Source organism: Lissotriton vulgaris, chromosome 7 (genome assembly GCF_964263255.1).
Source record: "Lissotriton vulgaris chromosome 7, aLisVul1.2, whole genome shotgun sequence".
In the NCBI taxonomy this organism is placed as follows: Eukaryota; Metazoa; Chordata; class Amphibia; order Caudata; family Salamandridae; genus Lissotriton; species Lissotriton vulgaris.
In genome coordinates, this window is record NC_141695.1 from 40,734,314 (window position 1) to 40,806,402 (window position 72,089).

Sequence of the window (72,089 nt, forward strand, 5' to 3'; positions counted from 1 at the left end):
TGTGAGGCCACGCCCACCGACCCTTTACTTAAACGCTCGAAAGCGTAACGATTATCATTCATTGGAACCCCTCTGAGGCGGAAAGCCGGAGGTTTTGTTAACTTCTCTATTTTTAAAAATTGTCACTTATCTGCTGTACTTTTAACAACAAAACGCTCTTGCTCACCTGGCTGAAAGCGCTGCTGCTACGCGCTAATTCAGACCCCCCACATTCAGGGAAACGCCATCACCGCCAGCGCGCCAAAGGCGTAGCCACGCCCACTGCGAGGCCACGCCCTCCGACCCTTTACTTAAACGCTCGAAAGCGCAACGATTATCATTCATCGGAACCCCTCTGAGGCGGAAAGCCGGAGGTTTTGTTAACTTCTCTATTTTTAAAAATTGTCACTTATCTGCTGTACTTTTAACAACAAAACGCTCTTGCTCACCTGACTGAAAGCGCTGCTGCTACGCGCTAATTCAGACCCCCCACATTCAGGGAAACGCCATCACCGCCACCGCGCCAAAGGCAAAGCCACGCCCACTGCGAGGCCACGCCCACCGACCCTTTACTTAAACGCTCGAAAGCGCAACGATTATCATTCATCGGAACCCCTCTGAGGCGGAAAGCCGGAGGTTTTGTTAACTTCTCTATTTTTAAAAATTGTCACTTATCTGCTGTACTTTTAACAACAAAACGCTCTTGCTCACCTGGCTGAAAGCGCTGCTGCTACGCGCTAATTCAGACCCCCCACATTCAGGGAAACGCCATCACTGCCACCGCGCCAAAGGCATAGCCACGTCCACTGCGAGGCCACGCCCACCGACCCTTTACTTAAACGCTCGAAAGCGCAACGATTATCATTCATCGGAACCCCTCTGAGGCGGAAAGCCGGAGGTTTTGTTAACTTCTCTATTTTTAAAAATTGTCACTTATCTGCTGTACTTTTAACAACAAAACGCTCTTGCTCACCTGGCTGAAAGCGCTGCTGCTACGCGCTAATTCAGACCCCCCACATTCAGGGAAACGCCATCACCGCCAGCGCGCCAAAGGCGTAGCCACGCCCACTGCGAGGCCACGCCCATTACATCCATTACAAATGTGTCGACCTCCCCAGCGCAGCGGACGAGCGCAGCGGGAGCGCCTAGGGCAAGCCCGTCTGCGCCCGTCCGCGGCAGACCGGGGCCTGGGGCCATAACCCCTGGTCATTTTCACACTTATTCCATCTCCTCACTGTTGCCACTTAGGCCCACTGACAGCGCCGGACCCGCCCCACCCGCTTTTGTTCTAAAGCGTACCGCTACTCACGGCATTTTGAAACCCGAATTCTCTCTCGGCAAGGCACCTAAGCCTAGGTCCTATGTACCTCATTCTTCTCCCGATGACTCTGAGGCCACTCTCAAATGCCTATATCTTAATACTAGATCCATGGTTAAACAACCATTTGGATAATTTTCTCTTGCTCCAGGCTGAACAACCAGATTTTTTGTTTCTCTCTGAGACTTGGCTTACTGAGGACTCCCTACCCGATATCCTAGCGGCAGTTCCCTCAAACTACTACATTCTACATGTCGACAGACCTGCCGGCAAAAGAGGTGGGGGGGTTGCTGCCATCATTCGCAGCACCCACAAAGTCTCCTCTTTACCATCCCTCGACTTATCAGGAACAGACAACTTGATCTTTAAAAAGGATACTAATACTAGATCATTACTTCTCATCCTTATATATCGCCCCCCTCAAAAAATGCCCTCTTTTTCGGCATCCCTAGCATAACAAATTGCTCCTCTGATAATTGCCCATAACAAAATTGTGTTGCTAGGAGATTTCAATCTGTGGCTGGACTCTGCCGACTCTGACTCTCAGGCCGCTACGCTGAAAGAAACCCTCCTCGATATGAATCTCTCCCAACACATTCACCTTCCTACTCATGAAAAAGGGCATAGCCTAGACCAAATTTGGTCCCAAAACATTTCCTTGGCGATTAAGTCCATCATGCCCTGTGTTTGGTCGGATCATTATCTGATCAACTTTACTATGACCACAGGGAGAAGTAAAAATCCCCTGCCTATGCCAGGAGGAAAAACCAGAAGGTGGAAGAATGTTGATGTCCCCGCTCTCATTGGCTCACTTACTTCCTCCCTTCCCTCGTTTGATCAGGACATCGAAAAGATGGAAGAGGCTTTCTCAGGGTGGCTACTCCAGGCTGCGGACGCTCACGCCCCCTGTACCTGCTTTAGCCGCTCCCGCCCCAATGACGCCCACAGGTGGTTTACACCTCTTTTGAAAGCTCACAAACTTGAAGTCCGTCAACTGGAGCGAAAGTGGCGCACAGCCTACTCAGAACAAGATAGGACCAATTACTGTAAGGCTCGCAAAAACTATCAAAAGCTTATTTTAAAATACAAAACCGACTATTTCTCGGATAAAATTCTTAAAGCTCAGAATCAATCTAAAGAACTGTTCAACATTGTGGAAGATCTTAGTACCAGTGACAGAACCTCCCTCCCGACAGTTCCCACTCAGGAACTTTGTAACTCTTTAAACTCATTTTTCTTTGACAAAATCTGCACCATTAAACAAAACATTCCCACCACTCTGCCCTCTGCCCCCCTTACATCCTGAAAGAAGTGGGTACCAGCATCCCTGGGGGTCTACTTCCCATGCTGAATGGTTCACTTGCTCAGGGTAAAGTTCCGAACAACTTTAAAAAAGCCCTCCTTATTCCCCTCATAAAAAAGGCAGGAGCCAATCCATTAGACCCACTCAACTACAGGCCCATATATCTGCTGCCATACTGCGCCAAACTCCTGGAGTCTCATGTATGTGACAGCATCTCCACATTCCTTGAAAAATCGGAATATCTTGCACCTAATCAGGCCGGTTTCCGCCCTTGCCATTCTACGGAGGCAGTCATCCTCTCGGTGCAGAATACCCTGAGGCGGAATGCGGACGAAGGGATCCACCAGGCTCTGGTGCTTTTAGACCTCTCTGCTGCTTTCGACACGGTCGACTATACCATCTTGGTCGACCGTGTCGAACAGGCAGGCCTCAGGGGCTCTGCACTGAGCTGGATCCGTTCATTTATCACTGACCGAACTCAATCGGTCAGACTAGGCTCCTTTACGGCTCCCACCATATCCACCATCTGCGGAGTACCTCAGGGCTCTCCGCTGTCTCCCCTGCTTTTTAATTTGTATCTGCGCCCTCTTTTGTATTCCCTCAGGCACGCTAAGGTCACCATTTTCAATTACGCCGATGATTTGCAGCTCATCTTTCCTTTGAACACCAAGGACTCTGTGGTAGAATTTCAAAACACCATGTCCCACATTTTGAGTTGGATGAGCTGCAATCACTTGAAACTTAACCCAGGCAAGACCGAACTGGTCTTGCCGGGACAGAGCGCCCTCAGCTGGAACCCCAGTTTCTGGCCCTCATGCATGGGCGCCCCCCCATCCAAATCATCTTCGGTCAAGAGCCTCAGCATTTTCATCAGTGAGGACCTCTCTCTGAAAAAACAAGTTGGAGCTGTTGTTTCCTCCATTTTTTTTCAGCTGAAGAAAATAAAAAAAATCGCCCGCTTCTTCTCCCAAGCTGCCCTCACTCAGATCATCATTTCCCTGGTTTTGTCCAGATTGGACTTTTCCAACAGTCTATACCTTGGGCTCCAAACTGGAGAGTTCAAATGCCTCCAGCTGGTTCAAAACCAGGCAGCCAGACTACTCTTGAACATTCCTAGAAGGCAATCAGTCAGACCTGGCTTGAAACAGCTGCACTGGCTCCCGGTTGAGCAACGTGTGGCCTTCAAAGCTGGGTGTATCCTTTTCAAATCTCTACACGACATTGGTCCCATTTTCATTAGAGACCTATTTAAAAAATATAGCCCCCCCCGTAACCTCCGGTCTGCTCATAAAGCCCTTTTGACTATCCCTCTGTACAAGAAAAAGCGTCTCGGAGGCAGCTGCTTCGACCATCTTGCCGCTGCCCTCTGGAACTCTTTCCCTCTTCATCTGAAACTTAGTGATAACATCCTTAGCTTCAGACATTCTCTGAAGACCTGGCTCTTCTCTCAGGCGCATCACTAAGCTGCCTTATCTCCACCCACCGATGGCCACGCCTGTTCCTTACTACAGCGCCATGAAGCCTCCGGGCGTACGAGCGCTTAACAAATGCCAAATAACATTAACTATGTGTGAAATGGGTATAAGGGGGTACGGGAGACGTATCCTGACCCCCTATGTTTTCTGAGGGTGGCTGAGGAGGCTCATATATGTTGATACTTGTCTTCCAGCGGCTGCGTGTGAGCGTATTTTTTTTTTTTTTGCTGCGTGACCTCTGTTAACGTTCGATTCGAAGGAAATCAGGAAGTGTTGACCGCCATTTTGACACTGCGAGTAAATATATTGTTAAAAATAATTGTTATAAATTAATCCGTATTGATAAACATTGTCTGCGCCATCTTGCTTTTTTTCCAATGCCACACTTTTGTCGTGCACGGCAGCCATTTTAGATGCCTTGTCCAGACCCACTCTCTGCACGCCGCCGATCGTGACGTCTGTTAACGTTCGATTCGAAGGAAATCAGGAAGGGTTGACCGCCATTTTGTCACTGCGAGTAAATATATTGTTAAAAATAATTGTTATAAATTAATTCGTATTGATAAACATTGTCTGCGCCATCTTGCTTTTTTTCCAATGGCACACTTTTGTCGTGCACGGCAGTCATTTTAGATGCCTTGACCAGACCCACTCTCTGCACGCTGCCGATCCTCAGCATGGCTCCCCACCCTCGCAAGCATCTCCCCCACGCACTGGTCACCCCCACTCTCTGTCTTATGCATGGGCCTTAAACCTCCCCCCATCTGCGCTGCTCTTCCCTGAGAATCACACCCTGTGCCCACCCGACACCACCCTTTTGTCTGCGCCATCTTGCTTTTTTTCCAATGTTACACTTTTGTCGTGCACGGCAGCCATTTTAGATGCCTTGACCAGACCCACTCTCTGCACGCTGCCGATCCTCAGCATGGCTCCCCACCCTCGCAAGCATCTCCCCCACGCACTGGTCACCCCCGCTCTCTGTCTTATGCATGGGCCATAAACCTCCCCCCATCTGCGCTGCTCTTCCCTGAGAATCACACCCTGTGCCCGCCCGACACCACCCTTTCACCCTATTCACTACCGCACCCTCTGACATTCCTCTTCCTTTGTGTCTGATTGTCCAGGCCGGTCCCAGGCTATCACGTAGCCCTGCGGATGTAGTATATGGCCTCAACTGTAAAGAATCACCCCTCTTCAAAGGAGTTACAGTAGATCAAGGCCCCCACCCCATGAGATCCGTCACACTACACGCGTTCCTACTATCTAATAACCATTCTGTATTGTGATTGGGGAGGGGATTCTCACTGTGAGGGTGTGTGGGACCGAGCCTGAAGCGGAAGATTCCAGGGATGCCTTTTTGTACATCAAAGTCTTCACAATTATGTGTCACATTAAAAATATATAGCACTCCAACAAAGTAGTAGGATTATAACACTTTAATAAATTATAAATATATACATCGCAACAAAAACAGTAAACACCTTAAACATTTTTTTTTTTAAATATAGTGCAACATACACAGCACCTGGGGTGTCAAGAGTGAACAGGTCCTAGCTGCTTAACCAATGACTGACAAATGCTATATTAAACACTTACTGTGTATAATACTTGCGTTCACAAAACAGAACAAAAGATGTCCCCTGTAAGTAAACCCATATTAGCTGTTTCAGTTATTGAACATCCTAAGGTTTTATGACATGGGGAATAGTAGTGATATCCTGGGCGGGTGATGGAACTGGGTTTGTTAATGGAAAAACATCTACAGAGAAAACTATTGGTGAATTATACTTCTCCGGAAATTTAAAACTCACAAATGTTTCATTTGTGTAATCGTTTCATAAACATGTACATTAAAAAACTAAATACGCTCCACTGTTTTAGAAAATCTTTACAGCTTGCTAGATCACCCTTTAAAGTTACAACTACGAAAACCTACTTACTGAAGCTGTTGAATTCGGCTTCAAATGTAAAGCATAAGTTCAAGCTAGCATATCATGTGTCTAAAAGGTTAAACATAATTGATATGCAAATTTAAATACTACCCTTTCTTAATGGTGACACCTTATCTCTCCTATATCCCACAATTTCCATGAGCAAAGCAAAAGAAATTCTGAGGCCCTGAAGAAATAAGGCTTACTGTGGGGTTCAACTCAATCTGGTGTTTGGGCGCTTCCATGTTTTGGGGTGATATTCTGTGACAGGGTGCAGGCACCAGAAGAATTTTAGCCTAGTTCATCACATTGGAGAATGAGGGTCTGGGTAAATATCTAATCTGGTGAAGAACCATCCCTTCTTTAAACCCCATGGTGACCAACTATAGTTTATTCTCTATTTCGTTCCCTTGCCATAACAAAATAAAAGTCTTGGGTTATTTATGGAAGGGAAGACTTTTTGTTTCTTCAAATTTTTTTTTAAAAACAAAGGTTTAAGGAAAGGCAACCCTTAATGTGCATGTTTTCCACAGAAATTTGCCTTTCAAAACTAGAGGCAATAAATAAGGCCGAAATCTGTATTATGTTTTCGGATACACATGTTATTTGTGTCTGTGTATTCATTTTTATGCATGACTTTATATGGAATGGTTAAAATAACTTATGATGCAACTTAACAGGAAAGATCACAAACATTCCAATGTCCCAGGTTTTACATAAAGTAGTGTTTACCTAGAGTGGTGCTGTGTAGGACACTCTGAATGGAAATTAACCAGAACTATAACCATCTACTTCCAATAATATAACTTTTATGCCCAAATTACGCAAAGATTTAGCTAATCTGCTAAAGGGGGGAGTCGCTATTTATTTTGATAATTTATTCACCCATCCGTAGCCTCTCTAATCTCCATAACAATGTGTTTGTTGCTGTCGCTAGCTGATGAAAAAACTAAAGTGACAACTTCCTCATCCTTAATTTGTCTTTCTTTGTTCCTTAAGATGTCATCTGTGTCAACCTCTTCCGAGAATGCAGATGCGTTAGTGATTTCCTTGTGTTTCTTAATTAGCTGTTTCAGTTATTGAACATCCTAAGGTTTTATGACATGGGGAACAGTAGTGATATCCTGGGCGGGTGTTGGAACTTGGATTGTTAATGGAAAAACATCTACAGAGAAAACTATTGGTGAATTATACTTCTCCGGAAATTTAAAACTCACAAATGTTTCAATTGTGTAATCGTTTCATAAACATGTACATTAAAAAACTAAATACGCTCCACTGTTTTAGAAAATCTTTACAGCTTGCTAGATCACCCTTTAAAGTTACAACTACGAAAACCTACTTACTTAAGCTGTTGAATTCGGCTTCAAATGTAAAGCATAAGTTCAAGCTAGCATATCATATGTCTAAAAGGTTAAACATAATAGATATGCAAATTTAAATACTACCCTTTCTTAATGGTGACACTTTATCTCTCCTACGACGGGTTACAACGGGGGCAAAGGCTTACCTTACCTACCCTTCACTATCTGCAAAGAGAGAATACTCCTAAAAGAAAAGAGGAGGGGGGGGGGCAGCGTTCAAAGCACATCAGCGTGCATAAATACGAAAATGTTTTTACCTACCACGTACTTGACATTTTACAGCTTTTCATATTTGCTATTAAAAAACCATTGAAATTCACTGAAAAAACCATAGGTTATAGACCATATATAGTTAGGAATTAGCATTTACAAAACCTTAATTTACTCGCACAAAACCATAGAAATTTGCATATATATTTAGTTGCAATAACTATATATCGCGCACTCGCAATCCACTGCTGATGATGTCACATATTACATCATTCATGACATGGTCAGTGACATCACTGATGACATCACTGATGACATCATCCAGTGACTGTATGTTTCTGTAAAGTTAAAATATGTCTTACATATTGAAGAATGAGTGGATGTATAAGTGTCTGGATGAAGGATTTAGTAGGTGCACGACTGACTGTATGAGTGAGTGATTAAATGTGTCTCACTGAGTGCATGGGTTAGTGACTAAACTGTCTTAATTTGTGCATCATAATGTCTGTTGTTCTGTAACCTGCTGCATGTGTTGATCAGTAGCTATATGAGTAACTATATGGGTTATTGATTGGTTGCCCAAGTATTTGTATGGGAGACTGAGTGTGTGTGTGGGTGGCTGTGCATAGATGTGTGAACAAAACAGGTGATGGGCAGAAATTGGATCAATGTCACACATTCATCCCAGTCAAAAGATCTGGGCCCAAATCCATCATTTGTTTGCACTCCACACCACCCTGGGTTAGACAATGGCGATTTGCAAATCAGCTCTGACCCTGTGCCCCATGGGAACAGTCCAGTCCGAACTACAAAAGCCATGTCCTTCCCAGAACGGAATCAAGCATCCGAGGACCGGACCGGTTTCGAGGTAACACCTCTCATCAGCCCGGCTAGCTTGACTCCAGTGGTGTGGAGTGCCTGGGACCCACGTCTGAGCATCCCCAGCACGCTTATGGCGGCAATTGCAAACAAAACAGGTGATGGACAGAATGTGGATCAATGTCACACATTCATCCCAGTCAAAAGATCTGGGCCCAAATCCATCGTTTTTTTGCACTCCACACCACCCTGGGTTAGACAATTGATTTAGGCCCAGATCCTTGAACTGGGGTGAATGTAAGACATTGATCTACATTCTGTCCATCAAATTGTTTTTTGTGCATAGATGTGTGAGCAGTTGATTCACTAGATGTGTGGGTTCAAAAATGCATGTGGAAACAGCTGTATGGGCGGTTGACTGTGTGCATGAGTGTATTGGTGAGTGATTGGATATCTCAGTGCTACATGTCAAAGTAAGTACATATTTAAAACACAGTACATGTGAGAGTTGCCAAATATAAATAACTGTGCATAAGAGCCAGTGAATGTGTGAGTGGCAGTATGGATCATTGTGAACTTGTATCAGGGATTGTATAAGAGAGTAAATATGAGTTAGTGTATGTTTGAATAAGTAAGGTGTGTATAACTGTATAGATGAGGAAATAGAGGTGTAATTGATTCTTTGCATGACTGACTAGGTGTGTGAGTAACTCCATGGATGAGTGACAGTCTGTGAGTGTCTGTTTACACTGAGTGTATCTAAGGTTATATTAGAGTCTGAAGAGGTTCATCGTATTATCACATGAATGATGTCATCAGTGATGTCATCAGTGATGTCATTTGAGATGTCATCAGTGATGTCATCAGTGATGTCATTTGAGATGTCATCAGTGATGTCATCAATGGGTTTGTGTGAGTAAAATAAGGTTTTTAAAATGCTAATCCCTAACTATATATGGTCTATAACCTATGGTTTTTTCAGTGAATTTTCAAGGTTTTGTAAATGCTAATTCCTAACTATATATGGTCTATAACCTATGGTTTTTTCATTGCATTTCAATGGTTTTTTATTAGCAAATATCAAAAGCTGTAAAATGTATTCTTCTTTTAATCGAAAAATATATTTTATATGTTTTTAATATAATATTTTTTGTAAATATTTTTTTTAATTATTTTTTTTGTTTCGCTACCGGTCCGGGTACCGGGTAGCTTCCCGTTAGCTCAATTTGTTGCCGCGACCCGGTCCGCGAACCGGTTAACGTTCCGTTAGCGCAACTGCCGCGTTAGAAAACAACATCGTACCGGGCGCTCCCCCCGCAAAAAAACAAAAAAAAAAAATTCAAAATTTTAAAGCCCCCACATCAAACCTAGTGGGTCAGGGAGGACCTACTCTGCCCCCTTATGGTCAATACCCCCTTTTAAATTTTCAGTGTGGCTGAGCTTCGTAACCTCCATGAAAACCCACCAACTCCTGTGGCTACCACCTCAACACAGGAAAGTCTTTCGGGACCAGAGGCAAGGCAGACGGTCCCCAGTATCCAGACAAATTTTGCACACATCAAGCTAGTGTGTATGTATTGTGGGGGATTACTTTGTTATGGCGAAATGAGTATAAACTTAATGAACAGAGCATATGAAAATCACATGTGCTCAAAACGCCCCAAAAAGTGATTTTTTTTTGCTCCTGTTGAGCCGTTTCTAATGCCTGTTTTTCGTTCTTCCCCCTCAAAAAAACCAACAAATTTTTAAATTGTTCAAAAAATACAAAAAAAAATTAAAAATGTTCAGAAAAATAATAAAAAAAATATAAAACAACAAAAACAATAAAAAAAGTTCTTTTCAGAACTACCTCCCATTTATAAAAAATTGCTAAAATGTTTAGCACTCTTGCATTCTCTTTTTTTTTGATTCACTTCCTGGTTCGCGCCCCGGTACGCGAACCGGAAGCGAACCAAAAAAAAAATGAAAAACAAAATAGTGTATATAAGGGAAGGAGACAGAAAGAATAATGTTAAAAGAAAGACAGCTAGAGGGAGTAACACAGAGATACTGTATAATAGATAATTATACAAAGAAAAGTTGTAAGAGGGAAAAATTGAGAAAAAGAAAATAGAAAAAGAAGTGAAAGAAAAAAAGAGTGTAGAAGAATAATAAACAAGAGTTACTTGGAGAATGTGAATGAATCTTCAAATTAAAAAGAAAGAGAGTAAAGGATGTGGAATAAGAAGTAGGGATAGAACCAGAGTAAAACAACAACCCTGAGGGAAGGTGTTAAAAAAAAGAGAGTGAATGTAAATAGGATTAAAACAAGGTGTATCATAGTGAATAAGATTAAAACATGTGGAATGACAGAGAGAAAAAACAGATAGAAGAAAAGAAGAAGTGATAGAAAAAGAATAATTGAAGCAGCAAAAAAATGAAAATAAGATATTGTGCATGAACTACAGAGAGAAAGCATAAAGAACAACTTGTAAAAGAGTGAAGAGACAGTGACAGTTTGTGTTACAGAAACGGACTGAGTGAAAAGGAGTGAGGAACTGTGAGAACAGAGGGACTGACAAAAGGAGTGGAAGGAGTAGAGTAAGTAAGTAATGGGAAAAAGCAAAGGAAGGAAACTGAGGGTTAAGGAAATAAAGCAGTGGAAGTAATAGAAGTTGAATGTGATAGAGATGTATGGGAAAAAGTACTAAATACTTACTTTATAGTTGTTTTTTTGTTTGTTTTTTTTGTCCTCATAACCACCATATAGACCAGTGCCAAAAGGAATCAACGGAGAATAAATGACTCAGTTTAACTGGAGGGGACACATATCTTGAAGGCCGACTATCCCACAATCTTCCACCATAATCCAAAGAGGCACTAGGTCCTTAATTTGCCATCCCGCAGCAAATCTTGGGGTAGTTTTAGCAGCCAAATAGGAGCCGGGCATGAACCGGGTAGCGGCTGTTCCAATGGTGCTGAATAAAAAAGCACCTAAGGAGATCAATCATTGGACTCGGGGAAAAAAAAAATCCCAAATACATCACTGAGGCCACTTTAGTAGGTGCCAAATGCCCTTTTTCTGCGATTACCAGATCTAGCCAGGTCTGTGACTGAGGTCCGCAATACAGAGTCTTGCCAGTCTCTATAGGTGGGAGGTAAGGAGTCCTTCCATTTCCTGCAGATCTCTCTTCTTGTGAGCAGGATGGAATAAAAAACGAAACATCTAGGTAGATGTTGTACTCCTTCCAACACTCCAAAAATAATCAAAGACAAATCCATTGTGACAGGTCTTCCTAGAGACTCAGTGAGGCAATTGCTAATATCCTGCCAAAATACTGATAGCATCGGGCATTCCAAGAACATATGAGTATCCGAAGCAGCAATCAAACCACATTTTGCGCAAGACACTATCTGACCTCCTGCAAATTTAGAGAGTCTTGAGGGAGAGTAATACGCCCTATAGAGGGTAAAGATGTGATTTCTGCGAAGCCATGATGGCTTGACGATACTCCACAAGAGCTCGAAAGAAGACTTCCAAAGCGTTTGTAAATTCACATCCACCAGAACAGAATCCCATAGTGACTCTTGCAAGACAAAGTCTCCATCTGCCTCCTCCATAATAAAGTTGTACCATCTAGATATTTCTTTCTTTTCTGGACCTCTGTTTAGTAGGTCGGAGATAAAAGGGCTATTTCCACCAAGTTTGAACTTATTTTTATTGGCAGTAGATGCTTTATAGGCTGCTGTCCAACTATAAATCTGGATATATTTGAAGCGTGAAAAATTAGGGCCAATCTTGGCTTGCAAATATTCCCATGAAAATAAATCTCCCTCATAGAAAAGGTCCCCCAAACCTCCATGCCCGCCTCCCTCAGAGGGACTGCCAGGATGTCATCAAGCCAATCAGGACTTTCAGGCAGGTCCCACAACGGGGTTTTTTCGCAAAAGTAGTTTACTTTTAAAGCTTTCATGATTTCTGCCCATGTTCGAGCAAGACCCTGTAGAGTCTTCAGTTTAATTTTTTTTAAAAAACTTAGTATTTCCAAACTTAAAAAGAAAACTAGAATGATTGATATTTTCCCCCTCCAACATTGCTGCATACATCATACCCACCCCCGAGGTGTCGGGATTCTTCAACAACATCCTTGAGTGGGATAATTGAAAGGCCCAAGCATAGATTTTTAAATCTGGAGCCGCCAACCCACCCTTTTCACGTCGCCGTCTTAGTTTTTTCCAGGCGATTCGTGGAAGATGGTTGTGCCAAATGAAAGATGAAACGTTTGATTGAAATTTAGCTAAAATATTTTGATCAAAATATAAGGGAATGGTATTAAATAAAAAAGAAATCTTTGGCAGAATAGACATTTTGATAAGATTGACCCTACCTATTAGTGAGAGGGGGAGATGTGACCAGGATTGGAGAAGCTTACGGCAGTCTTTAAGTACTGTGGATAAATTAGCTTGGACTATTTTGTTTATATCTTTTACAATTGTTAAACCTAAATAACGCATTGAGGTGCTGGGATGAGGTTCTATAGGTGGATTCTCATCATTCCAAATAAGCATTTAGGTTTTGGCTGCGTTTATCTCATACCCCGACACCTGTCCAAAAGCGAAAGCCAGTTTCACTATGGCAGGGAGAGCCGTAGCGGCCTCTGATGTTAAGATAAGTACATCGTCGGCATATAGTGCCACCTTCCTCGTCCAGCGTGATAATGAAAAGGTTTAATGGAGAGCTCCTCCGTTAGATATTGCGCAAAAGGCTCGATGTAAAAATCAAAGAGTAAGGGGGAGAGCGGGCACCCCTGTCGAGTTCCCCTAGTGATAGAGAAAGGGCTTGATAATTCTCCATTAACGAGAAGTGATGCAGAGGGATTGCTATACAGGAGACTGATCGTCCTACGAAAACCATCCCCCACACCAAACTTGGCCAGGGCCTCCGACAGCTATACCCAATTAACCCTGTTGAAGGCCTTGGTTGCGTCCAGCGTTAGGGCTGCCAATGGGAGCTTATTAGATGTTGCTATATCTATGGCACCAATTAAATCAAAGGTCAGTTCATATAGTTTTCTGCCCTTTAAGAATCCCTTTTGATCCATATGAAGGACAGATGGTGCACTATTGGCCAATCTTGATGATAAAACTGTGGTAAAAATGTTATAATCCACATTCAGAATGGATATTGGCCTATCCGACCCACATTCTTCCTTAGGTTTACCTGGTTTTAAGATGAGGGTAATAGAGGCACCATCCCAAGATGTTGGAGGAGACATTCCTTCTAGGAGAATTCGGTTAAACAACTTTGTAAGGAAAGGAGCAATCTCTGATTCTAAGAACTTGTGTAACTCAGCCGGAAGGCCTTTCGGGACCCGACGCTTTTCACTTCTTAGATTTCTTAATAGCTGATATCACCTCACTCTCTGTATTGAGATTGTTCCAGAGAAAGGGTAGGTACAGTAATATTATCCAACCAGCTCTTGACAGACTCAACCGACATCACTTTGTCTTCTTTATATATAACCTGGAAGAATTCCCTAAATGCCTCCCTGATATCATCATCCGAAGAGAGATTAGTGGTACCTATTTTTATAGATGCAATGTTGTTCCGGACCTGATCTACTTTGGTCTTCCAAGCCAGCAGTTTGCCTGCACCTTCACTATATTCGAAGTGGGCCAACTTGCTGGCTTCCCATCTCTGTTGGATCCTCAAACTCAGAGTCGATGCAAGGGTACCCTTCAAGGTCGCCAATTTGTTATGTAGGGGATCTAATATCGACCTCGAAGATCTGTTGTTTAGGTCGATTTCCTGTTGAACACAAGCCATATCTGATTCTATAGAAGAAATTGTTTCGTTGTAACTCTTTCTCCGAAAGGCTACTTTGGCAACAATCAACCCTCTCAATGTTGCCTTATATGAGTCCCAGATAATTTTACCAGAGGCAGTTCCTTCGTTAGATAGAAAGAAGTTACGTGTCTCTGTTTTTGAAAACAAAATGTCCCCCTCATTAGTGAGTAGGGAACGATCAAAGGACCAAACAGTTGAGGGTTTTTTTACTACCAAGTCCCATCACCAATTTAACAGCAGAATGATCTGAGTGGTGCGACGGGAGATATTCTATTGTTTTAACTGAATCGACCAGTCTTTGGGTCATTAAAATATAGTCTATCCTTGACTTATGGTGATACTTATAATTCCTGTAAGAAACCCCCTGTTGGTTTCCTGACCCTTGTCGCCAAACGTCAACGAACCCTTGCTGTCTCATGGCATCTAATAAAAAGGATCTGCTTTTAGACAAAACCATGGAACGATTATTAGGGGACTTGTCCAAGATGGGGTCCACAACAATATTAAAGTCGCCGGCTAACATTATAGGTCCTGAAATTGATAGTAACTGCAAAAAATGGTTTCCAATGTCGTGGGGTCATCCTGATTCGGACCATAATAGCCAACTATTGTAATTGAAACCCCGGCAATAAGAACTGTCACTATAGCCCACCTACCAGAAGAGTCTACGACCTGTGAGATTAGCTAGCTTTGGCTCCCTTTTTAAAAATGATTGCAACCCCTCTTGTGTGGGATGTTTGTGTGGTAGAGACCATAAAATCGATCCATCTATTCTTTTTAATTATTACCGACATTTCAGTATACGTAAGATGGGTTTCCTGCAACACCATGACCTGCACAGCCGATTCTTTCAGATATTGTAGAATTCTATTTGCACGGGGCTTTGTGCGCAGGCCATTGACGTTCCAGGAAAGAAGACCTGTACTACTCATCGCTTATCCGATAGGACAACTTGATTGGCGTTGCATCAGAAAGAGATACTTGTAATACTGTTAAATGCTTGTATCCAACGATTATATGTAAGATATGTGAGATATATAAAACATGAATTACCATTCAAAAAATTTCCCTACTGTTTATTTAGGACATTTTATATTTTTGCCACCCCTGTGCACTCACCCGCTCAAGGTGAGAGCCCCCCGTGAAGAACCCTTGCATTATCTAACCGGAACATAGTCCCAGTAGATAGTGCCCCACCAGTTGATCCCCTACAGAAAAGTCTATGCGCTAACTATTCAGGTAGGTAGACCTAAATGAATGAGAAGATTATTGTCTCACTTTTTTTTTTCTTAAATTTTTTTTATCCTCTATTTCCCTTTTTTCTTTCTTTCTCTCTTCCCTTTCCTCTCCGCCTCCCTTTAGCCAAAAAAATATATAATTTTATTAAAGCCATACTGTTTTTTGACTAATGAATATTAAGTGCGTATATAGTGCAATTTAGGAATATGTGCCTCTGCTCATTATCTTCAAAATTAAGATTATGACAGAATAAACATCAGACTTACTAAGGCTATTTAGCGAAAAGGAAAGAGGAAGTTATCTAAGATTTAAGCCAAGGTTCTTTTCATCCAAACCCATTTATGGCTCATACTGGTTATTCGGATCATTATTATATATTAACCCTAACAGGCTGTTTTACCCAGATCCATTAACAACTCATCTGCAGCTTGCACCAACCTGATGTTATACATCTTGTTATTGTGCATTACTTTAAGAGCTGCCGGAAACATCAGCTGAGCTGTTGCCCCCAATCTTCTGAAAGTATCCAGGCGTTTGCCAAATTCCCATTGTTTTTCGAGTGTTATTCGGGACAAGTCTGATCTTATCAAGAAGGTAAAGCCTTTCCCAGACAAAGACTTTTGCTTCAAGGCCATATTCAAAATACGTTCCTTCAAGACGTAAGTGTGAAAGTTAACCAAAATCGTTTGTGGTTTAGAACGCTGTGGATTAAGTCTGAAAGGGTCTCTATGTACCCTCTGGATATCAACTGACAACTCTGCGGTAGTGTGTTCTAATGACAATGCTTCCTTCAGTAGTGAGACGATGTATTGCTTTATGTCTGACTCTTCGGAACCTTCCGGGACATTCAAAATGCGGATATTTCCTCTTCTCGCATTATTCTCAAGGGTCTCCATCCTCTCACTAAGAGCCAGATCTTCCTTTGTAAGTTTGACTATATCCTGCCTTGCCTGATCCAGATAAACTGAGTGAATGCCAACTATTTCTTCTACTACTCCCGTTCTTATAGTGAGACCTCCGATTTTACTGTCAAGGGATTCACAATCATTTTTGAACTCTTGTTGATTGGCAGAAGACTCAGCGAATCCTTATCCTTTCCTTATCTCCTCAGTGAGGGCTGAGAACATCTCTAGTACAGAGGCTGCCGTCAAAGGGGCTTGAGAAGTTAGAGGAGAGACCAGTAGGGAATTAATATCGGGTCGAGCCGAATTTACTGAATCATCCTCAAGTGGACCCCCAGATGCACCACCCAACTCAGTGGAATCTGATTCTTCAGCCTCTTCAAAATAAACTGTAGTGGGAGCTTGGAGTTCGCTCAATTGCTGCTCCAATGACGACTGTGACTGAGGTTGACCTGGCTCTCTTCCTGGATCTAGCGATCTTCGCGAACTTGCCTCTACAACAGAGGTTACATCAGTAGCTACAACCATTTCCATTGTTTGATCAGGGAGTTTCCTAGCTTGAACCGACTCTTCGGATAGCACTGTATCCATTGATATGAGTGATTTACCAACTGATATAGTATTGCACTCTGATGTCGACGCCATACCTTGACTGTTTAAGCCTTCAGAAAGATGTAGGATCTGTGGAATGGCTTTAAAATAGGCGCGGAGTGAGGGAGTTAATTTAGAGCCTGCGGGGAGTTATACTTTAGCGTCATTGGTCTTGGTCTTTGCTTTATTTTTGGTCCTCACGCTTGGGGTTTTGGGCTTGAATTCAGTATTTAAATACGAAGAAGGTTTGGTCTTGGATGATATATTGGTCACTTCTCCTGTTTCTGTCCCCCCTTCTAAGGTTCCGACCTTATTTAAATCTGTCTTCTTTTTTTGTCGGCAACCTCGACCACATTTAGACCCGCTTTTGGGAGTATTAAGTAAGCTGTTGGATGCGTTAAATGCACCAAAAGTGACTGAAGTATTCTTATCCAGGGGGGCCTGTAAGTGTTCCCCTACCCAGACAGCACTAATGCCAAAATCAGACAAAGTGTGCCTGGTCTATTGAGCTGACATTGACCAATTCCTGCCCAAGAGCCCCCTCCACTGCTGAAACAAAAGCGGGAACTTGTGGATATTGGGGCACTTCGTGAATGTCACCCTTAAAGGCTGAAACCACACTTACTTCAGCATCTGTGACAGTGCATCCATCAGGCTCTGAAGCTGTCTTTGTACCCTTGTGGGGAGAAAAAAAAAGACTCCTCAATCTTTTGCCCTTCCTAAGCTCCAGGGGGGCTATGCAGATCCTCGGACTAAATGAAGTGTCCGGTGTACTTAAACACTTCTCAACAGGAGGTGAAGGAGGTATTAAGGTGTTGCTGAATCCTGGCTGTTGAGGGGTGCAAATGTCTTTGAAATTTCCTCTAACAAAATCAAAGCCACTCTGGCTGCAGCAGATCTCGAAGTTCCAAGCATCAAAAAGCAACTTACTTGTGGCTGATGAGACCTCACCGTCCCCTCTGCAACACCCGCTACCTCTGCAGCCGCACCCGCAGCCGTCCTCCTCACAGCACTCACAGCACTCACTCCAACCGAGATCGAGAGTGAGTGAGCATGGAGACAGAGAGAGGACTCCCGCACTGCACCGGTCGCTTCGCCAGGCAACCACCATCGGAGCGAGAGATGAAAACTGAATCCGTTTCAAAAAGTAAGCAGAGTTTTTGTTCAAAAATCGCCACTGCTCATGACCGAGAAACACGTCTCACTCAGGTCCCCATACTCGTGCAGTCTTCTGCTCAGCGGGAGACAGTCCCGCGGGGGATCAACCTGAAGCACCGCGGCGAGCTAGTATGCCGCCGCCATGTTGTCCCTCTACCAAGTTACTTTATAGTTGTTGTTAACTCCATCACTTATAATTTTTTTACTTTCAATCTGTGAAAGAAAGAACAAAAATTTGAAAAATATTAAATATTAAATAAGGCAGTAAAAGACAAATTTCACTAAAAAAAGTGAGTTGAAGGTATTCATCATATAACAGCGGGGAAAAAAACACAATCAAAATGATTGTGTTTAAAAAACCCATATAATATAACAAATCAGAAATCAGAACTCATCAAAAGTACACTTACTTTCCATGACCTCGAATGATATGCGATGAACAGCTTATACTCTGTTGTGCTCTAAAAAATCTGTGCCCGCCACTTTCTGAAAAAAAAGCTCTTTCTTTCTGAGTAATATGTTAGAAACAATAAATGACTTTTTGCTCTCTACCACACTTCTCCTCACGGCCAAATCGTGTTAGAGCCAATTTAATCTCTTCAAATTCCTCAAAGCAAATACCCTCATTTTCTTTTTCCCCGACTTTCAGAAAGAAAACGTCAAAAATCACTTTCACAATCTTGTACTAATAATATCTCTCCTTCTAGTTTTGTTTCACATTTCCTATAACATTGATACCACTTACTATGAGGCACACTTACACTACCTCCATGACTTTTCCAATGTTTTCATTTTCTTGATCTCAGTTACTAACAAAGCAATTTTAAACAACAGAGTAAATCATATCAACTCTTTGAATCATTATAGACCAGTTATGTATCTCTATGACTACTTTACATTTTATTTATTATGATCACTCTAATTCACAAAGCAATTTAAAATAGCAGACTAACATTTATCAACTGCTCCAATCTTCATAGGCCACTTTCCTTCCCTAAAATTTTGGTTTTAAAAACAAACGGTAATTGTTTTTTGAAAGTTAAAACAGAATCATTGCAGAATGACCAGCCGTTTCCAGATTTTAAATAAGCTGTGTAATGTCCTGAAGTTGTTGAAGGACCGTCATGATATATAATTGCTGCAGTTACAAAAGTCCTTCCTGATATTGACAACTGCGAAGCCACAAAACTTTTAATTAAAGTTGTCAATTTAGTTCCATCAGACCTACATCGTTGGAACATTAAAATGACATACTGGCCATAACTTCGTATAAATAATGTTGACAGCATTGCAGACTTACATTGGCTACACTCCATGTTTTGATCGGCTGCTTTTACTAGCTTATTAAAGGATACTGATTTACTGTCAGGCAAAGTTAAATATATAAATCTTTCTGAGTCTACACTAGTAGTACTTGATAGCCTACAGTTCTCGCAGTCATGCTGCCATTGATAAGAAAGGCCAAACAGATAATCTACATCTACACCTTCATCTTGCAAAACATCAAGCATATACATTAAAAACTCCTGACAATCCTGTTGAATATTTTGAGAGAATTGCATTTGACCTGAACATTTGTCTAAGAGATTTCGAATTTCAGATACACTTTCTATTTTTCTTCTATCAGTGCTACATTTCTCTAACACAAAATTTAACAAATAGCAAAATCTTTGATCTGAATTGACCACAATCTGTTCTTTTATAGTTACTAGAGAAAAGACAACATTAACCACTACATTAGCATAGCAGTTGACACCAGAACTATTTTCAAATTGAAAACCAACAACATCTTGAACAGCATCCATTTTCTTTTTGCTTACAATTTCGGGTTCATCGACTTTTCGTGTTTTTGCTAGAACCTCCCTACTATTGGTCACATTAGTTTGTTTCCGGCCTACCACAAGTTTTTCAAACAAAGGATATTGAGGCAAATGTGGCGCATACTCTCTTCTTAACCTATTGTATTCCTTAACACAATCTAGATCTGCACAAATATTTGTTTCATCACACTCAATCAAGTACAATCCAGATAAAGTTCTGACTCGTGACAATGCCACATAAGCCATACCCTCCTTGAACACAGAACTACCAATATTCACCAAAGCACTGTCTACACTTAAACCTTGTGATTTATGGATTGTCACCGCATATGCCAAGCAAACAGGAAACTGCTTACGGCGAACATATAAGTCTTTAACAAGCAAAAACCTAGCAGAGCAACAACCAATTTGCTGTACATCCTCAATGCCATCAAATTTAATTTTTATAAATTCAATTCCATCTCTATTTCTGTATTTCTCAAAATCAACAACATTACCCATTGATCCATTTACCAGACCTCTTTCAACATTTAAATTCCTTCTCAAAATGATACGGCAATTTAAGCACACATTTAGAGTCTTTTCAAAACCCACAGTTTTAGATATAGTCTTCTCTAATGAATCCAATTTAGATTTCAAATTTTCAGACAAAATAATTGTTGCTCCCATATGCTCAATTCTGTCAATAGCTTCCAGTTTCACTATGTCTTGGTTTTCTAAATTCAACATTTTGTTGTTGAAGATGGAACATTCTTGCAGAGTTGGCATCAAACATATCCCAGATTTCTTCTCAGTAATTTTCTGAAAAATATTCTCTGGCAGAACGTCTTCATCTGGATACAAATTTGACAATAATCGTGCATGTAAAGCTTCCTTCCCATGCTCAGTCACTTTTCCCATTCTAACATCTTGTAGAATATTCTTATAATCTTCATCCTTCGCCTGACGCATATTTTCACGCAGTTCAGCATAATTGAAGTTTAACCATATATTGACGTTGCCAATGCTCCCTAGGCACTTCCTGGTATCTTCATGCGTAAGTAGTTTAAACACTGGTTTTCCTTTCACTGGTGTCAGCTGCAGAAGATCACCGAAAACAATGATGTGTTTGCCACCAAATAACACATCATACTCTGTTTTAAGAACTTCTTGCATTCTCAAATGCACAAAGGCAAGCATGACATTGGAAACCATGCTTACTTCATCAATGATAAGAAGTTTCATCTTCTTTAGGAATCTTGAAACTTCACAACAAGCATCTCCAGATAACTTGTGGTATTGTAATGTGTTATCATGCTCCACTGGCAGCATCAGTAGATGATGCAAAGTAATACCTTTAATGTTATGTGCTGCCAGACCAGTTGGAGCGGTGACATCACAAGACAGCGATGACTCAGTCCTTTTCTGCAAATAACATGAAATTGCTTTAATGAGGAAACTTTTTCCAGTTCCTGCTTCTTCACACACGTACAGTCGGACAGGCTTCAACGACGTACATGAGCATTCTTTCTTCTCATTACTTAATCCATGATCAATTTGGTTGGTAACTTCGTCATATATTTTCCTCTGCTCAACGTTGAGTTGTCTTTCCAAATCTTCTAAGTTAAACGCATCTTCCTGAGCATGTGCCATGGCTCTTTCCACTTCAATCATGGCAGTGGCAGCCTCATTTTTGATAGTGGGTCCTCCTAGTGGATCCTGACTCAATGAAGTGGGACTCTGACTATCCTGAGAACTGTCTCTAGCAATCTCGGCTGCAATTGTTGCTTCCTGCTCGATTTCTGCATTCAACATTTCTAGATATTTTGGAAAAACAGGACATTCTATGGACTCCTTGGCTGCATTGAAAGAATCTTAATAACAGAGGAAATCTCCAAGCAGTTCCTCTTCTGCACCCCAAGGCTTGAAAAGTTGCAAAAGAGCTAAATAGAAAAACTCTTTTACTTCAGGAGATTCGCAATTCAATTTTCGATGATTAACCAATTGGCATTTTCTTTGCTTGACCAGACATCCCTCACTTCCAATTACAGCATACACTCCTTTATCAATATCTTCTTTGATGTTCCTCTTGAATATGTAATTTTGTAGAACCTCATACAGACAAACATTCTCGAGATGACTGCTTCTATTTGGATAATATGTATCCAACATGTTGGTCTTCAAAATATCTGTACTGTTTGGCTCCTTCTCCGCCAAATACTCAATTTCCCGTACAGGTTTCAGAACTCGATTACGTGTTGCAGCAAGACCAAGACTCACCCAAATTATACTCCTAGATTTGGCATAGAGACTTGCTGAAGATAACCGATCAGGATTCTCGATGCGACAACATCTTTAGACTGAAACTGTACAACTTCTTACTGAGGCTCTTTTCATGTGAAATGTCATCCCACATATCCTTCAGTTCTGTCTTTTCTTTTTTTGTTATATAAGAAGTCACATACCGAGCCACAGCCATACAGTTGTCAGCCACAAACTGTATATCCATGTTAGCATTCCACATGGACAAAATCACTGGGTTGTAGTCGTTGATGTACTTAGACTCTTCATTTCTTTTTAAATTGTATGTATTTTTGGGTGATTTCCTCGTCACAATATGTCGCAGCGAAGACATCAAATTGTTCACTCTTCCTTCAGATATCACTGATCGTGGAAACCCAAAACGACATTTTGTATAGAACTTGTTCTTGTTTCTGAATTTACGACAACAGCACTTTCCACAACGATGGTTTTGAAAGCGTAAAACTTGTTCTCTTAAACTTTTGTCTTCCTTTGTCTTTGGAACAGCACATGTAGAATACTGTTCTATGAAACTCATCACTAACTCATCCGGATCTGTTCCAAATTTCGGTGCATCTTTGATCCATAGCAGCATATGTATATGAGGAGCACCTCTTGCTTGATACTCCTTTCTCCAGAAGAAATCCAACACCTCTCCAAGAGGTGGATTTTTCTTGTTCCTAATGAAAGACATCATAGCTTCAAATCTATGATTGAAGTACCAGCATACATTGACTGGATCCAAGGAGCACAGTTCTCCGGGCGTCTTGAATTCGATATTTTCAATGTTTCCATTTGCCTCTCGTAGAAATTCAAGTAAGTCTTCCCAGCCATACTCGGCACAGCTGAGAGTGAGGAACCATGTAGGAGTTCCTAAATTCCTCAGCATACATTTTAAGTCACCATGACGACGGTACCAATACTCATTAGTACCACGCTGATATGCCATCAGATTAATCAGGTGAGAATCCAAAATACTGTCTTGCACATTGACTTTATCCATAAACTCCCTTGCTGAGATATTTTGCAGCTGTACACCACTTTTCAGGATGTAGTTCACTGCATAAGACAGTCCAGACAGATCACTTTCATACAGTAGATGAAACAAATAGGGAATGCATTGACGAAACCTAGGATCTTCTGCATACAATCGCAAAGTCCGGTATTCAGAAGCAGGAATTTGATCAGGTCGCTCATCATATCTTCCTCCTCGACCTGTTGGAAATAACTGTGGGAAACACAGAGCTTCCAAACTTTCCTTCCAAACACTAATGGGACTCCCTTTCGCTTGTTTCATTTGAAACAACTCAATAGCATTCCCCATGACTGCTTTAGAATGCAAAGGATGAACACTATAATGTTCATATATTTCTTCATTTTTAGAGGCATCTACTTTCTCTATTGCCCAGTACACAAATCGCTGTCCTCTTCTTCACTTAGTTCGTCTTCTGCAACACATACATTCTTGTAGTACTCATTGTTTTTCATCAAATACAACGTTGCAATTTTGACTTTCCTAACATCCACTAAATCTTGCCAGATTTTCTTACTCTTTGTCGGAACCCCATTAACTAGGATAACCAGAGGTTCCTCTTCCACTTTGTCTACACCAATTGTATCAATATTTTTCTTCAAATCCAGAGGCAAATAAACCACTCTTCCCTTTAATCCTCTCTGTAAATCTGAAGGAGGCAATTTCCCTGTCTTAGGCTCCATTCGAACAATAGCCTGAAAAGGATGGACACTTTGAATCAATATAGATTCATAAGTATTTAAATCCTACAGTTCAGAAGGAATGTCAACCAATTCCATATTATTGTGAACCGCTCTAGCAGGCATTCGGTTTTGATTTAATTTGTTAAAACAATAAGTACACATACGTTGATCTGATCCCAAATCAAAATGATTTTCTACCATCAAGTATGTTGCAAAATCCTTCCATTCACTATTGTTTACCATTTCACTTTTTGTATATAAATCCACTAACTTAGTCTGATTCTTATAATAAGTCCGTCAACAACACACACAAGTGAAATTAGGCCTCTCACTTGATTTCACCATAAACATAAATGACTTCAAGAAACGTTTTTAAATACATCAAGTAAACAAATTATTTTCCCTGATTCATGGGGAAGTGACTTAAAATGCCCTAACACACATGGGGGCGTATTTACAAGGCCCTTGCACCACTTTTGCGACACTATTAACATGGGGAAAATAACGTGAAAGTGGCTCAAAGTCCTTCTAAATATGCCCCATGCTGGCTATAAAACTCTAGCAGTACATATCAAGATACCTAAATGACTTGAAGAAACGTTTTTAAACACATCAAGTAAGCAAATTATTCTCCCCCATTCATGGGGAAGTGACTTAAAATGCCCTAACACACATAAGGGCATATTTACAAGGCATACTAGTCTCTATCTAAATTAAATGAATGTTTTCTCTCCTTATCAAATGCTTTTTGAATTTCAAAACAGTCTCAGACACACACCAATGTTTCTTTAGCAGAGCAAAGGGTATGCACTCCAGAGGCAGCAACCAGATTATTCTCCCAGATTCATGGAGAAGTGACTTAAAATGCCCTAACACACATGAGGGCGTTTTTACAAGGCCCCTGCACCACTTTTGCGTCACTTTTAACATGGGGAAAATAACATGAAAGTGGCTCAAAGTCCTTATAAATATGCCCCATGCTGACTATGAAACTCTAGCAGTACATATCAAGAAACATAAATGACTTCAAGAAACGTTTTTATACACACCAAGTAAGGAAATTATTCTCCCTGAATCATGGGGCAAGTGAAATATTTGTTTAAAGAAGCAGACACCATTTTTTCCTTCTCTTAAATTTAAAAAGCATTGCTTTTCCTTAAAAACGATTTTCAAGTCATAATTTGAAAACACAGCACCGCTCCTATGTACAAGCACACCCTGTCAGTACTAATACTTCACATTATCTCCAAATACAATTTCTCAAAAAAGCAAAATCTTTTTATAAAACACTTGACACAAAGCAACATTTTAAATACACAACTTTCTTCCTAATTTTCTCCCTAAAGCATACTAGTCTCTATCTAAATTAAATGAATTTTTTCTCACCTTAGCAAATGCTTTTTGAATTTCAAAACAGTCTCAGACACACACCAATTTTTCTTTAGCAGAACAAAGGGTATGCACTACAGAGGCTGCAACCAACAATGGCACAGAAGTGCTGTAATTCATCACACATATCTCTTATATCACCCAATCAAAACTCTTCCCTCACTTTTTTCAAATCAACACCCTTCCCCCCTCTGCCCTTTCTGCCTTTTGTCCATAGCAACTACCTCCTGAAAGACCTCTCATGTTTACAAGTTCACACAACAATGTTTCAAATGAACTCTGAACTCTCAGTACACCTGCTTATCCGGTGCAATGTTTCTTAAAATGATTTTTTCTTAACCATTCGAATTACATCTTTCAAAGAATACATCCATGCACCCTAACTTTCTGTTTTCAGCAATCAAAATCCACCAATCACTGCTAGTGAATCATTAGCACTGAAACTCCATAGTTTTTTTCATTACAAACTCCTACTGTTTCAACTGCCATTTCATTCCCACACTTCATTTGACTGCAGCAGAACCTCCTCTCATCATGTTTTCTGTCTGGATTCTTGGACATAGCTACATCCACTGGGCTCACAGGTATGCTGATAACAGAAATTTACACAACCTCAATTTACAAAATGTGGAAATCAAATGGATTGGCCAGAGAGGATTGAAATGTTACCAATTGATACCATTGGCGAAAACCTTTTTGCATTTGCCAAACCCTGACCTCATAATAGTGCACTGTGGAGGAAATGATTTGGGCACTTTGACTGGAGTAGGTCTGGAAATGCTTTTAAAGGACAACTTTGAGCAATTGATGGCACTTTTTCCTCAAACTGCCTTTGTATATTCCAATATATGCCAAAGACAGAAATGGCGGTGGTCCAATCAATTTTGTCCACAAATTGAGAAAGCGAGGAAGCATGTAAATAAGTCTGTTTCAGCTTACATGAGAGACCATGGAATGGGGTCCATCTACAACAATAACTTGCGTTACTACATGCAAGATATCTACAGAGGAGATGGTGTGCACTTCTCAGATGAGGGGAACAGAGTTTTCATCCAGAATTTAAGACTGTGTATTGGTACATACTTATAAGTACCTACATCTTTCACAGACCCAAAAGCTCTTTTCAGAGCTACTCTAACTATGATCACTCTAAATAAATTTAAATTGTAACTTTTTTTCACTAATTTTCACGATTTACGCTTTCCGGAGCGCTACCCGGTTCGCGCACCGGGCGCTAACCGCGCAAAAATTTGAATTTCTTTTTTCTTTTTTGGGCACATATGGGCCTCCTCATCCACCCTCACAAAACCTAGGGGGTCAGGATATGTCTCCCTTGCCCCCTTTTACACAATCCCAGCATTGTTTATCATCCATCTTGTGTCCAAATTAGACCTTAACGCAAGATGGCGGACTCCCATTACGCTACCGGTAAGCTACCCGGTTCGCGTACCGGGTAGCGCTTCAGCGGCGAAAAATTGAAAACATTTTTTTTTTTTTTGCCCGCGGGGCCCTTTAAAAGCCCCCACATCAATCCTAGGGGGTCAGGAAGGGTCTACCTTGCCCCTTTTCATTCTTCTCCCCCTTCGTTTATTTCCACCTCTTGTCTCTCGATCCTACAGAGAGACAAGATGGCGGCCGCTCCGAACTGTTTAGAATGTTCACAGAGACCGGGAAGCCAATCCGCTTCTCCACGCAAAGTTCCGTTACGCGTCTGGTACGCGAACCGGGGCGCTAATTGGGATATATTTTTCTGAACATTAATTTCTCAAAATCCACTGGAGCACATTTCTTGAGACCTAGCAAAGGCCCATCGGGCTACCAGTCCCTACAATTTTGCCAAGTTTCATAGAAATCCATTCAGCCGTTCGAGCTAAAAGTGAGTCCAACCGCCCTATGGAAATTAACATAGGGAAAACACGTTTTGGGACCCCCCTTTTTTCTGGTCCCCCGCTTGACGACCCCCCCCCCCCCAAACTTTCAGGGGACGCTCAGAAACAAAATGTGCCATTTTCCTGACAATTTCAGCCAATTCCGTCCATCAACGCCAAATTTATTCAACATAGAATTTTCAGAAATCCCTATTCAAAAAAATCCTGACTATATATACCTACTGGCGACCGCCAACATTGATGAATTGTCAAATTTCAAATGAACTTAATTATAGATTTATGAATGGGCAGTAATGAAAATTGACATTATAAACAAGCAGGCTCTATCTCCACACGACTCAGTGTGAAAGGCAGACCCTTCCCAATCCAAAATGGCACCCATATAAACAACAGTTTAAACAACTATACTTAAGGCATCGAATATGGAAGAGTGCAACACAACGATAAAGCGCCCCAACTTTAAAAGGGCTAGCAAAAATAGATGCAACCGCTAAATAACATCGTGAAAATCCCTTGGACACAGGGCTCAGAAATAAACTCCATGCAAAACACACCAACTAAATTACTTTTAAATAAATGCCAAAAGCACAGGGCCACGCAAGGGTTAAACAATGAGAAGCTGGGATAACAGTATGCCAACAAAAAGACTAAAATAAAAACACCCAGAACAACTTTTTCCTTCAAAGCAAAGGGAATAAGAGACATGATAAGGGTAATAGATTGCACATTACAAGATGGCGGCCACGTTATGTGACCGAGATCACCATACAAAGAAACCGAGCCCGGTTTGTACATCCTGGCACCGGAGAATAACGTGAGCGCATTAGAGGTGTTTTGAGTAAAAAAGTGAGCACTGGTACAACAAAAAACAAAAATACGCTGCTACTATCAAAAGCAAAAATACGCGAGTATTATATAAAAATTAACACCGAATAGAGACAATTCAAAAAAGTCCGCAAGAACGCTCCGTTTTAAATGGTCTAATGCCGTAAATACACGGAATTGATATAAGACAAGAAGAAACCCATTCATAGATACTTAAAAAAATAGAGAGACCCATAATCACAAGGAACAGTAACAAGTATATTAACTAAAAAAGGCACTACAAGATGGCGACTGGTGTGCCCAACCAAAAACATCCATCGAACGCAACAGATGGAATGATTAACCACAGGTGCAAGTAATTACCCAATAAGATGTAGTATAAAAAGGAGGGTTTAGAACAGCAATCATTCATTCCAAACGAGCCCAGGAAGGTGGAGGACGCCGTGCAGTTCAGCTATCCTTGACAGGTGAGCAAGTGAGAAAGGACCCCTCTGACTACTAACAACATGGCTAGACTTAGGTACTCCCTAAGAGTTGAAGTAAGCTAAAATAATTTATAACAGTTAAAGTTAACTTAAGAGTAGAGTATAGCAAGGCAATGCTTGACTAAATGTGAGTATTTTCTGATTCTCCCTGATAGAGTGGACCGCTAATGTGATATAAAAGCCCCACAAAGAAGAAGCTATAAGGAGAAAGAAATAAACTTAAGATGTATTCATTCTAACCATACAGGTAATAAATTTCCCCTGTAAAGTAGAATTGAGTGACAGAAGTTAGGGCATCAGAGTAATAAATATAACAAAATGTATTTCACAGAGTTAATGGTGGATGAAATTATCAGAAGGTAGCTCCCAGAGGCGTCCTCCATCACTCTCAAAAGACCAAGAGTAAAGCGGACCGGTAAGAAATGTCAGGTTAAACTTAGACTAAATAGAGCCTCTAGACAGCCAGTAACATGCTGTTTTAGTTGCAAAAATATGTTGAATGTTAGAGCAAATACACTAGATAACCAGTGGTATAACCAGAACACATCCTCTTAACAGGACTGAAGCGTGTCCCCAATCTTTACCAAAACAAGTGACGCTCAACCAAAGACACTTGCATAAGGTAAAACATTTTTGGAATAAGTTCATTATAGTGCAAAAACAACAGTTAAAGTAAAAAACAAGCACAGTTATCGATCATGACCTACGATACAATTTTCCTTAGAAATAAGTGATAAGGAAAGACAGCGAGCACAAGAAGAAACGTGTTCAATCTGAAATACAAGAAAGATCACCAGGATGTTCGCACCTGGGTAAGTTAAAGGGTTCAGTTTGAAATTTAAAAAAATCAAAGAACCCACTAAGGCGATATATCTACCCTGAAAGTGAGAACCTGTAAGGAGTAGAACACTAGGTGTCTAAATAACAACAATTAGAACCCCCATAACACAAGGGATGTATTCCATCCCTGGCATTCTGTTAACAAAATGAATGCTAAGAAACCGCAGGGCGCTTGTATTGATGTTCAAAGTTACCAAATATTAGCTAAGTCTAGAAATGTTATTAAATATCTATGTGCAAATGTACGAAAATATGGGCCTAACATTATGTATCACTGTATGTTTTCAGAGTAGAATAACTGAATCGTGAACGAGTCCTTGAAGAAGGTGCAAAATAAAGAGGCACCGAAACGCCGCGTCGACACTTTTTCGTTCCTATGTCCCAGTAATTTTTAACAAAAACCATTGTATAATTGACAGTATGATGTTTTAATAATAATCTTTTTTAAAATGATGAATGTTTTTTGCGTTTGTAAAAACCTAGAATAAATTTGTAATTTTGTACATGTTGTGACTTATTATAAATTGTTTGCATTATGTTTTTTAAATAAATAATTGATCAATATTTTTATACAACAACACTATTGTTTCATGTTTTTGCTGATACCTATGGGCACCATTTTCATTGAAGTGTAAATTTGGTAACTACTGTAACACTACAAACCCCCTTGCTTCTCTAGGGAAGACCCCATGACTAATTAAAGATTTGATAAATAGTGAATCCAGGAGAAGGAATTCTGAATTTTTGCTATTGTTGACCCAATCCTTTCCTGATAGAAAGGGTAGCTCCCAAACAACCTATGTTGTTCCTGAGATTACCCACCACAAAGGTTTGTTATTATATTAGTATAGATATTTCTTCCTTCGCCAAGCCTCAAAATGGCTTACCTCAGAAACCTCCCCATTAACTCCCCTTTGGCTATCGATCGAACATGATCTCTTGTCGCCGTTCTCTTTTAAGGAAGTTCTCACCTTTTCTGTGAAATCCTCTTACATGTCTCCTCCCTTGTTTAAACATACAAGTTCTTTATTAAAACCTATAATTTCTCTGAAGCCCATATCCAGAGAAACATTTTTGGAGTCGTCTATTTATAATGCTTCTCTTACATTGCTTCTCTGTTGTGCTGGTTCTACTGATATATTTGTAACTCTTTCAATGAAGCTTTTTAAACTGAAAAAAAGGAATCATTCCCAATGTTCAAACCATGATGCTACTACAGACTAAATTAGCTGCACTTACACCACGGGAGAGTGGCTTGTAGGGTAATGGAGTTGGGTGCTTCCTTGTGCCCTTTCGGCTCCCCCCTACGCTAGCACCACACAGAGAGGTTTTAAGGCAAGGGCACTGTAGGCTCTGGCCCTGGGCCCCTGGCTTTCAGTGGGCCCCTGATAGAGCCAACTCTGGTCCGCACAGTCTTGCCCTGATGACCTGGTATAATTTGTAAACAGATTGTTTTAAATACCGTTTTTCTTTCACCTATTTTAATGTGGGTGATGTGTGAGAGTCCATCACAGATATTCTGCAGATAAATGTTGTGTTAATGTTTCATGCAACAGCCATTAAAAGTTTATTTTAGATCAAAACAGGACCTCACATATAAGAAGTGGGAAGGTGTCACAGAGGTGATTTGCGGTAAAATTAGTGAGCTGCTGCTGTGGTACAATACTGAAAATGCATATCACTATCCCTGAATATTAGATGTAAATTCATTTCGAATTTATATGAGTGTGCCTTTACAGTGTCAGTGACCTGGCCAAAGAGGGCATGAAAGAGCTGAAACTGATCATAAATTCAAAGATGTTCTGGACAGTGGTCCCCAAAATATGTTTGGCCCCGGGTCCCCAAATTGCTTATGTCCCTGGCACCACAGTTTACTGGCATTGAAAATACTGAGGGTTCTGCCTTCCAAGTGTATCCACAGAGTGTAACCCACACAGGGGCAGTGCACTCTGACTTGCCTGCAGCAGATTTTGGTCTGGAGCTCTCATGCCAGAGGCTAACTGGGCAACAAGATGGCAGCCACTGCATGGCTGGAGGCTCTTTGATTGCAGCAAGCTCAGAGTGTGTAAATTTTACGGCAGTAATGGGAAAACTCTGCTCCCTCATTGGGCAACTCACTTACCTCAGATATTGGACCTGGTCCTACTTGTCAGTCATAAGCTGTGATGAAAAATGACAAATGCGGTACGAGCCAATGGAGCAGGGAGGGAGAAGCCACTGATTGAACAGAAGCACAAAGGGCTCCTTGAGCAGAGTAGCTGCTTCAAGACGCCAGAGCTGTACTCACTGTACTCAATATAAACACTAACTTTGGATTTGGGAGGGGTGGACCCCCTCATGATGATGAATCCCCCGTTCACCCAAGCTAGAATATTCTTGGACATTCCACCACCTTGACACTGGTGGGGAAGTGCATCTTACCGCTTGGGCTCGTGCATGGAGTGTTTGGTTGATGCGCAGTAGCTACGGTGAGGCAGAGACTGATAAAACTAGGACATGGGCTTCGTAATGGGGACAGCTGGGCCCATGCTGGATCTTTAATGAAGGTGCTGTGAGCAGATACTTTTGATGTTTTGTGCTGAAGGTTTTCAACATGGTAAAGGTGAAGTTGGTGAAAGCATTGCCCAAAAGGGGTCCCCATCTGACACAGACCTTTCTGTGGATTCTGGAGCTAGCATTTCTCTCAAAGTGGTGTGTAATATTTTGGAGGGGCATAACAAAAATATTTCAGAAATCTTACAATTAGCACTAGAAAGCAAGATTGAGGTGTTGGTTTTAGAGGTGAGACTCCTCGAGGCTGAATAATGTAGTTAGAGTAATGGCAAGGGACACAAGCCGTGCTGCGTTAGACCCTACTGTACAGGAGCTACAGAGCAGCCATTGTGTAAGGTTTCTTTTAAAAGTATGCACAGTGCATATGGACATTCAGATAATACCAGATTATATTTGACACCACCACAATGACACAGCAACGCCCACTTGGAATACTTGAATGACAGTAAAACAATCCCCTGATAAGGAGAGAAAACTAAGATATTGACACTTGGTTTGCCACACTATGACTTCCACGTTATAGGAGTTGACTAAAGTGTTGTGCTCTGTTAGAGATAGCAATTTCCAAGGGCCTCTTTATGAGGGTTTGACGTAGGGCAGCCCTGCACGGAACCTTGCTGCTCTGCCCTACGTCAAAACAAAAGGGCAGCAATGCGCCATATCTATGTGATACGGCAAATTACAGTCCGTTTCCCCAGTGCCAACACACTGGCTGTCGTGCCCCAACGCAGGCTCCATTGCACCATGGGGTAAGGGTGCCTGATTTGTGGGGCTGTTTCATTTCTGTAGACCTTCCTGCACAAAATCAATCAATTCAGGCGATTTCATTTTTCTGTGTGTGCTGTAGAATGTAGCACACATTGAATAAAGAAAGCTTGAGGAGAAATTAAAAATGTCTCCTCTTTGCGCCTCCTAACGACCCCCACTCCCAGGTGGCGATTGGTTCTGACGCATTCCCAGGTTTACAATTTTTTATACATTTGGGAATGTGTCAGGTTCGATAGATGTTAGGTTGGAACACCCACAGCAACATCCTTGGAAAGACACTTTAACACAGTTTTGTGCGTGAAAGGGGCACATATGTATAAGGCCATAAAAAGCCACATAAAGTGGCTTTATGTGTCCTTATAAATATGTTGAGGTACATTTTGCCATCAGAAAGTCAAAAAAAGAGAGGGTCGGTGGCGCAAAAGCGCTGTTAGGGCCTCATAAATGAGGACCAAGCTTTTTAACATAAAGTGGGCAACAACGTGATTTATATTCACCTTTAGGTTTCGCTGCCACCAAGTAGGTGCTTGAAGACGGACAAGCTAACAGTGGTCCTACTCTGTTGAGTGGTTGAATGGTTTATGGTAGATCATGTAACCCCATCTGAAAGTGATGGGCTAATGCTATGTGGAGAGTCTTTGGTTTTGGGGAACACAATTTAAATTTGGGGATTATCAGCTTCAAATGATAAGGCAGGTCTGATCTATTTTTACAACCTGGGAGCAGTTTATCCTAAGGATGGTATATCATTTAATTATTTACTCTGTGAAGAAATTACTAGACATAGGATCGTTTTTCAGCTGTAAACATAAAGCAGTTGCTACAGCAACTCAGGCCTGTAAACAAGCCACTCCTAACAATGAGAGTCGTCCACCCCTAAAAAAGGCCGGACCCTTTCCCATGCACTTTGTGCTATCCTTCCTAGCCAGCATGCGATACCCCAGTAAGGGAGTCTGGTTCTCCATCCTTGAACCCCGTAGCCACGCACTCGTGTGTCACTGAGTCATTCATCACTAAGAGAGCCAAACCTTTAATCCTGAGCCTGTGAGCTACCACTAGTGAGCTTGTGTGTTCTACCCCTTCATGAGCCAGTAAGTTGAACCTCTTCCTGAAACTGCAAACTTTTTGCATTCCAAACATGTCAGGCTCTACTTAGCTGTACTCTTGTGAAAGCTACACATTTCATATATTTGTTCGACAGTTTCTGAGCATGAACCAATTATCTTAGAGCCAAAGCACACTATCCCTTTCTGAGTCTGTGAGCTCCACCTGTTTCACACCCTTTGATCCTGATTGTCCATTCCAGAGCCTGAGAACTACATCTTCTAGTAAGCTGCTGAGCCTCCTCTGTTTCTGAGAGTGTGAGCTGTTAATTGTGGAGCCTGGTTTATACTCTTTAATTCATAAAGTAGAATCTGGTGTCACCAACATAGGAAAGTCTTTTTAATGCATTTCAGGCACACTCTATCCCCAAATCCTTCAACATTGTGTAATGACATTTCGTAACAAATGTTCACTCAACGTCATTTGAGTACACTATGGGGCATATTATCAAGCACAGCATTAAAATTATCGCCGCTTTAGTGGCAGAAAACTGCCACTGAAGCGGCGGTAATGGGCTTGATAATATGCTCTTGAGAATTCCAATAGAAGCCCATGTTGACACCAGAACATGGGATTCTTTTGGAATTTTCAAGGGCGTATTATCAAGCCCATTATTGCCGCTTTAGCAGCAGTTTTCTGCCGCTAAAGAGGAGATAATTTTAACGCTGTTTCTTGATAATATGCCCCCATGTTTCGGAAAAGCTGGTTGTGGAGAGCAATAAAACGAATTGATGACTGAATTTCACAACAAAGTACACACCTTCATCCAGAATTGTATATTAGATTGGTGTCCTTCCTACTGGTTCGCTTGAGTGCCTTCTTTACCTCCTTATTTCTAAGAGTGTATATGACAGGATTCAGCATTGGAATGAGACCCGCATAAAGCAAGGAGAATATCTTCTCTTGCCCTTTGGAGTACACTGAGGTGGGCTTGAGATAGGCACTAAACACAGTCCCATAGAAGAGGAGGAGAGCGGTGAAGTGAGCAGAGCACGTTGAGAAGGCTTGACGCCTCCCAGCAGCTGAGCGTATTCCCAGGATGGTGGAAATGATGAAGACATAGGATGTTAAAGTAATGATTGAGGAAGTGACCCCTAAACCAAAACCGATTGTGAAGGTGGCAATGACAATGCTTGTGATGTCAATGCAAATAAGCTGTATGAGTACAGGTACATCACAGAAGAAATTAATAAGATTCTGATGCCCACAGAAAGACATGCTGGACAGCAAGAGTGTATGAGGCATTGCATCCAGTACTCCTATGGTCCACGTGATAGCTGCCAACTGAGCACACATCATTCTGCTCATGACTGTGGCATATCGTAAGGGATTACATATGGCAACATATCGGTCATAACCCATGGCGGTAAGCAGCATTACCTCTGTACTCATGAAAAACATGAAAAAGTAAATCTGGTTGAAGCAAGAAGCTGAAGAGAAGGACTTCTCATCTGTCAGGTGGATGGCAATAGCTTCAGGGAGAGTGACAGAGGTGGAACAGATGTCTAGGAAGGACATGTGGCGCAGTAAATAGTACATAGGCTTGTGTAGATGAGGGCTGAAACTAATGATGAAGAAAACCATGAAATTCCCCAACCCGGAAATAAGGTAAATGAGAAAAAGTAGAAGAACGATGGGCGCCCGCAAGGCTGGATTGTCAGAAAACCCAAGCAAGATGAACCCTGTCACCGAGGAGTTATTTCCAACTTTCATGTCTTCTCCATTCTTTGGCTGTGGGAGAAAAAATGTGCATTGATTAGAAATAGAAAGAACATCTCACAACACTGACCAAAGTAAATGGCATGTCTGAAACTACTCAGGGGCAAAGTTGCAAGAACTGACACATCTCTGAATTTTAGCAGAGATGCGTCCGTTCAATTGTGTCACACAAAAAAACCCTTGCGCTTCCAGGTATCAGTTGCATTTACAATGCGGCGCACCGTGGTGCAAGGATTGACAGATTCGCCACAAATCTATTGGCTTAAAGGCAACGCATTGCAGGAGTCATGTCGCAAGTGTGATGCACTCCAGCAATGCTCAGGAATGCCTAATCCTATTGTGCTGCATCACTCCTTATGCCTGCTACCAGAAGGCATAAGGTTTTGATGCAGTAGGATCGTAGAAGTTACGCAGTCACTTTTACAAGACTTTCTTGCATTGGAACGCCCACCCTGCATACATTATACCTGACGCAGGTATAATTTGATGCAGGGCTTTACAAAGTGATGCATCTCCCTAGATGCATCATGGTGTAAATGTGTCGCAACGTGGTGCATTGTTTACGATACCACTTCGTCACAAAAGTGACACAACTGCAGCGTTAAAGTGTTGCAAGGGGCTTGTAAATCTGCCCCCTCAGTTTTTTATTTCTCTGTTGTCTTTCTCAAATGGTATTTTTCCATAATCTTGCCACCAGGCTCTTCTACATCAGCTACGTCTACAAAGAAGCCATGTCTACTTGACTAGCGTTGTCTTGGGCTTCAATGCTTCTGACACACCCTTAACGTCCTTCCTCAATCCACCATGTGGTCCCCAACATTACCAAGTCTGTCTTTTGGGTAGAAGTTACAATTGTAGAATAATTCATATGCTCAGTATTCAATGGTCATTTTGATTCTACATATAAAATAGTTCAGAAAGTGACCAACATTGTTGCTTTATAGTAGGAGCTTTAGTCTTGCAGGACCCACATGGTGTACTCACAAGAGCCTGTGTATGGAATTTTGGGACGCACATCATCAACAGAAACCCATTAGATTATATCACCTCTTTCGACCTGGCAAACCTTTGTGGCTCATAAAGGCCTTTGTGAATCAGCCCTGACATTTGTAATCATTATGTGCAAGAGCTCTCCCACTCCCTACATGAATGTTGAAATAAGTGTGTATTGTAATAAACATTGATGTTCTTAGTTTTCATCATCAATATTTGTGAATAAGTTTGTGAAGTGAAGACTGGCACAACAAGCTAAGTGCAAAAGTGTCTTTAATTCAGAGTTGTAAAGGGGATGATGTCCTGCTCCTACTACTCCTGTGACTACTGCAACCAACTGCCAGTCGGCACCTCTGACTAGAACCCAGGGAGAGGAGAACCAGAACGCAGAACACCAGACAAAAGAATTCCATCTGAGAACATACAGGTAAGTACAAATACACATGAACACACATATCGGATATACAATTCATCATCTTCCCCTTCTTAAAGAAGTAACAATAAACCTAGTGGCATTAACTCCTAAATGCCAACGTGAGTGTCCGTTGGAGTATACTGTTGGTTTTACTCTGTCTTTTTAGAAAAGAGTTTATCCGCACGAATGCATACCTTATACTTGCCGATTATTGCTTACATAGTCCAGTCTCACCGATCATGGTGTTCATCGTGGTTTGAGTCTGTGACAATGAAGTTTGTGTTACCTTAGAATTTTTCAACTTGCTGATCCTTTCCAGTTCAGTTGCATACTTGGCTTTTAGTTTATTTTTCTGCCTTCCAAAGAGCTTTTAAAATCTGTTTTTGGATGTAGATGCCTTTGAATTTGCCAAGAATTGTTGTTTTGGATATATACTCTTGCCTCCATTTCTTTAATTCTTTCAGTATTCTAGCTTCTTTGGCACGGCTCAATGGATTCCTTTACCATGAATTTTCTTACTGCTTTATTTTCCAGTTATTTGCGTTGACTTTTCAATTCAATTCGCATGAATTCTCTTTTAAGTAAATGCTTGAATATTCTTCAGACGTGGGTTCTTGTGCTGGCGATCATCACCACTTTGTAAAGTACTCAGCATACACCGTATGTCAAGTATAAGTTGTTCTTTATTCAGTCCTTGGACCTGTTTTCTGTTGCTTTTGGCTCCGTGCGGTCTAGTTCCGTGCTTACTCTGTCATCCTTCGCCCTTTGGTTGGGCATATTTTCTGGCAGCACTTCCGGTCTCGGGGTTTAAGGTTTTTGGCCCTCCCAGTGTCTTTCTGTCCCGTGCTGGTTCTTCCTGCTCGTGGTTGCCTCTCTCTTGGGTGGTTCTTCAATTAGTCTGGTCTTTGGGGTTTGGTCTTTTTCGTGGGCGTCCCATTCTTGGCCGTTGGTTTCTTGTGAGTTTTCATGAAGCCACTTGGCTTGCATATGAGCTCACTCTGTTGGTCATGTGGCGAGGAAGACTAACGAGGAGGTAATGCCCCAGTTACTTACCTGTAATCTTCATCACTCCGGGTATAGTCTTCCTCGCACCATGAGTTCCCATCCCTCCCTCCCTGTCTGGCTATCGGCTCCATGTTTGTGCTTGGTAGTATCAGGCTGATGGGTTGGGCTGGCCCGCTTCTTATAGAGGTCAGGGTGTAATGGGCCGGCAATATTGGGAAGGGATGCTAGGCTGACTTTTTTGCTATGGAGAGTTCTGGTGTGGAGCTAAAGCTCACTTTGTTAGTCATGTGGAGAGGAAGACTATACTCGGAGTAATGAAGATTACCGGTAAGTAACCAGGGCATTAATTATACCCTGATAGTTTCCACTTTCCACTATGCTCTAAAAAACCTCATACCTGCACTTGCTTCATCATTACTTATAATGATACAGTTAAAGGAGTTCCGTAACTTGCTCTTTTAGCTGTGTGATTAGAAATGCAGCGCATCCACGCTAGTCGGTACGCAAACGCGACACAATGAAAAACTTTGAGGACGTTGAGAATTATGGTGTACATTCTGCCATCCCCAAGTTGCATTCACCGGCAGTTTGCACCCAACACATAAACAATTGAATCAGATTACCATCAAACAGTAACATCATCACGAGAAAGGCAGTGTTCTATTCATGTTAAAGGGATAATGAGTCAACTTTGGACGGTTCATTTGGGTCTACAGTCGCAAAACATACTGGAGAGGAATGCATATATTCCACTGACAATTGTCTGTTTTGTTTTATAGGACATGGATATATTAAGACACAGTATTAGTAATGGAAACACGAGATCACATTGGATTGTTTGTTTATGTTAATGTTTTTTTTAGGTCACTTTTTTACAGTTGAACGAGCAAATAAAGGGGATGAAGGGCTTGCTGTGTGGGTTCACATAGATTTGGTGAAATCAAATCGAATACAATTAGCAGTAGGTTATGGTATTATGTCACGAGGGGTGGATAGCACCAACTGGGAGTACAAGGCAGGGGTTAGAAGTGATACGTAGGGGTTGGTGGAATATGTAGTTCGCTATGTAAGTGGGTTGAAGGTAATGAGGAACAGGTGTTTTGTGGAAGTTACAGTGGAGGAAGAGCCTAAATACTAAGTATGGGGAGGAGTCAGTTGTTTGAGCACCCGCCTGGCAATATGGTCAAGATGAAAGGAGTTGTTGGTATCATTAGAAGTACCGATGAATCAAGTGCAGATATGAGGTTTTTTAGAGCATAGTGGACAGTGGAAACAATCAGGGTATAAGTAATGCACAGGAGTGTTGAATTTGAGGCAGAAGACATGTGGGAGATTTGACAGATGGAGGAGGAATAGCAATAAGTACAGCACGTTGGGTAGTTGAGAATTCGTTTCATAACACGGTTTTGTTTGGCAGGTATTAGATCGAGGATGGATGTGGGGGAGGTTACTGCATTAAGTGAATTATTCCCAGGGTAAAATTACAGAGGTTCTTTATACCAATTTGACAGCTACCCCTGAAGAAGGCCCAAAATGAATTGGGATATTATCTAATCTAGAGTTGCTGATCATGAATTACCTGAACCCACGTGATGCAGTAAAAGGCCAGATGTACATAATTGCTTCATTTAAAAATATTGGGGCTTTCACCAGCCTTATTGTGAATAGAAAAGTAAAAATTGTTGAATCAAGAATCATATGGAATAAACATGGATTAAAGTTAAAGGCGTTTCGTAACTTGTTCTTTTGGCTGTGCGATTAGGAATGCAGCACATCCACTCTGCATCTGGCTATGAAGTCCAGATGATCTTGACATGAATGATGCAATCAATACTTTTAACACCACTTTTCCCATATTGTGAATGACACTGCTCCTATTAAAGAAAAAAGAATCAAATGCAAGGGGTACACCAGGGACCTAAATGATGAGAAACAATTGCTCAAATTGATTCAGCCATCATGGCATTTTAACTGGTCCATAGCCAATCTGGAGAGCCTATGTGCAACAAGATGGCATACAAAAACATTTTCAAACTGAATTATCCACATATTGGTCTATACAGCCTTTTGAAATTGTTAATACTGTATCTAACCTTTTGCCCCCTTTTATTGTTGTAGAACATAAACTAAAAATCGGAGAATTTAGCCATTTTTGCCCCCAAAGTTTAAACAAAAAAACATGTTCTCCTTTAATCTGCAATACATTCCATTGGCAGAAAGTCTCCAAATAATTGGTTTTAGGGATCTAAAGATTTTATTATTTCCTCACACGATTAATCAAAATCATTGCAAATCATCCGAAGAAAGAAGAAGAAGAAAGGAAGATAAAGGGCAAACATAATAAAGCCTGACACAACAAAAGTGAATGATAATTAATTAGTCCTACCATATAACTTATTTTAGTTGGCTGGCATAAATCACGGAATTAGTAAAAATATATATTGTGGCTGGCATAACGTGGAGTACATTTTATAAACTTTTAAAAACACAATTAAGACACAATGAAATAAAAGAAATTGCAACTTCCTCAGATAAATATTCTTAGAGTGCATGCACCATTGCCCTCAAATGATGCCTGTACTGGCAGCCCTAGTACCAACACAAGCCAATCGCATATAATAATTGGCTAAAGAATTAGTTGTGGCCTATAACAAATAGAGCTTAAATACATGAGGAAGGGCTGTGGTAAAAAATTGCACAGAAGATCATGGCCTTATGAGAAACTGTAGGAATTATGCCATAATCGCATTAAATATAAACATTTCACCTCAAGAGCAATTATAAAGCCATACAGTTAACATCAAAACTAAATGGAAGGTTTTGAGGTGATCTCTCCATCATATCCACTATCTTATCCATCACTGCAACATTTAATTCATGCAGATGATCCAATACCTAACCACATTGCTAAGGCTATGTGTTTTAACCTGTTAGCATATTGAATAAACTTGATAAATCTATCCCGCCCCCAAAGGGTATTTCCTGTTTCAAATTGCATCAAGTCTTCTTAATAATTTCCTCCCTCATGCTGGCCTTCCTTTCATTTCCAAAATTCTGTAAAGTTGTGTGAAAAATCAAGTGAGATAATTTGTGCGAAAGGATAAGCTACTGGACAAGTTCCAATCTGGTTTTATAGTGGATTAGATAATATTAAAAAAGGCTGTGCACATTCTAGACAATGCAACAACAACTCCTGCCTTTCAAAACCACTCAATCTTCTGTAACAATCGACAAGACATACTCATTCTCAACCTAAAGGAATGTGTGTTCATCAACGATAACATTCCTGATTTGTTCTACTCTTGTCTAACAAATTGGTCCAAAGTGATTTTCCAGCCTGATGCCACTATTGCAAGGTGTCCACCACAGGTCTTTGCAGACACCTTCTTGTAATATTTTGAACAAATCTGCAGACACTTTGGAATTTCATATCATCAATATACTGATTACACTCAGCTTGAGGGCTGCCAGTGAACAAGATCTCAAAGTATTTGCCCATACACTGGCATTATTTAGACTTGTTTTAAGCAATGGCTGCCTCACTAGCCTTCCTAAAGTTCTTCTAGCCCCACTGAAAACCGCATTGCATATGGCAGCTCATGTGATCTCTTAGACTGGCCATTCTGAACACATTACCCCCAAACTGAGATCCCTACCCTGACCCATATTGATGGAACCGCAAAATACATTCATGCTGGTGAATGAACGCTACATTTCAGAATACACTCACTACTTAGCCTAGACGTTAAATATCTCTAGGAGTCACCTCTATTCCACAGCTATGAGACCCTCTTCTGGGAAACCCCTGTTTTTAACAAAAAAAAACACTGTACATGCCACTAGATTATGGAACAAGAACTGCCTAATCAATCAAAGCATTTCTCTACCTTTTGGTATCCCTGATCTAGGGCAGCATTTAAAGTTTGTTGGGTGGAATACCCCTTCACAAATGTGACAAAAATCGGGTCTACTGTACTGCAAGTGCATAATATCCTATGGTACTTGTAATACCCGGGCAGGGTATCTATCCCGTTTGTGTTTTTACTTAATAGCATGCACTGCAGCAGGTTAACCCGGGGTGTAGTGGCGAAGCGGGCTACGCTGAGGTCCACAGAGTTGCAAATAAACTCCTTCGAGCTCCGCTACACCACCTGCCTCCACCCTGCCTATTAACAACTAAGTAAACATTGATTCAAAATAAATTAAAAGTTTAAAATGACTTACCTCTGTACTGCAGTGTCCCTGGGCTGCCCTCCTCCTCTTCCTTGCCGTATTGGTAATCCTTGTGAAAATTGCGCATGCGCGCGCACCTGCTCATCAGCATTTCATGCGCGAACTCTCTCTTCTCCTCTGTAATTACTACAGCCACAAAGGACCCACACAGTCATAAACATACATTAGCTTGGAATTGGGGTAAATCTAGCATAGCAGAATTACCCACCCCTGTATTGTAAAACTCTCCCATCCTAAGAAAATATTGGATACAGAGACTTAGGATAAAACCCTGTGGGAACAAATGAAATAAAGGATTTATTCAGAAATTAAATATAAATTATTATTGTTAAAAAATGGTCTTGAAATAAAACATTATTATTAATTATTAATACAATATTGTAATATCCTACAAAAAATGTATTTTAATGATTAGATTTACTTTTAATAATATTTATCATCAAACATTTCTTAGCTGTAACTATCGGAATATAATTTTATTTACATTTTTTTATTTTTTATATGTAATTATTTCTTTAATTTGGAATTATGGTATTAATGTTTATATCATTCTACATTTAAAATAAATATATAATGGAAAATATTGTTAAACATTTAAAAACATGTTTTATAAACATTTCTGAATACTTAAGCATTGGGAGATGTCTGCTCTGATAGTAAAGACCTCACCCTATGTGTGAAAAGTTTCATGTTGTAAAGTTACACTTCCAAATTATGCTCTCAACCCTGAATTCAAGAGGTGGGGTCATGTAAATCCACACTTTTTAGTACCTTTATACTCGAACCATGCGAATAGTCCAAAGTATAGTTACTAGTCTAGAAATGCTCATGTATAACTTTACCTTTGCGAATAGCCTCTAATGTGTTTGCTGTCTCCTTGTGACTGCAACATACCGGTTGTCTTCCTACCCAGTTTCTCTTAGTTTATAGTCCAAAGTCCTTCATTTCTATATTTACCTTTTCTGGAGATCGTGTTTGCATTTTCCTTCATAATTAGTTTATGGTAAGCGCTGTGTAATACTGGATCAATGCTGCCATCTATTTTTACATAAAAAAATGTTTTATTCTGCAGTGTACAACTTTAGTTTGTATCTACACACGTTGCAGCTTCAGAATGCTTCAGAAGTACTTAATCTTCCTGAACTTGCAATAGATAAATCCAAGGCAACAAGCCCATTACCCATGCAAAACTAAACAGGGGTAACAGAATATGTCTTGCCTACCCTTTCTGACCACTGGCCATACATATAACATACCTTCCAACATTGTTATGCTACTTGGGAAACCCACAACGACCTCTCAAGTCTTTGCAGGTGCGTGGATATTGGGTTGGGAAAAAAGTACAGGCTGGAAGGAGGAAACATTGCATATGAGGAGGGAATTGATAATGTTTCAATGGCAGCCTAATTAAAAGGGAATGCATGATTAAACAAAGAAGCACATGGAGAAGCTAAGGGAGGGGACAATGAAATGGGCGAAAAGTTGAAAGGACTATCAAGGGGTTGATGAAGCATCTCCAGGAGACAACCTCTAAAGGATTCAAAACCAAATAGTCATAAGAAAAGCCAATGGGTGTTGTCTTTAAATTTGAGCGGTAGGCCAACTGACTTTAAAAATTCCTGCTTGTTTTTGGCCTAATAAATAGTCAAAAGCCTTCCAAGATTGACAAACTTGCTTGTGCATGCATCTTGGGATTTTTTTAATTGAAATATTTTCAAACTGTATGCAAGATTGCTGCCCTGAACACTTCAGCAGCCATTTTGAAATCATTTTTGTTGTATTTTAACAAACACCACTTCAAGGTGGTTGCCCAGCCATTCACATGCATTACCATGCACTAGGGGCATTTTTAACCAAGTAAAAAAAAATTTGCAAGACGGGTAAAGTTTATGAGCATACTTGTGCACACGGCAGAGGTCCTGTTACATTGATTTCTGTTAACTTTTGACATACACCATTTCTACATGCTGCCTGTGTGTCTACATGCATTAGGACATATTGGTGCCTATCTTACAATGGTCATTGTCAAAGTATAACAGACATGAAAGCACGATGTGCGCCACCATAACGCATTCTCATTAATACATCTGATTCATTTAATCCAGTCTTGGATGAGGAAAAATAACTCACAGGATTTGAATAGATCTGAAAAAAGATCTATAGTTGGTAGTTGCTATGAACAATAATTTGTTGTAGAAGATCCCATAGGCCTCATTTATGAAAAGTGACGCATCGCGGCGTGAAAACAGCGATGCGTCACTTTTCATTGCGCCCTCCATGTGACACCAATGATGCGTCATATTTACATTACGACGCATCATTGCACAAGGAGTTACAGATACGTCAGTATTTCTGACGTATCTGTAAGCGCAAAAGTGGCACATTGCTGGAGTGTGTCACAAAAGTGACGCAACTTCAGCAATGCATCCTTTCACATGGGGCAAGCCCCATGTGAAAGGGCCTGCGTCAGTCTTACGCCTGCTGTGAGGCAGGCGCAATATTTTGACGCAACAGCGTTCTGGAAGTGACGCAGTGAAATCTCATAGATTCCACTGCGTCACTTCTACGACCCTTTCTTGCGTCAATACGCCCCCCTTGCATGCATTAAACCTGGCGCAGGTATAATGTGACGCAGAGGTTTACAAAGTGACGCACCAGCGGCGTAAAAGTGACACAAGGGCTCATAAATGAGGCCCCATATTTTTTCAAAAAAAGCAAATGAATTTTGGTTTTTGCTTTAGTGTCTTCTTGATGTAGAGCACTAGGTGAACGCCTTCAATGGGCTTCAGTTACAATTTCCATCTTCTAGGGAAACAGTCCATTCCCCAAAGTACAATCCTCAGCAGAAATTGCTAGAGCCATAGTGGGTTTACTGCAGCAACCTTTACATAGGGACCAGAAACTTCAAAATGCACAGTTAAGGCTGTTATTGATTTTAGGAAGTTAGAGCAATCAGTCCTGCTTTGTGTTTTCTACACTGACTTCCTATGAAAGGCAGTGTGTAGAGTATAGAAGCCTAGGGCCCATGCACTAGTCTCTACAGTTTGCGGGTTGGTACAGATGCTCAAGCTGGCTGTATGGTTTGCACCCAGGCTTGAGTTGATGTCCTAGATTGGCTTGAGATGCCTGTTTCCATTTAAAGAAACGCTAAAGGCTGAAAGATTGTATTCCAAGTAACCAGCTCACCATGGTGAAATGATCTCTGTCCTCCTTTAAAACAGACTATGGAACTAAAGTTTTTAAAATATGCTAAGTAATGAAACCCATTTTTATCTCAAATGTTAGTTAGACTGCCCTGGAGCACTTAAATATCTATAAATATTTTGTAACATTAAATGATGGAGGAGTCTATTCTTTTAATATCAAATTGAAGCCACACTTTTGTAAAGAAGAAACTCAGGAAATTGGAGTAAATTTCTAGTTTATTTGTAGAGTAACAGACCCTTGATATCACTAGGTGAATATCCCAGCTCCAACTGCTTTCTACATTCTAATGCATATACAGAGGCAGAAGCCAACATTCCACATCTATTAAAGGAGCAGTGGTGTACAATATAATATGAGAATGTAACACATCTTCTTTCCCATATAAAAAAAATAAAAAAAATGATATACAATAAAATTAAATATAACTATCAACTGTTTACAACATAGTTACAACATATAATCCTTAAGCTTAACAGGTTTCACAATAATGCGTCCTGACAATCTCCTTGGCATAGGGACATCTTCCTTCGGAAGTTCAGTTAACATGGGTTTGACTGAAACAGGAAAATCAGAATTTGGACCTGGTTTCAACACAGGAATCGTCGTCAACAAAGAGGGAGTGTGATCAATGGATCGAACGGGCACCGATTACCACCTCAAGAGGGGAGGTGGAAGGTCCAGTTACAGCGTGTGCCCGTGTGTAGAGTACTCAAACAACAAGCGGGGTTGCTGAACTGTTCCTAATAGGAAAGAGGAATAGAGAATGGGCTGTACCTTAGGGGTATAATATCACCCTTGGGCATCCATTAGGTTGGACATGTTTGCCTCACACACCCCGAAGGATGTCATGCTTCATCATCGGCGGTTGCTCCTCGTCGGGGAGGCGGTGCAATCCCCGACGGGCTCAGCTCAAGGAGGGGCTCTTTAGCGGAGATCTTTTTGTCCACTTGCCTGTTGATGAAGTGTGGGTATGTGGGTTTGGGCAATAGTATCCTAAAAAAGGTAAGGTTTAAAATATAGTAGAGGGTCCCGGAAAAAACTTTATTCTGGAGGTCCTCCTACTATTGTTAAAAAGGTGAAGTTTAGTTTGCAAGGTCACGGAGAGTTACGTGCCGTGTTTCAAACTAGACTAATGTGATGGTCGGTCAACATGTTTCTCGCTTGGGTTCTTCCCGCGATTCTTCAGGACCTAGTGAAAGTGTGAGTGGGGGTTTAGAACAAGGGCATGCTAGTGTCATGAACCTAGTGTGTTACCTCAGGGGAATCCTGTGCCTGAAGTATGGAAATATAAAAGAAACATTAATGCAGGTATCGTTACAAATGTCAGCAATTATAAATGGTAACAGCCAATTTAAGCATCTCAGTGCAGTGAAGTGGAAGTGGTGTGTGTGAATTTACACATACGAACATGCCTGTGGTGTACAGAGAGTGTGTAGTGTAGTGAACACTCTCATGCCTATGTCCGTGGTGTATCACACAGTGGTTAAAACTAGTGGTTAAAAACACAACTGCTGTCTCTAGGAGAACTCTAGTCATGGAAGGCAATTACTGACGTGGTATATATCAGACTCACCTAAAGGTCTTGGATTAATAGCCACCTGAGTACTCGGCGGGTCGGAACAACAGAAATTGCCTCAAGATCAGGCTAGAGAAGGAGAACTAAGGTTAAGGAAGTTCAGGGAATCAAATTCTACCCTACTTGGCAACTCGGGGATTGTCAGATCTTACCTCAGGTTATCCGTGTCCGTGCTGAGTCACCTACCCATCACCGCCGAGCTCGAATAGGTAATGGACTAGCGGGGTGTGGGTTATTTATAGGTGGACTCGTCATGAGTAGGCGTCAGGTAACGCCCTATGTGTAGGTCACGTGGTAACCAAGGTAATACCGGCCATGATGGAGTGGTGTACTCAGTGTTTAAACAGATGTGGGTTAAATCCCTTGATAAGGCATCGCATGTTCACAGTGAATGCCAGGGGATGTCCTCGTTCAGACCTTGCCTGTCTGTCGAAAGGCGGTGTACCCACCTTTGTTCTTTACGGAACAGAGCGTTTTTTGGGCAATTAGGACTTGCCTCAAGGATCACCCATTGTATGGAGTCGGCGCTGTGTTGGTTCTCTAGATAGTGTTTACTAACCCTGGGCGAAGAACTACGCTCCGTTTGCGGAGTTTGCGGAGTTTTGGCAACTCCGCGTTCCGCGGAGTTCACGTAGCTGCCGATAACTCCGCTATCCGGTGCGGAGCGTAGTTGTCGCGCGCTAAATAACATTGTCGCGCGCTAAATAACATTATCGCGTGCGCGGCAATGGCTTACCTTGGTTCTGCGTTCGCTTTTTCCCGGTCGCGTCGGCCACCATGTTTGTAAACCCTTCCGTGCAGCTGTGCGAACGCGATAACGTCATTGGAAGCGCGATAAAGCCATAAGGACGCGCGAGTATGTTTGTTGGTAAGATCGAGTTGCCGAACACGCAGAACCTGCAATCTTGCACAGAATAACTCGCGAGCATGTTAAAAGTTAAACCATAATAATAAATTACCATTTTGGTTAGCAAACAAGTGAGAAACCCCTCAAAGTTGTACCTTTGGATGTATTTTTTGGGGGGAAGGAGTCCTCTTTCTGTTTCTACTGTATTTTTGAATATTAAGGAGGAAGGGCTCTGGAGTTTACAACTTCCTGTTCCTGTCCACCAGGCTCCTCCCAGTGCTTTGTCCATGAGGTGGTCACTTTCATTTGGATTTTGAGCTGGCAGGATCAATTTCTGTGTGTGTTGGCTGCATTACTGCTTTTTTTGAATCTTACTGAGGACTTTTGGATTTTGAATTCTCTTTTTCAAGTAAGTTCAGTAAGTGAGTGAGTATGATGTTGTAGACTTGTGTTTGTTTGATTTAAAATGTTTTAACTACATTATTCATTCCTTGATTTAAATTATTGATGGATGCCTACTTTTATGAGGTCCCAACTTGTATTTCTTTTTAAATTTCATCCAGGCTACATAGAGAGGTACCCATGGGTAAAATCATAATTCTGTGTTTAAATTTTTATTCAAGTTTGTAAACAAACATCATGGCTGGCATTGGATTATGGTCATCATTATGCAATAGCAATGTCTGCTGTGGAATTTCTGTTTGTGTAATGAAAAAGTTTTTTTATTTTTTTAAGCCAATAGCTGACCCTAGTACTCCATGTAGTTAGTGTGTAGGCATGTTTGAGTTCATTGTAATAACTTTCTGTGGTTGGCCTGGCCATGTGTTGTTGGCGGCCATTTTATGTTTCCCAGCCACTTTGGTCTTGCCATAGGCCTCCAAACTTGTGGCCTACTCTTCCAGTAGGCCAGAGGTACTAGTCATAGGGTCATGAAAGGTAATCAACTGTTTTTCTGGTGTACCTCTAATTAGGAAATCATGGATGGACTGGATTGATTTAGAAAATCTTATGTTTATGTGTGGGGTATGTCAGGTTTCCGGTGTCTGTCAATTTCTGCCATTAGGTAACCCTAGGAATACAGCTCGGGTAGTTTTGGTAACGTCGCGCCGTGTGGGAACGCGACCTTACCTTTTTTGTCTTTTTCGCGCGCTCAATGTACTGGCTCGGGAACGCGATAACGACTTTTTACTCGATTCGCGTTGCCGAACACGCCGATTTTGCATTCTCGCGAACAATATGTCCCGAGTTGCATAAAAGTTCCTCGAAAATGTTTAATGTGTCCCCTGTGCTACCAAAAAGTCCTCATTTTTTGTGATATTTACTTCTTTGGTTGTAGTTTTGTCTTCCTGGAGCATGGGCCACTCCCAGTTCCTTTCTGTCCTCTATGTAATGATTTCTTGTTTATGGTTGGGGTGACCAATTTGGGGGGTGGTGTCTGGTGTGTTCATTTTGTGAAGCAAAGCATTGTCCCTTTGGCATAGGCATTTATTGTCTGTCCTCTCTTTCTTTTCATGTAGTGGTGAGGGCCATTTTGTGTGTACTTCCTTTGTGATGATTCTGCTATGTTGTTGTTGGTGAGCAGGCTATGTGGTGGCGGCCATTTTGTGTATGCTTCCTTTGTGACTGATTTTGCCATGTGGTGGAGGCCATTTTGGGTGCATCCCCTTTCCATGTTGTCTTTGGGTGTCCCTGTCCTCCTGGCCCTATGGAGGCGGCCATTTTCTGTGTCCTTCCCTGGTCCTCTTCTTTTGCCATAGCCATCCAAGGCTTTTGTAGGTACTACCACTCAAAGCCATAGGTGCATTCAAGTTAATCAACTATTTTTGTGGTGTAACTTTAATTACACCGTGTATGGCTTTGGATTGCTTCACATTTTTTTGTAATGGTGGTACTTTTAGTTTTTTGGTTGCTTGTGTGTAGCTATTATGGCACTCCCTGCCATTAGGTAACCCTAGGAATACAGCTCGGGTAGTTTTGGTAACGTCGCGCCGTGTGGGAACGCGACCTTACCTTTTTTGTCTTTTTCGCGCGCTCAATGTACTGGCTCGGGAACGCGATAACGACTTTTTACTCGATTCGCGTTGCCGAACACGCCGATTTTGCATTCTCGCGAACAATATGTCCCGAGTTGCATAAAAGTTCCTCGAAAATGTTTAATGTGTCCCCTGTGCTACCAAAAAGTCCTCATTTTTTGTGTTATTTACTTCTTTGGTTGTAGTTTTGTCTTCCTGGAGCATGGGCCACTCCCAGTTCCTTTCTGTCCTCTATGTAATGATTTCTTGTTTATGGTTGGGGTGACCAATTTGGGGGGTGGTGTCTGGTGTGTTCATTTTGTGAAGCAAAGCATTGTCCCTTTGGCATAGGCATTTATTGTCTGTCCTCTCTTTCTTTTCATGTAGTGGTGAGGGCCATTTTGTGTGTACTTCCTTTGTGATGATTCTGCTATGTTGTTGTTGGTGGGCAGGCTATGTGGTGGCGGCCATTTTGTGTATGCTTCCTTTGTGACTGATTTTGCCATGTGGTGGAGGCCATTTTGGGTGCATCCCCTTTCCATGTTGTCTTTGGGTGTCCCTGTCCTCCTGGCCCTATGGAGGCGGCCATTTTCTGTGTCCTTCCCTGGTCCTCTTCTTTTGCTATAGCCATCCAAGGCTTTTGTAGGTACTACCACTCAAAGCCATAGGTGCATTCAAGTTAATCAACTATTTTTGTGGTGTAACTTTAATTACACCGTGTATGGCTTTGGATTGCTTCACATTTTTTTGTAATGGTGGTACTTTTAGTTTTTTGGTTGCTTGTGTGTAGCTATTATGGCACTCCCTGCCATTAGGTAACCCTAGGAATACAGCTCGGGTAGTTTTGGTAACGTCGCGCCGTGTGGGAACGCGACCTTACCTTTTTTGTCTTTTTCGCGCGCTCAATGTACTGGCTCGGGAACGCAATAACGACTTTTTACTCGATTCGCGTTGCCGAACACGCCGATTTTGCATTCTCGCGAACAATATGTCCCGAGTTGCATAAAAGTTCCTCGAACATGTTTAATGTGTCCCCTGTGCTACCAAAAAGTCCTCATTTTTTGTGTTATTTACTTCTTTGGTTGTAGTTTTGTCTTCCTGGAGCATGGGCCACTCCCAGTTCCTTTCTGTCCTCTATGTAATGATTTCTTGTTTATGGTTGGGGTGACCAATTTGGGGGGTGGTGTCTGGTGTGTTCATTTTGTGAAGCAAAGCATTGTCCCTTTGGCATAGGCATTTATTGTCTGTCCTCTCTTTCTTTTCATGTAGTGGTGAGGGCCATTTTGTGTGTACTTCCTTTGTGATGATTCTGCTATGTTGTTGTTGGTGGGCAGGCTATGTGGTGGCGGCCATTTTGTGTATGCTTCCTTTGTGACTGATTTTGCCATGTGGTGGAGGCCATTTTGGGTGCATCCCCTTTCCATGTTGTCTTTGGGTGTCCCTGTCCTCCTGGCCCTATGGAGGCGGCCATTTTCTGTGTCCTTCCCTGGTCCTCTTCTTTTGCCATAGCCATCCAAGGCTTTTGTAGGTACTACCACTCAAAGCCATAGGTGCATTCAAGTTAATCAACTATTTTTGTGGTGTAACTTTAATTACACCGTGTATGGCTTTGGATTGCTTCACATTTTTTTGTAATGGTGGTACTTTTAGTTTTTTGGTTGCTTGTGTGTAGCTATTATGGCACTCCCTGCCATTAGGTAACCCTAGGAATACAGCTCGGGTAGTTTTGGTAACGTCGCGCCGTGTGGGAACGCGACCTTACCTTTTTTGTCTTTTTCGCGCGCTCAATGTACTGGCTCGGGAACGCGATAACGACTTTTTACTCGATTCGCGTTGCCGAACACGCCGATTTTGCATTCTCGCGAACAATATGTCCCGAGTTGCATAAAAGTTCCTCGAACATGTTTAATGTGTCCCCTGTGCTACCAAAAAGTCCTCATTTTTTGTGTTATTTACTTCTTTGGTTGTAGTTTTGTCTTCCTGGAGCATGGGCCACTCCCAGTTCCTTTCTGTCCTCTATGTAATGATTTCTTGTTTATGGTTGGGGTGACCAATTTGGGGGGTGGTGTCTGGTGTGTTCATTTTGTGAAGCAAAGCATTGTCCCTTTGGCATAGGAATTTATTGTCTGTCCTCTCTTTCTTTTCATGTAGTGGTGAGGGCCATTTTGTGTGTACTTCCTTTGTGATGATTCTGCTATGTTGTTGTTGGTGGGCAGGCTATGTGGTGGCGGCCATTTTGTGTATGCTTCCTTTGTGACTGATTTTGCCATGTGGTGGAGGCCATTTTGGGTGCATCCCCTTTCCATGTTGTCTTTGGGTGTCCCTGTCCTCCTGGCCCTATGGAGGCGGCCATTTTCTGTGTCCTTCCCTGGTCCTCTTCTTTTGCCATAGCCATCCAAGGCTTTTGTAGGTACTACCACTCAAAGCCATAGGTGCATTCAAGTTAATCAACTATTTTTGTGGTGTAACTTTAATTACACCGTGTATGGCTTTGGATTGCTTCACATTTTTTTTGTAATGGTGGTACTTTTAGTTTTTTGGTTGCTTGTGTGTAGCTATTATGGCACTCCCTGCCATTAGGTAACCCTAGGAATACAGCTCGGGTAGTTTTGGTAACGTCGCGCCGTGTGGGAACGCGACCTTACCTTTTTTGTCTTTTTCGCGCGCTCAATGTACTGGCTCGGGAACGCGATAACGACTTTTTACTCGATTCGCGTTGCCGAACACGCCGATTTTGCATTCTCGCGAACAATATGTCCCGAGTTGCATAAAAGTTCCTCGAACATGTTTAATGTGTCCCCTGTGCTACCAAAAAGTCCTCATTTTTTGTGTTATTTACTTCTTTGGTTGTAGCTTTGTCTTCCTGGACAGGCCATGTGGTGGCGGCCATTTTGTAGGTACTTCCTTTGTGCATTTATCATTGGCCTCCCTGCTTTTGGTCTGATCTGATAGTAGGACAGACTCCCAGAGGTGGTAGTTAGTTACTAGTGAGCGGGGCTGCTTTATGTAGCTGTTTCTATTTGGTCTATTTAATTACCATCATTACGGCATGTGTGTATGCCATTGCATTTCCAAGTTGGTTGTCTGGGCAGGGGGGTAGGTAACTTTTTTGTGTGTGTAATAATTTTATGACTTGTATGTGTTTTTGCCGTGAAGTTTTACAAACTCTTAGCCATGGTGTATTTTGATTTTCCTTGCATTAACCTGTCATGACTCATGTGTAGCAGGCAACCTCCTTTTTCTGTCCATGTTGGTATATGATAGGCCTGCTTGACTTTATTATTGGTTATTTCTAGCTGGGAGCTGTGGTGCTCGTACTATTAGTCTTCTTTTTTGTGTTTTATACATTGCCCTGTGTGTCTTTCAATTGTTCATGTGTTGTTGGCTTACTGCTTGTTTGACTGACGTTTTCTGTCTTCTTTGCTTGTAGGTGCACAGAAAAAGACTGAGGAGGTGCTGGCTGTTTTCATCCATCGCTCGTTCAACTGCCAGACGGACGTCCTTCAATTGTACGCCACGTGTGGGGTGTGACTCATCTGACCACACATCTCTGCAATTTGTGCTACTGAGTGCTGCTGTGTGCTGCTGACATCAGAAGAAGATGGGTCCTAAGAGAGCAGTTACCAGGTCCTCCACCACCAAGAAAGTTGCTGAGAAGAAGGTACAGAAAAAGGAAGTGTCACTTAAGGCTGGTATGGACCCCCAAACCTTTTTTGGGCCCCCAAAACGTACGCCTGCAGCAGCGGTGTCCATGGTGCAAGCTGGAGCCAGCACATCGGCATTAGCGGGGGCAAGCCACCAACCCAGGGCCAAGCACATGAGGGTCGAAGAGGTAGCCGACCTAGTGTTACAAGGCAGTGATACTGAGCCTGAACTTAACTTATCGCTGTCTCAAAGTAGCACACAATCCACGCAAGCTGAAAGTGCTGAACAACCGCCGCCAGCAGTAGATGTTCAACAACCACAACCACTTCCCGCAATAGTTGTTGAAAAACCACAACCACCGCCCGCAATAGTTGTTCAACAACAACAACCAAATCCCACAGTAGTAGTTGTTGAAGAACCACAGCACGCTATAGTACTTCCTCAAGAACAACAACCACCGTCTCCGCACGCAATAGTGGAAGTTGTTCCTCCCGATGTCGGGGCAGTTCAGGAAGTAGAGCCTCATTCCGAGCAAGAAGAAGAGGAAGCCACTTCTGGAGGTGATCTACTGTCTTTAAATTTACGAAAGGAAAGGAGGGTTAGTGGCAGTGCATCGAGTTCTTCGCATAGCATCCCTTCAGATGACCTTGATAAGGATTATCATCCACGACGAAGAACTGAGCATTCAAAGGAGAGGCATCAAAAGACCAGGCTGGGAAAAAGGAAGGATCCGTCAAGGCTTGAACTTCCGGAGTTCGATGTAGGTGAACAGGATACTGATGGTGATAAAGACGGGTCTGACACTGACAATGTCATCATCACAAGCGTTATTCCTGGTGCAGAGGATGTAGAGACCAGCATTTTCACCCTATCTAGAAGGGCTGCGATTAGTGATGAGCAGGTAGCACGTGTAACTCCTACACACTCAGCGCCCAAAGTAACACCAGCTCCCATTTTTGCATCAGCGAAGGCCCGGCAGCGTGCGACATCCAGCGCAAGCGCCACCTCAACAGAAGGAGGTAGTGGCAGTACTAGTACTGAACTGTTACATAGGGAAATGCAACAAAAAGGCTCCAGTTCATCCGGGATTGGAAGTGGGTCCTCCTCTTCCTATGGCAGGAGACAAAAGTTTAGCTCCCCAGTCTGGGATTTTTTTACGGTTCACCCACATCAGGAGAACATTGCTATATGCTCCATTTGTCACACCAATGTTAGTCGTGGTAAGATTGGTACAAACTATGGTACTGGAGGCCCAACGACCCATATGAAAAAAACACACACAATTGTATGGGAGAACCACCTTGCAAGCTTACAAAAAGATGTAAGCACTGGTGTTGGTGGGGAGGATACAGTACTACAAGGTCCACTCATGGAAGAAGAGGGAGACGATGACCTTCTATCTGGGAGTGGTACACCAATGAGCCCTGTCGCCAGCACTGGAGTGGTGCAGTCCAAATCCTCAGCATCAGCAACTTCTCAGTGGCACCAGAGTCAGCCGGAGACACCAAGGGCAAGGAGTGAAAAGTCTGCGTTGAAAGGTGGTCCGTCTAGCAGAACAGACAGAATTACCAAGCAGCTTACCATTACTGGCATGTTTAGGCAGGAGGGAAAGTACGAGCGGAACCACCCAACAGCACGTTTGTACAATGCGAAACTTGCAAAAATGTTGGCACTGGACCTTCTCCCATTTTCATTTGTTGAGGCAGTGGGATTTCGGCAATTAGTGGCAACACTCGCCCCAAAATGGGACGTTCCCAGTCGCTACTATTTTGCAAGAGTTGCTATTCCAGCACTACACCACGACGTGCTGGGATTGATTGGGAAAGCCTTACAACAGAGTGTTGTCCATTGTATCCACCTGACAACCGACATGTGGAGCTGTCGCGAAGCCACAGCAGATTACATGTGCATCACCGCACACTGGATCTCTTTTGCAGGTGTGAAAGACAAGTTAACATCAGGCCTTCTTGATGTTGCTGGGATTTTCAATGACACTCGCAAACATGCAACTGTAGCCATGTTTGGTATGGAGAAAAATCATACTGCTGACAACATTTTGTCTGACTTTAACAGCAAGGTCTTTGAATGGCTGAAACCAAGAGGCCTTAAGATTGGTTTTGTTGCCACCGACAATGGCAGTAATGTAGTGAGGGCAATGAAAGATGGACAGTATTTCAGGGTACCCTGTTTGGCACACTGCATTAACTTAGTCGTGCAAGACTTTCTGAAACATGAACAACAAGTCAGCAACATACTGACCATCTGCAGAAGAATATGCACGCATTTTAACCATTCTTTCAAAGCGCGGAAGCTGCTACGCGTCATTCAGCGGGAGCATAATTTGCCAGTCAAAGCACTGATCCAGGAGGTCCCAACACGTTGGAACTCGACTTATTTCATGCTTGAGCGTCTCTTTGAGCAGTACATACCACTGAATGCTTATGTAATGTCAAGAAGATTTGTGGATCCTACTGTTAATCTTAAAAGCCTGACCGTTGAGATGTGGCAGTGGGACATCATTAAATGCTTGACAGAGATGCTACAACCTTTTGAGGTGTTCACACGTGCAGTTAGCAGGGAGGACTGTACTATGGGCCAAGCCATCCCATTGTTGTACATGCTCGAGCAACAGCTGAAGGAGGTCTGTGAAGCATACGAAGGTGACGAAGAAAAAGTTGATGCATGTACCTTGGCCAAGGCCTTACGCAACCGCTTATCTGTAAATGCAAGGCTTAAAATGATTGTGTCAGATCCAAATTACATAACTGCAACAATCTTGGATCCACGGTACAAATTGTTTGTCAGCAGTAGCGCAGTCATTCCTTTTTCAGATGGGGATGTTGCCAATTACAAAAGTTCCATAGCTGTGGAAGCTAATGATTTCGAAACTGAACGGCTGTTACTTAAAGGCCTGACAGTGCCAGCCCAGGACAGTCAAAGTACTCCAGGCCATCCTCCTGAGGCAACTCTGGCAAGTTCATCACAGCATGAGAGCGGTGCGTCCGCTTCCCAGCAGGCACCAACAGTACCAAAAGCAGCACCTGCACGATCTGATTCAGCAGACACAACCAAAAGCATAACTGCTTTTTTTCTACAGAAGGGAATGGGTAAGTCCGTTGCTGTTGCAAAGGGGAAAGAGGAGCAGCAAAGCCGAGCACCATTGAACACTGAGCGGATGGTTCAGGCCTATCTGGATGACACAACAGAGGTGTTCATGGAGCAAAGCCCATTGGTCTATTGGTATGAAAGAAGGAGACAGTGGCCAGTGCTGAGCAGGCTGGCGATAAAGTATTTGGCTTGTCCTGTAGCCAGTGTCGCCTCTGAGCGGGTTTTCAGTGCTGCTGGTGCCATTGTGACATCGAAAAGGACCAGTCTCTCCCCCAAAAGCGTCGAGAGGCTGACAATGATAAAAATGAATCAACACTTCATACCACCAGACTATACTGTACGTGAATCAGAGCAGGATGAAGAAAGCGAGCCCGAAGAATTTATCACTGCTGGGTTACATGACCTACTGCTGTCCGGACCCGCAGAGTTTGAGGACGAGCACCTCTTCCCTGACCAATAGGCTGTTAAATTGTGACTTTTTCCCTTCTTTTATTTGTGTTATTTATTTTCTTATTAAAAATGACTTTCTGGTGCATAACTGCTAATCTTAAAATAAAAAGCTCAACCAAATCCATCCCCACCACTCATTCTTTAAATGTACCTACTGGAGTTGCACACCTGTGCATTTTATTTTCGCTGTATCTTTTTTAGTTACCTCCTGGAGTTGCACGCCTGTGCATTTATGTTCCATGTTGACTGCACTCCTCAGAGTCTTGCTGCATCTTCTTGACTCCCACTCAAGTCAATACAATTCCATCTTGGCAGCCATACATTTGATGTTGTAGATGGAGTATAGTACAATAACAATAATGTAGCCTCTAACAGTCCCTCCATAATAAGTGAACCGTACATGACTACAGCCATCCTCTATTTCATTTGAAATCTGCAACTCATAATAACTGCCTTGCTGAGTCTTACTGTTAAGGCTACCACCTCTGTCTGCAGGCATTCAGAGACGACTCTTCTGTGTCAAAAGAAACTTGAGCAGGCATCCACAACTGAAGTCAACTTGTTGTGATGACTCGCATTACAAAGGCTCGGCAGCATCTGTGATCAATCTTCTGACAGTGAAAGAGAAGAAGAGCAAAACAGGTATAAAAATGAATGCCATGCATTGCATGGGATGTATTTTTTGGCTGACTCTGAGCTAATGTGCATGGAGTTGAAGTATATTAGTAACTTCAGTTCAGACTCACGTGATAGCCAATTCTTCCATGTTATTTACTAATAATAGAAATTATTTACGCACTTGTGTTCCTACTACTACAGATGCAGTCAGGACTTAATTTATCTTTGCTGTCCGGCGGTTGGATCTGAGCTGATTGATGCACGATGTTTCTTGGAGTGGAATACAAGGTAATAAATAAAATACAAATAAGAGTCACAGCACAGTAGACCCAGGCTACTACATGTTTGTGCACAGTGCTGTGGTAGAGTACAATAGTGGTATGATTGATGACTGAGAATGACGCATTGATTTTGTTGATTAATTTTGTAAATGCTAGGTTGCTTTTTCAATTTCATTCACCTTTCTGTGGGTCTGAAATTTTTAGGGAAATGCAGTTTGTATAACGGCCAAACCTGTGTCGTCGTGGGCCTGTTGTTGTGTGCTTGCTCCTGTCTTTTTTTGTACTTCTACATTAAAAATGATATGCAACTAGTAGACTTATACAAATTGTATCCAAGCCGCCTCAGTCTGAAAGTCCTCTCATACGACTACTCCTCTTGTTTTGTATTGTTTTTTTATCTTCACTGTATTACAATTTGTTTAGGTCATTCACATTCTTTTGTATTTGCCTTTTCTTTTTCAGGCTGGACATCTTTCACGGTTCACCCACTGCTTTATAGTATGAGCATCAACTCTCATCCTTACCACAGATCCTCATCATCAAGCAATTGGATTGCGGGAAACCAAGAATCATATTCAGCGTGTCCTTTTCTTACGTCCATTGCTTACAATCATTAGCTAGCTGATCAACATCATAAATCATCGTCTTCATTGTTTTGCTTTTGTTGTCTCCAATCTCCATGCGTACTGTTTTTCTTTCTCAAACCTTTCCCAAAACCCCCGTACCCATCCATTAAACAATCCCTAACCCTCTTCCCCCGGGCTGCGTGGTTACATTGAGGTGTGATGTTTCTTACATTAAATATACACCAACAATTTGATCACGCGCTTGCTGGGGCAGATGTGGTCAAAGCAACAATAGTGAAATGTCAACAAGGCATGGCCAGGATCTCTGCGGCTTCCCAACTCAAGCTCTGTGTATAACGCCAAATAATTTACCATTAACATCAAACAACGAATGCATCTAATGAATTGGCGTAATATTTTGGGTTTAAAGTGTAAAGCATTATGATTTAGAAAAGTTTGACGTTGCCGTGAGTACTACAAGTAAAGTTGAACTTCTTATCTTCTCTTGCACTTTGTTTCCAGTCCCCAAAACCATTGTTTTGTTTCAGTTTAGCAGTTGCAATATTGGGTCACCCATGCAATGTACTGTACTTACTTATACTACCCCCACATTGTCTGTCACGCAAATGACTGTCTCTTTCTTTTTGTCGCTACTGGCAGGGTCTGAGTGTCTACTACTATCACAGAAGTTCTGATTCTGAACCACAGATTCTTCGCCATTGTCTTGGAAATCAAATGCAGCCCTTGCAGTGCCACACTTCATGATAAATCATCATCATCTCATCAGCAATCACAGGTAAGATAAGTTTGCAGTGAGGTATAACGCAAGACAGACTGGTCGTTCTTCTAATACTACAAATATAACTCGGTGAGGGTTTACTGCATCTATCTGTTTGCATGTTAAAGAAAGATGTGGGCAATATATTTAATTATTAAAAAGCACTGTCCGCCGACCTGCATGGCCAAATTAAACCTTGCGAGGTTGCACAACGTACATTATTTGGTGAAACACTCCCCCCTCCAACCCCACAAGAAACGCGAATGAACTTCAAATGTTTTCTTTTTAACATAACTTTGTGTCTCGTTTATTTTAACATAATGTAATATATAACTAAAGATGATACAAAAATAAAATATATATAAATCCTACACCAAGCTGTCCCCCTACCCGCCTCCCCTAACCTCAACCAAATTCCCACGCTCAATGTCATGTAAAAAAAAAGTAAAAACCCAACACCCAATTCCCACCCACCAACAAAAGGATTGAAAAAGGGGCAAACAGGGTCCATCTCATAGCCGGCGGGCTTTTAAGTGTTGATCCACCAGGATCTTTACACGCTCCTCTATCTGTTTTTTAGTCTGACTGCTTTGAGCCTCCAGCCTGGCTACCCGGAGGAGAATTTTTCGCTGGAACTGGCGGCACCTACATTGGCAGCCATGTTGTTGTGGGGGGGTGGATGATGCGGGGAAAATCTGGCGGCGGGCGGCTGCCTGAGCACGCCGACGTACTCCTGCAGGCTTGGGGGCCGGGGCATTGGAAGAGGCAGCAGCTGCTGCCGCCGCCTCCTCCTCCTCCTCCTCGGCCTGAGCCACCAGCCGGCGGTAGGCCTCAACGATGGCCTGCAGTTTCCGCTGACGGGCCCGGACTGCCAGCTCCTTCCTCGTTGGTTTAGAAGGAGTAACTATAAAGAAAGAGACAGAATTGTTGTAATCAAAAATCCCAGCAAATAAAGAACGCAAAAAGGATCCAACACATAGTGGGCGGCACAGTACAGTAGCAATAGCAAGCAAGTTGAGTACCTAAAATGTTGTTTTATCTATCTTGAACATTCTACGCCTTATATACTTCATTTGTCTGCCTTTTTGGCACGGCATTATGCCTGCCCTAGTAACATAGTATGGGTGTACTTGAACGGTCACATACGAACACCTGTCTTTTTCATATCTCGTTCTTTTATATCATATACTCTGTGCTTCCGGGAAAAGTGACAGTCTCAAACTAACATTAAATTAACAGTGGCCAGCTAGTACTAATAAATGTCTACTCTAGAGACTATCATTCTTTATATCGCCAACAAACGTTAGGTGGTTTGTGTTTCGCCAGCAACGACCCGGAATGCATCCAGTCGTCCCCTCCTTCCCTTGCCTTTGTGTTTAACCAAAACACCGCTGCCAACACTAGTATCCACTATCCACTAACCACCAAAATTGGATGTGTCTCCCACCCACGCAGGCAGCTGTGTTTTCCACTTTCTATGCTTCCACAACAACCCACGCATCCAACTGCTCTCAAACACCTGCATTGCTGATTCCAAAGTATCCTTCTATATTATATGATTAGAGCTTTTTCCTTGCACCTTTCATCATACTTAAAATCAATCTCATGTTAATCCATCGCGGTCATGTAATGTTGTGGATAAGACTTTTTTAGTCTGCCACCAACCTTTCACAGCTGAGTTGTAGTCACATAGAAGAGGCATGTATAACTAATTTTATCAATTCTGGCCGGTGGTAATGCTTTTGCTAAGCTTGGTAATGAGAACAGTGGCGTCATATATTGTCCAGTAGAACTTCAAGTTCACTATAAATATCAGAGTACAGTGAGGAAGTTTTCCCCACCCACCAAGTAATGCGGATCACTATTGAATGTAACTTACCATCGCCCACCGTTGTTGTCTCCTCCCCCGCTGCTGCCGGTGCTGCTGTAGGTGCCTCTGGTGGTCCTCCATTCCCCTCCGGGATCGCCTCTGCTGACGGTGTTGCAGCGCCGCTGCCCCCGTCGGCACTGGTGAATGGTACCGGTTCTGCAAAAATAAAAATAAGTAATTAAGTACACCTTTTTAGATGGATGCACAGCCCCCATTGTACTTGTTCACCAAGAACGGAGTTCTGCAAAACAGTTAAGTACAACGTAATCACTAGTAGTCCACATTGCCTAGTACAGCAGAGTAAGTAACACACTACACATATCAGCATTTATTTGGTATGGTATGGTACCCAAGCTCATCTCATCTATACTGGTACTCTAGTCCTTGGAAAGTTAGACTGAACCATGTAACCTAACCACTTTACTTTGTACATCAATGACATGTCTACAGTTTTGCGCATGCTACCTCACAGCTTGTTGCGCAGTACGAGGAGACGCCTTTGAGGCCACATGATAGTTCAAAGCATACACCTGAAGAGTTTGGAAAATAGAGGCCCGTATTTACTTTTTGAATGTGGATTGTGGAGTCCAGTTTCCTTACAGCCTCAGGTTACACCTTCTTTTTTGCATGACAGCTAAAAAGTTGAATAAATGTATGTAATGTTTTCATACTGTCTAACGTGCACCACTTTTGTCATTATCTTTCGGCAGATGAGAAGATTTACTTCTACGAAGCAAAGATTTGCAGAGCTTACCAACAAGAGGCATATGCAACCAGTATACGTTCAATGGTGAGGGGTCTCGGACATTTCCCACATTTCCCTATCGTGCACTGGTAGCTGTACAAATGTAGGATACTTTTTATTGAGCCTTTTTTAACTCTGGATTTCTTCTGGTGGCCCTGCCCTTGACGTATTTGACAGAACAACTTAAAAACATTGATGTTACTTACTTAGTTACTTCTAACAAAATAAAGGTTTTGAAGAACCACATTGACCCGGAAGTATATTTTCAGTGTCTGTTGTCTTGTAGACTTACACGAGAGAGTGAGAAAAAGGGGGTTACTTAGGTTATGGATTGTGTAATAAAAAAAGCATTTGGCATCTTCTTCATATTGGGGTTCAGGAAAGGGGTAATTGAATAATTGACCAATGACTGAGCCCATATAGGTTGTCGTTCATTGAATTGTGGGTTCCTCTGAGTTCTGTGACTGAGGTGTAAGACTGTAAGTAAGTAAGGTCCAACCTGCCTATCAACAACAACATCCAATTTTGGGGTGCATACATAGTTATGTATGTCACTGCATAGAAGAATACCCGCAAGAGTAGTAGTGGTATTCATTACTAACGCTTACAAAATAGTAGACCAATATCTGCATGCATACTTGGTTGGTGTCAATTGCCAAAGAAGAGACATTACAGAGGAAAAAGCATAAGACAGGAGTGGACCCTGTGCCTTCCGCTATTCGATCACAGATTTTTTGAAAAGATTGATACCTTAACTAAACAGTTAGGTGAAATGTCATTAATCGGTTGGAAAAAAAGCTCCGTTAGAAAGTTAGGGAAATATCATTGTTCCAAAAGAAAACACTGTTGGACTTACTAGGGACAGCAGCAGGATCCTCAGTAGAGGAGCTCTGTGCCTGTGGTTCACAATCACGTTCACCCGCCGACTCGGTCCCAGCCTTCTGCTTGCCCCTGGGTTCTGTGGTTCATGTAAGAAATAATAAAGAAAGAGAAAACATTGAGTGCTGTGAAACATGGACAGCAAGCATTTCAAAAACCACTGCTACAACATTAAAAGAAACAAACATTGGTCTACCAAATGACTACTGCCTTGCATGATTCACTGACTAGTGTACTTGGTGAAAACAAATCAAATGTTCCATAAACATTCTGATTGCAGATTACTAAGTAACACAGAGGCAGTAAGACCTGAACAACACCACAGATTCAAGAATGTAAGTAGCCATTTCTTTTTCATTTTTTGCCAGCAAAATACATAGATCGCAAGGAGGAGACAAGCTTAACTTTGTGCATACTAACTAACACGAAATTGTACGTTCATGGCATCATATTTTGTTTTGCTACTGACTGAATGCTACTGCTGCCCTACCCACTCAATAAACAAACTACATCAGTTCTATGGAGGGCTGAGGCAGGGGCGGCTATAGGCTCATGGTGGTCCTGGACTCCTGGCCAGGGAGCGTAGGTGGGGGGCCCGGAAGAGGAGGTCGGGGCGGAGCACGGAGGCCAGTGAAGAGGGGGGAGTCAGGGTGTTTGGAAGTGGAACAGAGCCGGAGGCACCAAATCCCTGCCTGGGGCCGCCACGCAAATATGTATCCATCCTCTGAGGATTATTAAATTAAGGATATATATTGGTGGGGTGGCCCCTGGCGTTTGGTGGCCCTGTGCAGTTGCACAGCTTGAACATGCCTAAATCCGGCCCTGGCTGAGGTAAGAAGAACAAAGTAACTTTTGCATTCATTGCCAGAGGAGTATTATTCATGCAGAAGAGAAGGCCGTGAAAAAAAGATACAATATGCATTGCAAACACGTACAATTATCCATCAACGGCTATTTCACTGACGGACAAAGGAAGGACAAGACTCTATTAATAGCATTAACTAACTTCAGTTCTCTACAATAAAGAAAATCTCACACCAATAAACAGCAAAAGCTAGCGCCAAATTGAACACGCAAGAGTCAGTGAAGATGAAGAAGCGCAGCATAGACCAGTGTCATACAATTACAGTATATATAATAACAGAATACATCGGAAATGTAACTAGGAGCACCAGTCATTGCGTTACTTATTCAGCCAAGATTTACAAAGATACAACAACAATACTTATACTACTATAGAGATATATTATACACACTTTTTTTTTTGGGTAGCCACTCACCAAGACCCACGACCTCGACGCCAAGCAGGTCCAACAGGTCCTGCTCCCGGTCCAAAATGTCTGCCCAACGGTGGGTCAGCTGGTGGTGGGTACGCCGGATACCGGAGCAGCGGAAGACTGCCCGGCGCACCTTCACCCACCGCCGGAGACGCTCCTCAATATGCTGGTAGCCGGAGCCGGGCCTGCCACCTGCTGCCAACATCAAGGGGAGGTAGCGCTGGATAAAAAAAACAAGGGCAGCCACCTCCTCCTCCCCAAAAAGTTGGCGGGGCCTCACCCCTTGGGGGTGCATTCTGCCGCAAGGCAGCCTAGTTTTTTGGTGCACTGGCGCCTTGCCCTTTGAGCCGCCGCTGCTGCTGGCGCCCTTGACCATGGTTCTGGGTGGAGGGTAGAAGAAAACTAAAAGTTCAAGACAAAAAGGTAGGGGAAAGAAGAAGCAAGGTAAAAGAACAAGAAGGAAGTAAAAAGCAATAGAAAAGCTGTAAAAGTAGAAATAAAATGAAAAATATAAACCTAGGCACAGAGAGAAATAGGTAATAACTAAAGAAAGTTAGAAAAAGTGGGTAAAAAGACAAGGATTAAAGGGATTTTAACAGGATGCAAAAGTAGGCCCAAAACCATAGCCAGAGTGTGTGATCCACAAGATGGCTGCGCCCATCGCGACCGCATGGGTAGGTTCGCGCGATATTTAGCGCGATCACGCACTTTTGTAGTGCGAACGAGAAAATGAGTTCCCGAACATGTCTTGCACAACGCGACTACGTTAATTCTGACCCGGAACAGGAAATAAGGGAACGCAAGCAGGCGGGACAAACCTCTGTGGTAATTTAGCGCGCTAGCCATCCCGAGCATGCAGGCAACGCCCCGAACACGCGCACCGCGCTCCCGAAGACGAAAAACGGCGCGCGAACGGGCCCAGCAAGCAACTCCGCATGCTTGCGGAGCTACGCGTAGTTCGCGGAGTGCAACTACGTCTTCGCGTAGCTCCGCGGAGTCCGACTCCGCGAACTACGCCCAGGGTTAGTGTTTACACATCTTGGTGTGTGACTTTTTGCACCGAAAATTACTGCGGTGTTCGGTGATCCTGGTTTTAATTGTGCGTGTGGTCATCCCAATATACTTGAGGCCACATGGGCAAGTTAGCATATAGATGCAGTGAGTGGTATTACAGTTTGTGTGCCCCTGGAGAACCCACTTGAAAGTGTCGGTGAGCTGTATCGTCTTTTGGGGAGTGGTGTATTTGCAAACCCCACAGTTACCGCATGGGTAGTGTCCGGTGACTGGTGGCATGTTCCATAATGTCTGCTGGGAACTCTTTTTATTATTAGTCTTCGGTCTCGTGTGGATCAATATGTCCTTCACGTTCTGTGTCCTTTTGAAAGCAAACCTAGGTTGTTCAAAGGGTATATCCCCTGTGTTGAGGATCCCCCAGTGACGTTTGATGGTGTTTTTAATCTTGGTTGACAATGGGGTAAATGTCGTCACACAAGTGATGGGTTGGTTTTCAATTAGTGGTTTTTCCCGTCTCTCTAGGAGTGCCTCTCTGTTGTTGTTTCTTGCTCGCTTTTTCGCTTTCGTGACCTCTCCTTTCGGGTAGCCTCTATCTAGTAGGTTTCTAGAGAGGATGGTTGATTCCTTTTTGTAGTCTGCAATATTGCTACAATTCCGTCTGATCCGAAGGAATTGCCCAAAAGGTAGATTGTTCCTTAAGGCTTTGGGATGGTGGCTCTCAAAATGTAGGAGGCTGTTACGGTCTGTTTGTTTCCTAAACATTGTTGTCTGGAGTCCACCCTCTTTCAGTTGTACTGTGAGGTCGAGAAAAGCAATCTCTTTAGGTGAGGAAGACATAGTGAACCGAAGATATGGATTCAGTGAGTTAACCCATATGAAGAAGGCCTCATGTGAGTTGGGACGACCCGACCAAAGGATCAGGATATCGTCAATGAAACGCTTCCACATTATGATTTTTGCTGAGAATGGGTTGGATTGATGGTGAATGTGTTTGTCCTCAAAATCGGCCATATACAGACATGCCACCGACGGCGCAAAGGTGCTGCCCATCGATGTGCCTTGGGTTTGGTGGAAGAATTGGCCCTTGAACTCAAAGAAGTTCTCAGTGAGCGCAAGGGTTGCGCATTCCATAATGAATGACGGTGGGGTGTCGGAGTCCCATTCCTCCATCCTCAGGCGTGATTCGATTACCTCTAGAGTAGCCCTCTGTGGGATGTTAGTATAGAGGGCTTCAACATCTAGGGTAATCAAAAGGTCAACTTGGTTAGCATTGCCGATTGTGTTGAGATGCCGTAGGGTGTCGGCCGTGTCCTGAATGTAGGAAGGGATGCGTTTAACCAACGGCTGAAGAAAATGGTCGCAAAATTTCGACAATGGTTCTAATACCGAGTCGATACCAGAAACTATCGGTCTCCCCGGGACTGGTCTTGTCCCTTTATGAATCTTTGGAAGGATATAGAAGTAGGGAACCCTCGGGTTCTTTTGGTTCAAAAATTCTGCCTCCTTCTTACTAATCCAACGTTCACATTCAGCGGTTTCCACCAGGCCTGCGATGGTTGTTTGCAGGCGAGGGGTAGGATCACTTGGAATGGGGGTGTAGTACCGATTGTCGTTAAGTTGCCTAAGGCACTCAAGCTCATAGTCTTTGGTGTTCATTAAAACAGTGGCCCCGCCCTTATCAGCTTGTTTTATAGTGATGAGAGGGTCGTCTGCCAATGTTTTAAGTACCTCCATGTCTTTCCGGGAGATATTGGAGTGGGTCTTTCTCCTGTCAAGGGTCTCGATGTCTTTCAGTACCGCCTGTTCAAAGGTCAGGACTTCATTGGGAACCATCCCATTGTGGGGTGTAAATGTCGACGGGTTATGTAAACCTGAGTCTTGTGCTGGTTCTTGGGGTTTTCATTCGAAGAAAGCCTTAAGTCTCACCTTCCTGAAGAAAGATTGCAATTCCCTGGTCTGGTTGAATAGGTCGACCTTTGGTGTAGGGACAAAGCCCAGTCCTTTTTGGAGAACTTGTTCCTCGTGCTCGGTCAGTATGCGATCCGAGAGATTGACCACGAGGCTCATTTTGGCCCTGACCTGTTCGTGTTCCGGGTGTCCATTCCGTGGGGGCGTGTGTCCTCCCACTGTACTTTCTTCTCGGTGGCGTTGCCTCGCTTTCGCCCGCGCCCTTTGCCCCAGCCTCTGCCTAAAAAAGGGGGGCGTGCTGACCCTTGGGGCGCAAAGAAAGGTGGGTATTGTGGTACAAATGGTGGCTGAAACGGCTGGAAGTGAGGGTATTGCCAAAACGGGGGACCCATTGGTTGCCCTTGGTTTGTATAGTACTGGTTACTGTGGGGGTTCTGTTGTCCCCGCCCTCTACCTCTTTTGGCCCTAGGAGGAACATTGGTTGTACCATTGTCGTCACTACTTTCGGAGCCACTGTTGGAGCCTCGTCTGGACGAAGTTGTACTGGAGTCCGAGTTGTAGTTGATTCCCGGCGGGACGTAGTCGTCCTTTAGGTACGGGTAGACTTTCTCCTTGGAAAATCTTTTGATATCCTTCTGGAGCTTAGCCACTTTCTGATTCATCAAGTACTCCTTGTGTTCTGCCATTTCTTTATTCAATTCAGCCAGTTTAGTTTTGAAGCCTGTGTTCTGGCCTGCGGTCTTTAGTGCGGCCTCAGCTTCCTGAATGCGGACTAGTAGTGCATCTGCTAGTCTTTTAGCAGTGTTGACAATCAGAATCAAGAGATCGTGGGTGCATTTCCATGCTATCTGGGACCACTCGATCTTGAACTGTCCATCTTCCCAGAATATTCTTGGGAAGTTCTTCACTATTAGGCCATTCGGGGCTATTTTGGCTTTAAAGTATTGTGCCATCATAGCTCCATGTATTGTGATCCTGATCCATTCTCGTTTCAGGTCCGATAAAGTTTGCCACTCGGTGGTGTTACTCCCGGAAGCGGTTTCCACATCTATGCCAAAAAGTGATGGAGTTCTCATAATAGCAGCTGCGTCTTCTTCACCAAAGCTGAGCCCCTGACCTTCCATTGTGTACTAGTCAGGTGGAGCCGGTGAAAAGAAACAAAGAAAGAAAAGAGGATAGGTTACCCAGGATGGGTAAACCAAGTAATTCACCGCTGTGTGAGTTACTGGTTGGGGGATATGAACAATCTCACCCACCGTTGTGTAGCTCCCACGGTTTGCACCGTGCAGGAATCGTCATCAACAAAGAGGGAGTGTGATCAATGGATCGAACGGGCACCGATTACCACCTCAAGAGGAGAGGTGGAAGGTCCAGTTACAGCGTGTGCCCGTGTGTAGAGTACTCAAACAACAAGCGGGGTTGCTGAACTGTTCCTAATAGGAAAGAGGAATAGAGAATGGGCTGTACCTTAGGGGTATAATATCACCCTTGGGCATCCATTAGGTTGGACATGTTTGCCTCACACACCCCGAAGGATGTCATGCTTCATCATCGGCGGTTGCTCCTCGTCGGGGAGGCGGTGCAATCCCCGACGGGCTCACCTCAAGGAGGGGCTCTTTAGAGGGGCTCTAGAGCCCCTCCTTGAGGTGAGCCCGTCGGGGATTGCACCGCCTCCCCGACGAGGAGCAACCGCCGATGATGAAGCATGACATCGTTCGGGGTGTGTGAGGCAAACATGTCCAACCTAATGGATGCCCAAGGGTGATATTATACCCCTAAGGTACAGCCCATTCTCTATTCCTCTTTCCTATTAGGAACAGTTCAGCAACCCCGCTTGTTGTTTGAGTACTCTACACACGGGCACACGCTGTAACTGGACCTTCCACCTCTCCTCTTGAGGTGGTAATCGGTGCCCGTTCTATCCATTGATCACACTCCCTCTTTGTTGACGACGATTCCTGCACGGTGCAAACCGTGGGAGCTACACAACGGTGGGTGAGATTGTTCATATCCCCCAACCAGTAACTCACACAGCGGTGAATTACTTGGTTTACCCATCCTGGGTAACCTATCCTCTTTTCTTTCTTTGTTTCTTTTCACCGGCTCCACCTGACTAGTACACAATGGAAGGTCAGGGGCTCAGCTTTGGTGAAGAAGACGCAGCTGCTATTATGAGAACTCCATCACTTTTTGGCATAGATGTGGAAACCGCTTCCGGGAGTAACACCACCGAGTGGCAAACTTTATCGGACCTGAAACGAGAATGGATCAGGATCACAATACATGGAGCTATGATGGCACAATACTTTAAAGCCAAAATAGCCCCGAATGGCCTAATAGTGAAGAACTTCCCAAGAATATTCTGGGAAGATGGACAGTTCAAGATCGAGTGGTCCCAGATAGCATGGAAATGCACCCACGATCTCTTGATTCTGATTGTCAACACTGCTAAAAGACTAGCAGATGCACTACTAGTCCGCATTCAGGAAGCTGAGGCAGCACTAAAGACCGCAGGCCAGAACACAGGCTTCAAAACTAAACTGGCTGAATTGAATAAAGAAATGGCAGAACACATGGAGTACTTGATGAATCAGAAAGTGGCTAAGCTCCAGAAGGATATCAAAAGATTTTCCAAGGAGAAAGTCTACCCGTACCTAAAGGACGACTACGTCCCGCCGGGAATCAACTACAACTCGGACTCCAGTACAACTTCGTCCAGACGAGGCTCCAACAGTGGCTCCGAAAGTAGTGACGACAATGGTACAACCAATGTTCCTCCTAGGGCCAAAAGAGGTAGAGGGCGGGGACAACAGAACCCCCACAGTAACCAGTACTATACAAACCAAGGGCAACCAATGGGTCCCCCGTTTTGGCAATACCCTCACTTCCAGCCGTTTCAGCCACCATTTGTACCACAATACCCACCTTTCTTTGCGCCCCAAGGGTCAGCACGCCCCCCTTTTTTAGGCAGAGGCTGGGGCAGAGGGCGCGGGCGAAAGCGAGGCAACGCCACCGAGAAGAAAGTACAGTGGGAGGACACACGCCCCCACGGAATGGACACCCGGAACACGAACAGGTCAGGGCCAAAATGAGCCTCGTGGTCAATCTCTCGGATCGCATACTGACCGAGCACGAGGAACAGGTTCTCCAAAAAGGACTGGGCTTTGTCCCTACACCAAAGGTCGACCTATTCAACCAGACCAGGGAATTGCAATCTTTCTTCAGGAAGGTGAGACTTAAGGCTTTCTTCGAAGGAAAACCCCAAGAACCAGCACAAGACTCAGGTTTACATAACCCGTCGACATTTACACCCCACAATGGGATGGTTCCCAATGAAGTCCTGACCTTTGAACAGGCGGTACTGAAAGACATCGAGACCCTTGACAGGAGAAAGACCCACTCCAATATCTCCCGGAAAGACATGGAGGTACTTAAAACATTGGCAGACGACCCTCTCATCACTATAAAACAAGCTGATAAGGGCGGGGCCACTGTTTTAATGAACACCAAAGACTATGAGCTTGAGTGCCTTAGGCAACTTAACGACAATCGGTACTACACCCCCATTCCAAGTGATCCTACCCCTCGCCTGCAAACAACCATCGCAGGCCTGGTGGAAACCGCTGAATGTGAACGTTGGATTAGTAAGAAGGAGGCAGAATTTTTGAACCAAAAGAACCCGAGGGTTCCCTACTTCTATATCCTTCCAAAGATTCATAAAGGGACAAGACCAGTCCCGGGGAGACCGATAGTTTCTGGTATCGACTCGGTATTAGAACCATTGTCGAAATTTTGCGACCATTTTCTTCAGCCGTTGGTTAAACGCATCCCTTCCTACATTCAGGACACGGCCGACACCCTACGGCATCTCAACACAATCGGCAATGCTAACCAAGTTGACCTTTTGATTACCCTAGATGTTGAAGCCCTCTATACTAACATCCCACAGAGGGCTACTCTAGAGGTAATCGAATCACGCCTGAGGATAGAGGAATGGGACTCCAACACCCCACCGTCATTCATTATGGAATGCGCAACCCTTGCGCTCACTGAGAACTTCTTTGAGTTCAAGGGCCAATTCTTCCACCAAACCCAAGGCACATCGATGGGCAGCACCTTTGCGCCGTCGGTGGCATGTCTGTATATGGCCGATATTGAGGACAAACACATTCACCATCAATCCAACCCATTCTCAGCAAACATCATAATGTGGAAGCGTTTCATTGACGATATCCTGATCCTTTGGTCGGGTCGTCCCAACTCACATGAGGCCTTCTTCATATGGGTTAACTCACTGAATCCATATCTTCGGTTCACTATGTCTTCCTCACCTAAAGAGATTGCTTTTCTCGACCTCACAGTACAACTGAAAGAGGGTGGACTCCAGACAACAATGTTTAGGAAACAAACAGACCGTAACAGCCTCCTACATTTTGAGAGCCACCATCCCAAAGCCTTAAGGAACAATCTACCTTTTGGGCAATTCCTTCGGATCAGACGGAATTGTAGCAATATTGCAGACTACAAAAAGGAATCAACCATCCTCTCTAGAAACCTACTAGATAGAGGCTACCCGAAAGGAGAGGTCACGAAAGCGAAAAAGCGAGCAAGAAACAACAACAGAGAGGCACTCCTAGAGAGACGGGAAAAACCACTAATTGAAAACCAACCCATCACTTGTGTGACGACATTTACCCCATTGTCAACCAAGATTAAAAACACCATCAAACGTCACTGGGGGATCCTCAACACAGGGGATATACCCTTTGAACAACCTAGGTTTGCTTTCAAAAGGACACAGAACGTGAAGGACATATTGATCCACACGAGACCGAAGACTAATAATAAAAAGAGTTCCCAGCAGACATTATGGAACATGCCACCAGTCACCGGACACTACCCATGCGGTAACTGTGGGGTTTGCAAATACACCACTCCCCAAAAGACGATACAGCTCACCGACACTTTCAAGTGGGTTCTCCAGGGGCACACAAACTGTAATACCACTCACTGCATCTATATGCTAACTTGCCCATGTGGCCTCAAGTATATTGGGATGACCACACGCACAATTAAAACCAGGATCACCGAACACCGCAGTAATTTTCGGTGCAAAAAGTCACACACCAAGATGTGTAAACACTATCTAGAGAACCAA